Source organism: Cheilinus undulatus, linkage group 24 (genome assembly GCF_018320785.1).
Source record: "Cheilinus undulatus linkage group 24, ASM1832078v1, whole genome shotgun sequence".
Classification (NCBI taxonomy): domain Eukaryota; kingdom Metazoa; phylum Chordata; class Actinopteri; order Labriformes; family Labridae; genus Cheilinus; species Cheilinus undulatus.
Window position 1 is genome coordinate 2,616,026 of NC_054888.1, and position 70,944 is coordinate 2,686,969.

The 70,944-nt window shown below is 40.5% G+C and overlaps 4 protein-coding genes across 4 annotated transcripts; 2 read left to right on the forward strand and 2 right to left on the reverse strand.

Moving 5' to 3' along the window:
- Window positions 1-1,027: 1,027 nt before the first annotated feature.
- On the forward strand, window positions 1,028-11,753 carry f2 (coagulation factor II (thrombin); the record flags this gene model as incomplete). The annotated part of the gene is made up of 9 exons (XM_041782360.1): window positions 1,028-1,187; window positions 1,289-1,582; window positions 2,539-2,652; window positions 3,448-3,574; window positions 3,739-3,906; window positions 4,391-4,564; window positions 4,640-4,818; window positions 6,867-6,937; window positions 11,551-11,753. Coding segments are annotated over 9 exons (1,443 nt in total), but the record flags the coding sequence as incomplete, so codon positions are not given.
- Window positions 11,754-13,103: 1,350 nt separating this feature from the next.
- LOC121505998 (zinc finger protein ZFMSA12A-like) lies at window positions 13,104-25,073 on the reverse strand. The gene is made up of 11 exons (XM_041781461.1): window positions 24,961-25,073; window positions 22,106-22,308; window positions 21,946-22,014; window positions 21,402-21,497; window positions 21,015-21,113; window positions 20,617-20,740; window positions 17,643-17,955; window positions 17,428-17,566; window positions 16,808-17,336; window positions 15,040-15,495; window positions 13,104-13,552 (listed from the first exon to the last, which is right to left on the reverse strand). The coding sequence occupies exons 1-11, from the start codon at window positions 24,962-24,964 to the stop codon at window positions 13,341-13,343; spliced, it is 2,244 nt and encodes a 747-aa protein (XP_041637395.1). The 5' UTR covers window positions 24,965-25,073; the 3' UTR covers window positions 13,104-13,340.
- Window positions 25,074-26,196: 1,123 nt separating this feature from the next.
- Window positions 26,197-29,101, reverse strand: LOC121506519 (transcriptional repressor CTCF-like). Its single transcript, XM_041782362.1, has 2 exons — window positions 28,537-29,101; window positions 26,197-26,729 (listed from the first exon to the last, which is right to left on the reverse strand). The coding sequence occupies exons 1-2, from the start codon at window positions 29,099-29,101 to the stop codon at window positions 26,365-26,367; spliced, it is 930 nt and encodes a 309-aa protein (XP_041638296.1). The 3' UTR covers window positions 26,197-26,364.
- A 10,752-nt stretch (window positions 29,102-39,853) lies between these two features.
- Window positions 39,854-70,484, forward strand: nhsl1a (NHS-like 1a). The gene is made up of 11 exons (XM_041782363.1): window positions 39,854-40,529; window positions 54,858-54,968; window positions 56,249-56,382; window positions 57,050-57,284; window positions 57,446-57,577; window positions 58,898-59,289; window positions 59,610-60,543; window positions 60,598-61,496; window positions 61,578-63,918; window positions 65,154-65,241; window positions 68,829-70,484. Exons 1-11 carry the CDS (start codon window positions 39,854-39,856, stop codon window positions 69,466-69,468), a joined length of 6,582 nt encoding a protein of 2,193 aa, XP_041638297.1. The 3' UTR covers window positions 69,469-70,484.
- The last annotated feature ends 460 nt before the right edge of the window (window positions 70,485-70,944 follow it).

Here is a 70,944-nt window from a genome sequence, read left to right on the forward strand (position 1 = left end):
CCACCTGATCACATAACCTCCTTGGCGGAGGTAACAAAAAACAAAAGAGGAAAACCAACAAACAACAAAAAAAAAAAAAACTGCCCCAATGGCTGACAACTAACTAATTTGTAAAATCATAATAAACAGCCCCTTTAACTGCTCTTTAAAAGAGAGGATTTGGCAACATTTTTCATGGGCACAACCCACATACTCAGCTCTGCTGCTCATCCCACAAATGCATGTTCCTTACAAATGTGGCTCCATCTAAAAGGGAAATAAACAGGCTTTCCAACGGTATAAGATTTGTTGCCAAGAAACCTTGTTACAACAAAGACATAATCTACCAAACACAAATTTCCTTACTTTTTGTGCTAAGTTTACATAACTACTGAACTAAATTATTTGCTTAAAACCCTGCTAACCAACTAACGTACTCATTTCCCAAATAGTAGTAACTACCTTACTAAGGAATTAACTTACCAATTTCCTCACTAACTGCACAACTACTGAACTCACTCATTTTCTAAGTAACGACATAACTGAACTAGTTTAGTGACTTACCTACTAACTAAATAACTAGCTGCTAAACTAACTAAATTGTTGACTAAATATCTAACTTACTTACAACGTTGCTCACTAACTGACGAATATAAACAATTAAGAATCCCTAACAGTAACAGTAAGAAGCTAGCTCTCTGTGTGATCAACTAACTAGTTCAACTAACTAGAGTTCCTTTCCTTTCAATTTTTGTGCTTTTCTCTCTATTTTTGGACCATTTCTCTCCATTTGGTGCCTTTTCCCTTATTTTTGTGCTCTTCCCTCCATTTTTGTGCCATTTCCCTTCATTTCTGGCCTTTTTCTTCCTTTTATGCCCCTTGTCTTTTTATTTTTGGTACTTTTTCCCTCCATTTGTTGGCCCTTTCCCTCCATTTTTGCCAAATAGTGTCCCACTCGCTCCTCGCTGCTTCTGCCAACTTTTCCAAAAATAGCGGACAGTTGACACAAGGGAAAGATTGCTGGTCTGTTTGTGTCATGGAGACTTAAATTTCCTCCTGTCTCTCTGTCCGTAGGGAGTTTAATGCCTCAGAGATCCCTGAACTGGAGGAGAACTACTGCAGGAACCCGGACAAACGTGCTGAGGGCCCCTGGTGTTACACTACGGACCCTAGCGTCCAGAAAGAGACCTGCAGAGTCCCCGTATGTGGTAAGTTCCTGCTGGTTTACATTGACTCAGGACTTGTACTATACCTGAGGTCACATGATTAAAGAAGACGGCTCTGATTGATCCCTCCATGTCCTTCTCAGGTGAGGCCTTTGACCCGCCCACTTTAGCCCCTGCACCAGTCAACACTGGAGAATGTTTGCCTAACCATGGTGTTGACTACGCTGGCGATCTATCTGTCACCTTGGGGGGCCACACCTGTCTGCCGTGGTCCTCAACAGTGGTGGTGGCCCTCAGTCGAAACAAAGAGTTCATCCCCGAGATCACGCTGACGGCCAACAAGTGCCGTAACCCCGACAGTGACCCCGAGGGGCCCTGGTGCTACGTGGAGGTGGCGGGAAACGTGACGATAGACTACTGTGACTTGGACGTGTGTGGTAAATATTAGACTTACAATTATGCTACAAGTAGCAGTGCTATGCAGATAAGTTAAAGTATTTAATAAATCTTTAAAACTATTTATCAAAGAGCATGGTCAGAATTTTAATGTCTGCAATATATTTTTTACAGTAAAAAAATTCATTAAGATCTGTGAAAAACTGAAGTGTTTCACAGTTTGTAAAAATAATTATCATTATATTATTATATAACAAGAAAAAAGTAATCAAACATCTTCAACGCCCCCCCCAACCCAAGAAAAAAAAAAAAATAATAATAATGGTCTAGATATAATTTACCTTTAGCAAAAAGCAAAAATGTATATATTTTAAATGGATTTGGATTTAAAAAAAGGTCCTCTAAAAACCAAAAACAATTTTAAAAAATTAAATAAATAAATAAACAAATAAATAATTCACACATTCTGAATAGCGACAAAAGAAGATAATTGATGGTTAGTAAAAAAAAAATAAATAAAAAAGTAAACAAATAAATTATGATCTCCAAAAGAAGGAAAAGATAATTTAACAGTCTACAAAAAAGCAAATAAATGTAAAAATCGTAAAAAAAAAAAAAAAATTAAAAAAGTAATGATTTTTAATCAGCAAGAAAGCAAAAAATTACCTTCCACAGAATATTTATATGGATGGAAAAAAAGATCAAATGAAAAAAAGGAACGATTAAGAAATAATGAAAACTTACAGATTCTGATTTACAAAAAATAACATATGTAAAAGTCTGCAAAAAGCAATAAATAAATGAAAAAATGATAATGATTTTCATTCAGCTAAATAGCAAAAAAGTATTACCTTTTGATACAAAGCAAAACATTCTTGTTCTAAATGGATGAAATAAATGCTGTAAAGGGAAAAAACATAAAAGAAAATTCAGACCTGTAAAATTATTTAAAAAAATAAAAAACGTCCCTCCAATATCTTTAATTTCTTGTTCTCAGATGACTCCTTGATGGAGGATGAGTTCAGCGAGACTGGAGGCCAGGAACGCTCCGTCCTCAAACCGACCAAGAAACTTTTCTTCGACCCTCGAACCTTTGGACAAGGAGAGAGCGGTGAGTCCATGCCACCGACCAATCAGGGGCCAAACACTGAGCATGTGTGTTAGCAAGATGTTAACTGAAAACCAACACCCTACAGATCTTTCTCTGGAGAGGAGATGAGAAATTAATTAAGTTAATGAACTGGTTATAAACTGGTTAGTAAACTGGTTATAAACTGGTTATAAACTGATTATAAACTGGTTATTTAACTGGTAAATAAACTGGTTAGTAAACTGGTAAATAAACTGGTTATTTAACTGGTAAATAAACTGGTTATTTAACTGGTAAATAAACTGGTTATTTAACTGGTAAATAAACTGGTTATTTAACTGGTAAATAAACTGGTTAGTAAACTGGTAAATAAACTGGTTATTTAACTGGTAAATAAACTGGTTAGTAAACTGGTAAATAAACTGGTTATTTAACTGGTAAATAAACTGGTTAGTAAACTGGTAAATAAACTGGTTAGTAAACTGGTAAATAAACTGGTTATTTAACTGGTAAATAAACTGGTTAGTAAACTGGTAAATAAACTGGTTATTTAACTGGTAAATAAACTGGTTAGTAAACTGGTAAATAAACTGGTTAGTAAACTGGTAAATAAACTGGTTATTTAACTGGTAAATAAACTGGTTATTTAACAGGTAAATAAACTGGTTATTTAACTGGTAAATAAACTGGTTAGTAAACTGGTAAATAAACTGGTTAGTAAACTGGTTAATAAACTGGTTATTTAACAGGTAAATAAACTGGTTATTTAACAGGTAAATAAACTGGTTATTTAACTGGTTAAAAACTGTGTTGCAGTGTGCGGAGAGCGCCCTCTGTTTGAAAGAATTAATAAAAAGGACGGCAAAGAGAATGAGCTGCTGGAGTCGTACAGAGGTCAACGGATTGTGGGAGGAAATGACGCCGAGCCTGCCTCATCACCATGGTAACTGCAATCGAGACAGTGAGATGTATCCATGGTAACAAAAGAGCTTCTTTTGATTGGTTCTGAAGTTGCCTTTAGGTTTTGAAGCAGTCAGACTCTGCCTGTAGCTCTGAGCTGGTTCAGATTAACTACTCTGGTCTGTGCTGACTGCTGTTTACCTGCAGGCAGGTGATGCTGTACAAGCGTCGTCCTCAGGAGCTGCTGTGTGGAGCCAGTCTCATCAGCAACCAATGGGTCCTCACCGCCGCTCACTGCGTCCTCTACCCACCCTGGGGCAAGAACTTCACCGTCAACGACATCCTGGTCCGCCTGGGGAAACACAACAGAGGAAAGTAAGACGTCTGGAAAAGAGAAACAAAAATAGAAGTCCTAAATCCATAAAGTGGCAAATTTTTGGTTCCAATTACCAAAACCTGGAGGCAGACTCAGGCATATTGTCCAAATTTGCCCAAACATGTTAGCAACATTTGGAAAAGTGGGTGGAACTGGCAAGGAGCAATGGCTCCTTTCACCCACATTTCAAAGTGTTGCCCGTGTATTTGTGTGATTTTAAAGTTAAAGATGAACATTTTGGTTGTCTATGACTTCTGTCTTTGCTGCTGTTGTAATAAATGTGGTTCAGTAAGATTGGATTGTTGCTGTAATCATATCAGAGTTTATATTTCTATTACAGTGGAAAGCATTTTCTTTACAGATAAAGCAACCAGATAAATATCACTATTAATGAAATATGGAGGTGTTTTATTGGTCCGTGTTGCCCAGCTCTAGCTGAACCCCATCATAGACGAGAACCCGACTGATCAGGATGCTTTTCAGGTATGAGAAAGAAACCGAAAGGATCGTGGCGCTCAGTGAAATCATCGTCCACCCGAGGTACAACTGGAAGACGAATCTGAACCGGGACATCGCTCTGCTGCAGCTCAGACAGCCAATCACATTCAGTGATGAGATCCACCCCATCTGCCTGCCCACCAAGGCGGTGGCAAAGGCGTAAGGCTGCCTCACCAAAATCCAGAGCCCTGAATGACCTTTATAATCAGTCTGATGGTACAATTTCCTCCACAGGTTGATGACGTTGGGATATAAAGGTCGAGTGACGGGCTGGGGAAACCTTCAGGAGACATGGAACCCCTCCAACCGGAGGTTACCTGATGTCCTGCAGCAGATCCATCTACCAATCCAGGACCAAAGGACCTGTAGACAGTCAACGTCAGTCAAGATCACCAGCAACATGTTCTGTGCTGGTAATGTCTCTGTTATCACCCAGTCAGCTTTAGTGCTGGTTCTGTGGTTCAACATGACCTTCTTTACAATGAAAACACAACAGTCAGATCGATTAGACTTTGTTTACGTCACATTCTCAATGGATTCAATAACTCAATGATTAGACTTTAGTTTGGCAGATCTTTACCCACGGCGATGAAATCGGCAGGAGGTTATGTAAAGGGTTCTGCATCTTTGTTCGTTTGTTTGTTTGTATGTGTACAAGATAACTCGAGAACGGAAAGTCGGATCTTCACCAAACTTTCAGGGAATATTGGGATGGTGACAGGGAAGAATCGATTAGATTTTGGTGATGATCCGCACACCGCGCGGTTTTTCTCGGACTTCGAAATTTTGAACACCATAGTAATCAATGGGAGCGTAAGTTCCTCGGTGGCGCTGCTCAGGCATGGGTCTGCTGCCTCAGATGGCCATTCTAGTTCCAGATATTATTGATGTCTATCAGACTTAATTCATTCCCTGATTATGCTACTGAAATCATCTGTTTCACTCATTAAGTTTCAGAGTTGCACTGAGAGGAGTTTTTTTTAAGTAAAATTTTCAAATTCAAACACAAACTTAGCACAAAAAGTAAGGAAATTTGTGTTTGGTAAATTAGTTCTTTGTTGGAACAATGCTTTTGGCAACAAATCTTAAACTGTTGGGGAGCAGGTGGCCTAGTGGTTGGAGGCACTCCCCGTGTATGCGGGCGGCCTGGGTTCGAGTCCGGCCTGGGGCCCTTTACTGCATGTCTCTCCCTTACTCTTGACCCTGTTTCTGACTCTGTCCACTGTCCTCCTCTATCTAATAAAGGCAACAAAATGCCCAAAAATAAATCTTAAAAAAAAAACAAAAAAATCTTAAACTGTTGAAATCCCGTTTATTTCCTTTTAAATGATGCCACATCCGCAAGGATCATGCATTTGTGGGATGAGCAGCAGAGCTGAGAGTGTGGGTTGCGCCCATGAAAAATGTTACCAAATCTTCTCTGGCAATGCCAAACAGCTTATTTTGCTGTTGCTACTGACCTTTGTTTTGAACTTCTGGTACCCCTAGGTGAGCATGGGCCCTGCTACAGTGGTCAGTAGATGTCTGCTTCAAGAATCGGCATGCCACGTTTGACTGATCTGGATAGGGCCTGCTGGTTGGGCAACTTCAAGCTGGTGTTCCACAAAACCAAGTTGTGGTATTGTTTGGAGTGAACCCTAGTACCAACTCCAAACTGAAGGCCAAGTTCCATATAACAGGGAACGTCAGAGACAGGCCGCGAAGTGGGCATCCCAAGAAGACAACACCCCAAAAATACTGTTTTCTCACCCTGTCAGCAAGAATTCTATCCTCCAAGATGACAACACTCGTCCCCACAGAGCGGGGTTTATCAGAGACTAGCTCCAGAATCTGGGAGTGGTGAGGATGGGATGTCCTGCCAGCAGTCCTGACCTTAACCCCATTGAACACTTGCGGGATCAGCTTGGGCGTGCTGTTGGTGCCAGAGTGACCAACACAACCACGTTGGCTGACCTGCGACAAATGCTGGTTGAAGAATGGGATGCCATCCCACAGCAGTGTGTGACCAGGCTGGTTACCAGCATGAGGAGGAGGAGCCAGGCTGTTGTGGCTGTGTATGGTTCTTCCACACACTACTGAGGCTCCTGTTTGATAAATGAATAAACTGTTAAATTGTCAGTATGTCTTGTTTCTTCGAACCTCAATCATCCAATCCACCAAACATCAAACATGAGTCAATGGCAGAATCAGCTGTTTAGCATTGGCAGAGAAGACTTGGCACATTTTTCATGGGTGCAACCCACATACTCAGCTCTGCTGCTCATCCCACAAATGCATGTTCCTTACAAATTTGGCCCCATTTTAAGGGGTAATAAACAGGCTTTCCAATGGTTTAAGATTTAATGCCAAGAAGCATTGTTACAACAAAGAAATAATCTATCAAACACAAATTTCCTTACTCTCTGTGCGAATCTGTTCTAGTTGTTTTTTTCTCTATAACAACATCTGTTTTGGTTTCTAGGATTTAGCCCAGAGGACAACAAACGTGGAGACGCCTGTGAGGGAGACAGCGGTGGACCGTTTGTGATGAAGGTGAGACAAGAAAAAAAAAAAAAAAGATAAAGTGCCTAAAAGGTACCTTAAAGTTGGACAGTTATTGGACTGTCCTTTGTTCACAACTTTTGGAATAGTGGTGTAAGTGGTGAGGAGTGAGAGTTCCTAACTATGGCCTTCCATTTGGCAAGAATTTAGAGAAAAAGCACCCAACATCCCCAGTTCACCAACATTCCATATCCAATCGGCAGCCTGGAATTTTTGACTTACGATAGTAACTGGAATGCACCAAAAGCTCTGAATATCCTCAGCTTCACCACCATTCTGAATTCTGCCTTCAGTTATGAAATCCTTTATAGTTTTTAATGGTCTTCTTTGAAGCCTATAAAACATTCCATACTTGCCTTTGATGTCAACCTTTATAGTTTTGAACTGTCTTAAGAAAGATGATGTCATTCTTTGAAGCCTATAAAACATTCCATACCGTGCCTCTGATGCCAACCTTTATAATTTTTAATGGTCTTCTTTAAAGCCTATAAAACATTCCATACTTGCCTTTGATGTCAACCTTTATAGTTTTTAATGGTCTTCTTTAAAGCCTATAAAACATTCCATACTTGCCTTTGATGCCAACCTTTACAGATTTTAACGGTCTTTAATAAGATGACATTCTTTGAAGCATATAAAACATTCTATACTTGGCTTTGATGCCAACCTTTATAGTTTTTAATGGTCTTCTTTGAAGCCTATAAAACATCCCATACTTGCCTTTGATGTCAACCTTTATAGTTTTTAATAGTCTTCTTTGAAGCCTATAAAAAATCCCAAACTTGCCTTTGATGTCGACCTTTATAGTTTTTAATGGTCTTTAAAAAGATGATGTCATTCTTTGAAGCATTTAAAACATTCCATACTTGCCTTTGATGCCAACCTTTATAGTTTTTAACGGTCTTTAGAAAGATGATGTCATTCTTTGAAGCCTATAAAACATTCCATACTTGCCTTTGATGCCAACCTTTATAGTTTTTAATGGTCTTCTTTGAAGCCTATAAAACATCCCATACTTGCCTTTGATGTCAACCTTTATAGTTTTTAACGGTCTTTAGAAAGATGATGTCATTCTTTGAAGCCTATAAAACATTCCGTACTTGCCTTTGATGCCAACCTATATAGTTTTTAACGGTCTTTAAAAAGATGATGTCATTCTTTGAAGCCTATAAAACATTCCATACTTGACTTTGATGCCAACCTTTATAGTTTTTAATGGTCTTTAGAAAGATGATGTCATTCTTTGAAGCCTATAAAACATCCCATACTTGCCTTTGATGCCAACCTTTACAGATTTTAACGGTCTTTAATAAGATGACATTCTTTGAAGCCTATAAAACATTCCATACTTGCCTTTGATGTCAACCTTTATAGTTTTGAACTGTCTTAAGAAAGATGATGTCATTCTTTGAAGCCTATAAAACATTCCATACTTGCCTTTGATGCCAACCTTTATAGTTTTTAATGGTCTTCTTTGAAGCCTATAAAACATCCCATACTTGCCTTTGATGTCAACCTTTATAGTTTTTAACGGTCTTTAGAAAGATGATGTCATTCTTTGAAGCCTATAAAACATTCCGTACTTGCCTTTGATGCCAACCTTTATAGTTTTTAATGGTCTTTAGAAAGATGATGTCATTCTTTGAAGCCAATAAAACATCCCATACTTGCCTTTGATGCCAACCTTTACAGATTTTAACAGTCTTTAATAAGATGACATTCTTTGAAGCATTTAAAACATTCCATACTTGCCTTTGATGTCAACCTTTATAGTTTTGAACTGTCTTAAGAAAGATGATGTCATTCTTTGAAGCCTATAAAACATTCCATACTTGCCTTTGATGCCAACCTTTATAGTTTTTAACGGTCTTTAGAAAGATGATGTCATTCTTTGAAGCCTATAAAACATTCCGTACTTGCCTTTGATGCCAACCTTTATAGTTTTTAACGGTCTTTAAAAAGATGATGTCATTCTTTGAAGCATTTAAAACATTCCATACTTGCCTTTGATGCCAACCTTTATAGTTTTTAAAGGTCTTTAGAAAGATGATGTCATTCTTTGAAGCCTATAAAACATTCCATACTTGACTTTGATGCCAACCTTTATAGTTTTTAACGGTCTTTAATAAGATGACATTCTTTGAAGCATTTAAAACATTCCATACTTGCCTTTGATGTCAACCTTTATAGTTTTGAACTGTCTTAAGAAAGATGATGTCATTCTTTGAAGCCTATAAAACATTCCATACTTGCCTTTGATGCCAACCTTTATAGTTTTTAACGGTCTTTAGAAAGATGATGTCATTCTTTGAAGCCTATAAAACATTCCGTACTTGCCTTTGATGCCAACCTTTATAGTTTTTAACGGTCTTTAAAAAGATGATGTCATTCTTTGAAGCATTTAAAACATTCCATACTTGCCTTTGATGCCAACCTTTATAGTTTTTAAAGGTCTTTAGAAAGATGATGTCATTCTTTGAAGCCTATAAAACATTCCATACTTGACTTTGATGCCAACCTTTATAGTTTTTAACGGTCTTAAGAAAGATGATGTCATTCTTTGAAGCCTATAAAACATTCCATACTTGACTTTGATGCCAACCTTTATAGTTTTTAATGGTCTTTAGAAAGATGATGTGATTCTTTGAAGCCTATAAAACATTCCATACTTGCCTTTGATGCCAACCTTTACAGATTTTATCGGTCTTTAATAAGATGACATTCTTTGAAGCCTATAAAACATTCCATACTTGCCTTTGATGTCAACCTTTATAGTTTTGAACTGTCTTAAGAAAGATGATGTCATTCTTTGAAGCCTATAAAACATTCCATACTTGCCTTTGATGCCAACCTTTATAGTTTTTAATGGTCTTCTTTGAAGCCTATAAAACATCCCATACTTGCCTTTGATGTCAACCTTTATAGTTTTTAACGGTCTTTAGAAAGATGATGTCATTCTTTGAAGCCTATAAAACATTCCGTACTTGCCTTTGATGCCAACCTTTATAGTTTTTAATGGTCTTTAGAAAGATGATGTCATTCTTTGAAGCCTATAAAACATCCCATACTTGCCTTTGATGCCAACCTTTACAGATTTTAACAGTCTTTAATAAGATGACATTCTTTGAAGCATTTAAAACATTCCATACTTGCCTTTGATGTCAACCTTTATAGTTTTGAACTGTCTTAAGAAAGATGATGTCATTCTTTGAAGCCTATAAAACATTCCATACTTGCCTTTGATGCCAACCTTTATAGTTTTTAACGGTCTTTAGAAAGATGATGTCATTCTTTGAAGCCTATAAAACATTCCGTACTTGCCTTTGATGCCAACCTTTATAGTTTTTAACGGTCTTTAAAAAGATGATGTCATTCTTTGAAGCATTTAAAACATTCCATACTTGCCTTTGATGCCAACCTTTATAGTTTTTAAAGGTCTTTAGAAAGATGATGTCATTCTTTGAAGCCTATAAAACATTCCATACTTGACTTTGATGCCAACCTTTATAGTTTTTAACGGTCTTTAGAAAGATGATGTCATTCTTTGAAGCCTATAAAACATTCCATACTTGACTTTGATGCCAACCTTTATAGTTTTTAATGGTCTTTAGAAAGATGATGTGATTCTTTGAAGCCTATAAAACATTCCATACTTGCCTTTGATGCCAACCTTTACAGATTTTATCGGTCTTTAAAAAGATGACATTCTTTGAAGCCTATAAAACATTCCATACTTGCCTTTGATGTCAACCTTTATAGTTTTGAACTGTCTTAAGAAAGATAATGTCATTCTTTGAAGCCTATAACACATTCCATACCGTGCCTTTGATGTCAACCTTTATAGTTTTTAATGGTCTTCTTTGAAGCCTATAAAACATTCCATACTTGCCTTTGATGTCAACCTTTATAGTTTTTAACGGTCTTTAAAAAGATGATGTCATTCTTTGAAGCATTTAAAACATTCCATACTTGACTTTGATGCCAACCTTTATAGTTTTTAACGATCTTTAGAAAGATGATGTCTTTCTTTGAAGCCTATAAAACATTCCGCACTTGCCTTTGATGCCAACCTTTATAGTTTTTAATGGTCTTTAAAAAGATGATGTCATTCTTTGAAGCATTTAAAACATTCCATTCTTGCCTTTGATGCCAACCTATATAGTTTTTAATGGTCTTTAGAAAGATGATGTGATTCTTTGAAGTCTATAAAACATTCCATACTTGCCTTTAAAGTCATCCTTTCAAATTTTTTACCATCTTTAGAAAGATGCTTGGTGAGACTTGCCTTTTGTATGCAGTCCAGTTTAGGCCCTGCCCTCTTTTACTGTTACTTGTAGCTACATTTTGCTATTTTTAGAGCCATTCAGAATATTTCTATTAATCTTTTCCGATTTTTTCCATCAGTTACTTACTGCTTAACAAAACATCAGAGGAAATGTTTATGTTAGTCTATCTCCTGGTTAGTCTTTGAATCTGAAGATAATTTGTGAAAAAAATTATTATTTTAATGTAGAACTTCGCACACACCTGCCTAGAATATAAGCCAATGAACATGTCTTTTTTGTCATAAATAACATCGTGTTTTTTGTTTTTAACCCTTGCAGTACCCAGAGGAGAACCGCTGGTATCAGATAGGCATTGTGTCCTGGGGTGAGGGCTGCGACCGCGATGGGAAGTACGGCTTCTACACTCACCTGTTCAGGATGGGCAGGTGGATCCGGAAAACAATTGACAGGGAGGGAGGAGATGATGATGAATAGACACACTTTCTGTGTCATGATGCCAATAAAGTTTGACCACATCCTAATGTGAATGCGTCTGTTGCTTGTGAGAAATCAAATATTCAGAGGATAACACTGACATTTTATAGAAGGAAACATGCATACAATATCTCAGAGGCAACAGGAAGGCTCAGTACGTTTACATGCAGTCAGAAAAGTCAACTTACTTCATAAAATACTATCTGCGGATACCGATATCAGGCCAAATAAATACTGTGCATTCTGATTTGCTTCTCAGTCTTTCATTGACAAAAAACCCAAAGAAAACAGGTCTATGTCAGTGGTTCTAGGCTTTACTGATGAGTGCTGTGCAACCCTGGATGGTCCAGATGGAGGAGCAGTGGATGGTTGGTGGATGGACACCATGTCCCAACAAGGCTGCGACATCAGCAAAGAGGGGGTGGAGTCATGTTTTGGGCTGGAATCATGGGGAGAGAGCTGGTAGACCCCTTTAGGGTCCCTGAAGGGTCAAAAACTACCTCATCAAAGTATCTAGAGTTTCTGACTGACCACTTTCTTCCATGGTACAAAAAGAAGAACCATGCCTTCTGTAGCAAAATTATCTTCATGCATGACAATGCTCCATGCTGCAAAGAATCCCTCTGTGTCATTGGCTGCTATGGGCATAAAAGGAGAGAAACTCATGGTGTGGCCCCCATCCTCCCCTGACCTTTAACCCTAGAGAACCTTTGGAGCATCCTCAAGCTAAAGATCTATGAGGGTGGGAGGCAGTTCACATCAAAACAGCAGCTCTGGGAGGATATTCTGACATCCTGCAAAGAAATTCAAGAGAAACTCTCCAAAAACTCACAAGTTCAATGGATGCAAGAATAGTGAAGGTGATATCAAAGAAGGGCTCCTATGTTAACATGGAACTTGGCCTGTTAAGATATTTTTGATTGAAATAGCTTTGATTTCAGTAAATATGACCTCCTAATACTGCAGATTCAACAAACGACCATTTTCAGTTCTTTGTAACCTATAAAATGTTTTGAAACTCTGTTGTGCAGAATAATGTGGAGCAGTGCATTTTTTAGTTTTTATTTTTTAATAAAAATAGTTATCATTGGGAGCTTTGTTCAATAAAATTAGAATTATGCTCTGTTATTTGCAGCGACTATTTAGGAAAATCCAAGAAAAATGTCACTTGCATAATAATTTGGAATGTAGTGTATGTACTTCTAGTTTTGAGTGGATACCATAAATCCCGGGACACAGACAGCAGACCAGTTAAATGAGTTCAAACGTAACTGTGCATGTAAACGTACTGAGTCTCACTGGTCTCAGCTGACAGGAAGTGCTCATCTTCTTTGACAAAGCATATAAAATAACATTTTTAACATGATTGTGTTTCTGAACAGGCAACAGAGCTCATCTTCACGTCAGAATCAAACATTTTAATAAAGATCAGACTCAGCAGCAGGAAATGAGTATAAACATGAAACTGTAGACGTCATATTCTACACAGGTACATCTACAGGTAGTGTGTTAATGCTGTAGTTAAAGGTGGTGTATCTGTCTGAGAGGTCTTTAATGTGCCGTGTGAAACAGCAGTGGTGTGAAACAGAAATCAGCTGTTCTGTGTTCAGAGCTCATCAAAACATGCAAAGCTCTCAGGCCTCATCCTTGGTCTCTGGCTCCGCCTCCCCGTCACCTGTGCGGTGTGTCAGCAGGTGTCTGTTCAGGTGAGTTTTGCGTGTGTAGCTCTTGGAGCAGTAGACACAGCCGTATGGACGGACACTGCTGTGAGCCAACATGTGCTTCTTCAGGTCAAACTTCCTCCTCAGACATTTCCCACATTCAGGACACGAGAACGGCTTCTCTCCTGGAGACGGGCGAGATTTAGGGTTATTACCATGTTTTTACACAATTATTTACATTCAAAAAGCCCAGTAGATTACAAACTACATTAGAATCTAATCATGAATAAAGATCTAAGTCCTTAGACTGCTGTGGTGATAAAATACCAGTACGATGATTTCATAAAGGCTGAGAGGGAGGGGAACAAGACACGCCCACTCCCTGCTTCCTACTGTCCCTCATCAGCCACAACATCATCCAGTCTATCCTGCTACTTAGATCTGATTATTAGCCATAAAGTCAGAACTACTCAAGGTAGACTTACCACTAGGTTCCTCGTCATGTGCTACAGAAACAGGGCAGAAAAGTTGTTTTTCAAAGAACTGTTTTTGAATTTTGACATTTTAATCTAAAAATTTTGACATTTATCTAATAAATTTTTAGATTTTAATCTAAAAATTTTGACATTTATCTAATAAATTTTTAGATTTTAATCTAAAAATTTTGACATTTATCTTAAAATTTACAGATTTTTATCTCAAAATTTTGACATTTATCTTAAAATTTTTACAGTTTAGTCTAAAAATTTTGACATTTTGACATTTATCTGTTAACCCTGAGTCTGATCACCCTGAGTCTGTTAACCCTGACTCTGTTAACTCTGAGTCTGTTGACCCTGAGTCTATTTCCCCTGAGTTTGTTAACTCAGAGTCTGTTGACTCTGAGTTTGGTATTTCTGAGTCTATTTTCACTGAGTCTGTTAACTCAGAGTTTGTTGACCCTGAGTTTGTTTTACCTGACTTTGTTAATTCTTAGTCTGTTAACCCTTAGTCTGCTGAGTTTTTTAACCCTGAGTCTGTTAACCCTGACTTTGTTAAACCTGACTCTGTTAATTCTGAGTGTGTTAACTCTGAGTCTGTTGACCCTGAGTCTGTTAACTCAGAGTCTGTTAACCCTGTGTTTGTTTAACCTGACTCTGTTAATTCTGAGGTCTGTTAACCTTGACTCTCTTAATGACCATGTTTTAAGAAAAACATAATTTATTATCAATCTTGGCCAACAGTACTACATTACCCACAATCCCTGAGCTGTGGGCTGCTATCAGTGAACCTTCGTCACTCATTATAAGCAACCTTTGCTGAAGACCAACCGTTAAATTCACTTCTAGCAGCAGTACTGGATTGAAACATGCTTAATGGCGTGTTAAGCCAATCAAGGGGGTTGCGATTACACTTCAGGATTATGGGTAATGTATTGCTGTTGGCTGAGATGGTGAATAAACCAGGTTGAGTTCATAAAAGAAGAATGAGGAATGATGTTGTGGCTGATTAGGGACAGTAGGACCTGACCTCTTTCAAATGTAGTCAAAGTGTTTAGTAGAATCACTTTAATATTGGCAATGCTATTGCCAACTGAGACAGTGCTGTGTCCCTCTACTGGTTAAAAATGTTGGCAATATTTTTGTGCAACTTAGACAGTACCTGTCTTTGTGTGAGACCCCCCTGGTCATACCTGTGTGAATCCTGCGGTGCTCAGTCAGGTGACAGGAAATAGAAAAGGCTTTCCCACAGTCCTGGCAGACGTACGGTCTCTCCCCCGTGTGCGTCCTCATGTGTTTCTGCAGGTCTCCTCCTGACGGCCAGCCCTTCCCACACACCGTGCACACGTACGGGCGCTCCCCGGTGTGCCGCCGTACGTGGACGTTGAGCCCGGCGAGCGCGGTGAAGTCTTTGGGGCAGTAGGGGCAGCGGTAGGGCCGCTCGCCAGTGTGCGTCCTCAGGTGACCCTCCAGCCCATCGCGGGTTTTGAAGCGTTTGCCGCACTGTGAGCACAGGAAGCGGCTCTCGGCGCTGTGGCTGGCCCGGTGGGAGTGCAGGCCGGTGAGGGAGCCGTACGCCTTACTGCAGATATCGCACTGATACGAACGGGACGTGTGCAGACGCTGGTGGATCCGCAGCTGGGTCACACCTACGGAGAAACAGGACGGTTGCTATGGTGACTGGTGTTAAAACAGAGATGCACTTTATACATTTATGGAAGCCCATTAGTGACAAATAAAAAAGTCAGTAACCATAACGAAATCTTCAACCAAGATTACGAGATAGAAAAATCCAATTATGATAGAAAGTTAAAATTATAAAAGTCATAATAAATTTGATTTATCTCCTATTTAATAACTCGTGTTAGCACTTTTTTATCATTTCAACTTTTTATCTCTTAAATTTGTTTGACATTTATATCTCATAATTTTGACTTTTTAATCTTAAAATGTTGACATTCATCTTAAAAATTTACATTTTAGACTCAATATTTTGAAATTTATCTCAAGATTTTTACTTTTATCTGAAAATTTTTACATTCATCTCAACATGTTGACATTTTAATCTCAAAATTTTGACATTTATATTAACATCTTACATTTTAATCTCAAATTTTTTTATATTTTTATCTTAATATTTGTACATTTTAATCTCAAAATCTTGACGTTAAAGACCTATGAAGTCATCACAGGCATTCTTATTATTTTAAAATTCAGACATTTATCCCAAAATTTTGACATTAATCTTAAAATTTTGATTTTAGTCTCAAAATTTTGACGTTTATCTTAAAATTTGTACATTTTAACCTTAAAATTTTGACATTTATTTTAATATTCTGACATTCATCCCAAAATTTTGACATTAATCTTAAAATTTTGACATTTTAGTCTCAAAATTTTGACGTTTATCTTTATATTTTAAAGGTTTTTATCTTAAAATTTTAACATTTAGCTGAAACTTACAAACTCACATAACTGTGACTTTTTTATTCTAGTGCATAAATCACAGATGTTTGACTTATATATGGACCATGGGCATCCTCAGTTTACCCTGCTGATCAGTGATTTGAAGCGTTCTGTTTTCAGGAACTTAAATTGTCATTCTCATGTAAATAAACAGTCAATGTTGAACAAAGGCTACTTCTGCATGTTTCAGCGATGTCCGGCTCTTCTCTTACATGCACTGTCACAGCTTTTATACCAGTCTCCTGTGCTGTGTTGGTTGTGTCTTTCTTCCTAGCTTTACCTGAATAAATCTGTCTAAAAATGAGTACAGTTGCTGTATAATCAAACTGTTTAACCAGAAGGGAGAAAGGACGACACCTTAACTGCACTAAAACATGAGGAACATTTGCAGAAGTGGGTACAAATGTTGACAATGTTTCAGTGCATTTTAAACAGTTCTCTCTCTTCAGGTCAAACTTGTCGTGCAGTGGGATTGGTAATCCCTTTCAGACTCACCCATGAATGTCTGGTCACAATAACGGCAGTCGTAGCGTGGCTCCGCCCCCTCCACTGAGTGCGTCTGCAGGTGTCGCAGCAGCTGCATCTGCGAGCTGAACGTCTGCTCACACACCGTACAGGTGAGGTCAGGGAGGCGGTGCTGCAGCCGGTGAGCGTCCCTCTCTTTGGCAGACTCAAACACTTTGTCACACTTGCTGCAGGTGAACCCTCCCTTACTCACCTTCTCCAGGTGAGTCTGCTTGTGATTGGTCAGACTGGACAGATGGTGGAACGACTTCTCACACTGGTCGCACTGGTAGACGGGCCGGGTCCGATGGCTGCGCTGGTGAGACAGCAGCTCCGCGTTGGTTTTAAAGATGGCGTTACACTGGAAGCACGAGTGAGACCTAGGGGGGTGGGGATCTGGGGAGCAGGGCTCCAGGGGAGGATCTGGATCCTGACCACCGGCTACAGTCTGCAGGTTCACTGATCTGGTCCTGGTTAAGGCTGAGCCACAGGACTTGTTGGCACGCAGGTGACGGATCACCTGTAGGGGGCAGCAGAGTAAACATGTGGAGGTAAGACATTAGAGGATGGATGATGATGATGATGATGATGATGATCGATGAATGACTCACCTGAGAGCGGTAGATGAAACATTTCCCACACTGTGGACACCTGTGAGCCACCCGCTGAGAATTATGGGAAATGCTGTACAGAGCGTTGGCTGGGACCTCAGAGCAGGACTGATCTGATTGGTCGGCTGACTCCTTTGACCTGACAGGAAACAACATATTGATCAATCTCCAGATGGAACAGATGAAATCTGATCAATCATCTCTCCAAGTCTCACCTGTTCTCCTCATCAATCACAGGTGTGATGATACAATCGTCCCCGCCCACTGCTGAGCTCTGATTGGACGCTTCCTGTTCCCCTGGCAACACGGTGTTACTGATCACCATCTCCTCCACCTCCTCCTGCTCGTCCTCTGTCATCACCACCACCTCCACCTTCACTAGCTCCACGTCCAGCTGCAGAGGGCTCAGCTCGGCAGGGAGAGCGTCTGATTGGACCTCTGCTTCAGCAGGAGGGTCAGGATTGGTCAGCTTGGTGAGGAGGGGGTGGGACCAGGCCAAGAAGAGGATTTTCTCTGAGTCAGGACTCACTGAGGGGGAAATACAGGCCAACAACTACTAAATAAATATAAACAGTTTGAGTTGAACAAAGCAGACATTAAATCAGAGGGGGGTTTATGAGGAGTCGACTAATTCTGAGTCTGTTTACCCTGAGTCTGTTAACCCTGAGGCTGTTATCTCTGAGTCTGTTAACCCTGAGGCTGTTATCTCTGAGTCTGTTAACCCTGAGTCTGCTATCTCTGAGTCTGTTAACCCTGAGTTTGTTACCTCTGAGTCTGTTAACCCTGAGTCTGTTATCTCTGAGTTTGTTACCCTGAGTCTGTTTCTTCTGAGTCTGTAACCTCTGAGTCTGTTAACCCTGTGTCTATTAACTCTGAGTCTGTTGACCCTGAGTCTCTTGACTCTAAAGCCCTACCCCTTCATCTACCCCTTCCCCCTGGCCCTTGAAACAGAGTGGTAAGGGGTAGGGGTGATTCCCCTAAGAAACGAGACGCCACTTGATTGCAGTGTAGCCACTAGGCGGCGCCAAGGTAATGTTTAGACCCGTGAGCTTCATATATTGTCAATACTAGATAAACTGGCTGTATGTGTTTACTTTCCTGCTATATGGAGTCATTAAAAAGTAAAGTTCAAAAGACCCACGTATCTTTTATGTTTTAAAGAAAAACATAACATGCTGTTCATCATCACACATTGCCGATAAACAGCTGCGTCATCGGAGGTGACTATATAGCTTCGACCGTCTCGTTCATACTGCGTTGATCTTATCCACTTATTAATACAATTAACAGCCCTGGTTACATGTGTGGACACCAAAAATACGATAAACCTCAATCCTCTGTGGCTAAAGATTGAATATATGAGAACATAAAATTGTTGTCTTTTCTATAATCATTTTGCCGAAATTTTTTTTCATTTATGCGCCTCGTAGTCTGTTGTGCCATTTCGCAATTGAACGCAGTGCATAGAGGGGAAATTCATCGTAACTCTTGGTTTCAAGTGTGGTCCTGAAAAATCTTCGTTTCAAGGACTATATAGCCCTTGGCCCTTGGCCCTACCCCTCGATTCAAAAGAGAACTGGGACACCACTTCACCTGACGTGAACGTGCAAAACCAAGGAATAGGGCTAAGATAAGGGCTAAGGGGTAGAAATGGGATTCACCCTAAGTTTGTAAGGTTGAGTTTGATATTTCTGAGTCTGTTAACTCTTGAGTTAGTTACCCTTGAGTCTGTTAACCCTTAGTCTGTTAACCCTGACTCTGATGAATCTGTGTCTGTTGAATCTGAGTCTGTTAATTCTGAGTCTGTTAACTCTGAGTCTGTTAACTCTTGAGTTAGTTACCCTTGAGTCTGTTAACCCTTAGTCTGTTAACCTTGACTCTGGTGAATCTGAGTCTGTTGAATCTGAGTCTGTTAATTCTGAGTCTGTTAACTCTGAGTCTGTTAACTCTTGAGTTAGTTACCCTTGAGTCTGTTAACCCTTAGTCTGTTAACCTTGACTCTGGTGAATCTGAGTCTGTTGAATCTGAGTCTGTTAATTCTGAGTCTGTTAACTCTGAGTCTGTTAACTCTTGAGTTAGTTACCCTTGAGTCTGTTAACCCTTAGTCTGTTAACCTTGACTCTGGTGAATCTGAGTCTGTTGAATCTGAGTCTGTTAATTCTGAGTCTGTTAACTCTGAGTCTGTTAACTCTTGAGTTAGTTACCCTTGAGTCTGTTAACCCTTAGTCTGTTAACCTTGACTCTGGTGAATCTGAGTCTGTTGAATCTGAGTCTGTTAATTCTGAGTCTGTTAACTCTGAGTCTGTTAACTCTTGAGTTAGTTACCCTTGAGTCTGTTAACCCTTAGTCTGTTAACCCTGACTCTGATGAATCTGTGTCTGTTGAATCTGAGTCTGTTAATTCTGAGTCTGTTAACTCTGAGTCTCTTAACTCTTGAGTTAGTTACCCTTGAGTCTGTTAACCCTTAGTCTGTTAACCTTGACTCTGGTGAATCTGAGTCTGTTGAATCTGAGTCTGTTAATTCTGAGTCTGTTAACTCTGAGTCTGTTAACTCTTGAGTTAGTTACCCTTGAGTCTGTTAACCCTTAGTCTGTTAACCCTGACTCTGATGAATCTGTGTCTGTTGAATCTGAGTCTGTTAATTCTGAGCCTGTTAACTCTGAGTCTCTTAACTCTTGAGTTAGTTACCCTTGAGTCTGTTAACCCTTACTCTGTTAACCCTGACTCTGGTGAATCTGTGTCTGTTGAATCTGAGTCTGTTAATTCTGAGTCTGTTAACTCTGAGTCTCTTAACTCTTGAGTTAGTTACCCTTGAGTCTGTTAACCCTTACTCTGTTAACCCTGACTCTGGTGAATCTGAGTCTGTTAACTCTGAGTCTGTTAATTCGGAGTCTGTTAACTCTGAGTCTGTTTACTTTACCACATTATCTATGAGCTTTCTCTAAACTGTGACACCAGGAGTTTCCATGAACACATTCCTCTACTTCAGATCTGTTAATCCTGCTTTAAACCTTCTAGGGTAGTAAGATAAAAAAATGACGACACCTTTCAGCCAATTTAAAGCTGTGACTCTGAACAAATCCTGGTCCGGACCAGGTAATGAGTTTAGGCTCAACAGACTAAGATTATGGTCTAAATCCCTACACAGTCCAGCCCTTAGTAATGTTTTCAGTGTCTGTGGTTTGATACCTGTGGTTGTTGCCTGTTCCATTTGACAGCTCTGATTGGTCAGGAGCTCCCTAAAGTCCACCTTATTGGCCTCCTGTAAACACTCCTCAACACCACCGGGGGCAGCATCGAGCCAAGAAGCAGCCTTAGAGAAAAACATCTAAATGTTACCCAAATGATCACCTGAGAGGATTTCAGTGACTGAGTAGTAACATTAGCAGAAGAGAATGAGGCAAACATGGCGCCCTCTAAAGGTCAAACTCAGTTCGTTTACATGCAGTCACATTATTATGTCAGTGCGACTCAAACTGGACTCTATAAATACATGAAAACAGGTTAATGTGCATGAAATCCTACTGAATGGAATTTCCCAGAGTCCTGCAATATTTTAAATAGTTCATGTCTGGTTTTCTGAGGACCTGTTTGAAGTCAGGCACTGGGAACAGCTGCTCGATCCTGGACAGGAAGTCAGATATGAAAGACTGGAGGGCGGAGTCAAAGCTATGGCTGAAAACCTCCTAAAACAAAGAAGAGTGTTATAGACATGGGACCCGTTTCAAGAAGGAAGTTCAACAAACTCAGAAACTAACCCTGAGAAACTCTGAGTTAATCTACCCACAGGTGAGAAACTCTGAGTTAATCTACCCACAGGGGGAGAAACTCTGAGTTAATCTACCCACAGGGAAGAAACTCAGAGCTTCTCAGTTGTAGAGCAGTAACTCTGAGTTGTTAAATCAACTCTGAGTGGGCTGATATCTGTGGATGTTGTGTGACCTTGTTGTTGTTGTTGTAGTTGTAGCACTGACCTGCTGGAGGCGCTGTCTGTCTGCTGGACTGTGGACCAGTTTATCTGCGAGTGTCGACAGAGCTGAACACCATCCGGTCACCTCTTCATCCCCACTCTGATGGGACAAAAGAGGCGCATGAAAAAGAAGATGTCGAGGCAGTAGAAAGAGGAGAACAAGACAAAGAAGACAAGGGAGGCGAAGAAGAAAAAAAAGATGAAGAAAACAAAAAGAGGACAAAGAAGAAGAAGTAGACAAGGAAGGAGAGGGCCTGGGATTATCTGAAATATTGATTATTGATTTATTTCCAGGTTATTTCACCCCAGTCAAGTTTCTTATTTAATAAAGGTATCTAAATGGTAAAGGACGAGGTGACGCCTCCATAGACCATGTTTTATGAAACTGATCCAAAAAAAGACAATACTTTAATCCTTTAGATTACAAACTGAAAACAGATCAAAATACCAGCATGCTTATATCTCCTGCTATTAAAGCTAAAATAGAAACATTTGTTCCAGAAACAACAGAGGAGGGATGTATTAAAGACATCTGCTCTCACTGTTACCTCACAGACTGAGAGGACTTTGTCCACGTGGACTTGGACAGACTGAGGGTCGGGGTCACTGAGAGCCGCCTAAACCAAGAAGAGAGGAGAGATGTTGTTCTCTGTTCTGGTCTCACCTGATCAAACATACCTGGATGTGTAAATGAGTGTCTCTCCTCACCTTGGCCCTCAGAGCGAGCAGAAGCAGACTCCTCTGTCTGTCCGTCAGCAGTTGAGGGATGGCCTCAGTAACCAAGGCAACAAAGTCCTCGAGCATCCCATAATGCCTCGCACTTTGCTGCTGGGCGACCTGCCACATCACCGCCGTCAGCAGGCGGAGGGGAGGGACAAGGAGGCGAAGGGAGGAGAGGGGGAGGGAAGAAACTGGGAGGGAGAAAAATACAGGAATTATTAAGATTTATGCATTTATGTATATTATAATACAATTTATCACAACATGGTTGAAGTTCAAAATGAACCTCATGGCTGGATTGGATTAAAATCACACGCAGTCGTCCAGGACACACAATGATGGGCAATTTGGGAGTTTAAATAACTAATAAATACAGGGGAAAAAAATTATTTCTGAAATCAGAGACAGAATTCTGAGATCAAAGTCCGAATTCTGAGGTTAAAATTAGATTGATTTAGATCAAAGTCAGAATTCTGAGATCAAATGTAGAATTCTGAGATCAAAGTAAGAATTCTGAGATCAGAGTCAGAACTTTGAGATCAGAGTCAGAACTCTGAGATCAAAGGTAGAATTCTGAGATCAAAGGTAGAATTCTGAGATCAGAGTCAGAACTCTGAGATCAGAGTCAGAACTCTGAGATCAAAGGTAGAATTCTGAGATCAGAGTCAGAACTCTGAGATCAGAGTCAGAACTCTGAGATCAAAGTCAGAATTCTGAGATCAGAGTCAGAACTTTGAGATCAGAGTCAGAACTCTGAGATCAAAGGTAGAATTCTGAGATCAAAGGTAGAATTCTGAGATCAGAGTCAGAACTCTGAGATCAGAGTCAGAACTCTGAGATCAAATGTAGAATTCTGAGATCAAAGTCAGAATTCTGAGATCAGAGTCAGAACTTTGAGATCAGAGTCAGAACTCTGAGATCAAATGTAGAATTCTGAGATCAAAGTCAGAATTCTGAGATCAGAGTCAGAACTTTGAGATCAGAGTCAGAACTCTGAGATCAAAGGTAGAATTCTGAGATCAAAGGTAGAATTCTGAGATCAGAGTCAGAACTCTGAGATCAGAGTCAGAACTCTGAGATCAAATGTAGAATTCTGAGATCAAAGTCAGAATTCTGAGATCAGAGTCAGAACTTTGAGATCAGAGTCAGAACTCTGAGATCAAAGGTAGAATTCTGAGATCAAAGGTAGAATTCTGAGATCAGAGTCAGAACTCTGAGATCAAAGTCAGAATTCTGAGATCAAAGGTAGAATTCTGAGATCAAAGTCAGAATTCTGAGATCAGAGTCAGAATTCTGAGATCAGAGTCAGAATTCTGAGATCAAAGTCAGTAAATGAGATCAGAGTCAGAATTCTGAGATCAGAGTCAGAATTCTGAGATCAGAGTCAGAATTCTGAGATCAGAGTCAGAATTCTGAGATCAAAGTCAGAATTCTGAGATCAAAGTCAGAATTCTGAGATCAGAGTCAGAATTCTGAGATCAAAGTCAGAATTCTGAGATCAGAGTCAGAACTCTGAGATCAAAGGTAGAATTCTGAGATCAAAGTAAGAATTCTGAGATCAGAGTCAGAACTCTGAGATCAAAGTGAGAACTCTGAGATCAGAGTCAGAACTCTGAGATCAAAGGTAGAATTCTGAAATCAAAGGTAGAATTCTGAGATCAGAGTCAGAACTCTGAGATCAAAGTAAGAATTCTGAGATCGGAGTCAGAACTCTGAGATCAAAGGTAGAATTCTGAGATCAGAGTCAGAACTCTGAGATCAGAGTCAGAATTCTGAGATCAGAGTCAGAATTCTGAGATCAAAGTCAGAATTCTGAGATCAGAGTCAGAACTCTGAGATCAGAGTCAGAACTCTGAGATCAAAGGTAGAATTCTGAGATCAAAGTCAGAATTCTGAGATCAAAGTCAGAATTCTGAGATCAGAGTCAGAACTCTGAGATCAGAGTCAGAACTCTGAGATCAGAGTCAGAATTCTGAGATCAAATGTAGAATTCTGAGATCAAAGTCAGAATTCTGAGATCAGAGTCAGAACTCTGAGATCAGAGTCAGAATTCTGAGATCAAATGTAGAATTCTGAGATCAAAGTCAGAATTCTGAGATCAGAGTCAGAATTCTGAGATCAAATGTAGAATTCTGAGATCAGAGTCAGAACTCTGAGATCAAAGTCAGAATTCTGAGATCAGAGTCAGAACTCTGAGATCAGAGTCAGAATTCTGAGATCAAATGTAGAATTCTGAGATCAAAGTCAGAATTCTGAGATCAAATGTAGAATTCTGAGATCAGAGTCAGAACTCTGAGATCAAAGGTGGAATTCTGAGATCAAAGCCTGAATATTGAGATTAAAGTCAGAATTCATAGATTAAAGCCTGAATTTTGATATCCAAGCCTTAATTCTGAGATTAATGCCAGATTTACTTCAAACCGGTTGTCCATTCAGTATCTTAACACTGGGTACATAGGGCCGTGGATGAAGCCAGGTGTTGTGATATTTGGCTTAAACGACCACAGGTTACACATCAAATATTGACCCATATAATTCACAAATAATCACTGTTGTGTTTTTCTTGTAAATGCGTCTCTACTTTTTATTTACACTTCGGTAGAATATTGTCATATACATATATAAATTAGATCACATTTAGTTTCCAGTTTTTGTTTTATATTTCTCTTCTCCATGACTTTTGAAATAACAGATTTCTAAACGTAGTTTAGTTCATTAAACTCCACAGACCGAGCACACACGTCGGGCTAGCTTTGTGACTGAAGTAGAAAAACTGAAATAATTATAAAATAATAACAATTAATGAGTGATGACTTAAGTCAGTTATAATGAAGAGCACATACCCATTCTGGGTTAAAGTCACAAACGTCTTCGTTTGTTTTTAAAGCTGCATTAAAGTCCGTTAGCTTCTAGAGCTAACCGCTGTACAACTGTTTACAGTCCGCTTTCACACCGGAAGTTGATCACTTCAGACCAAACACTTCCGGTTCCACGTGTACATTGTGGAAAACAGTTAAAAAAGCAAACAATTACTTAATATAATTACTCATTAAAAAAAGCTGCGAGCTATTCAACAGAAAGGCTTACATTTTGAAGTTTTAATTAATAATAATTTGTTCTGCAAAATAAGTAGATCCTTGTTTTTATAAGAAATTAATTCTATCTAGGAGCGGATCTTTTTATTATTATCTAGGAGCAGGATGTGAGACATTTCTAACTTCACTGGACCTGAATATCCAGCTGAGGGCAAAGGTATGGTGGCCCTGAAGGTCAACTGCAAATAACCTTTCCTTTATCAATTTATTCTCTCTTTTTAAAAATACAGTTGCAAACATCTTTTCAATATATTCAGATGGGACTCATCTCTCTTTAGTGAAAAAATGTCCAAATGTTGCCTTTTTTTTTTTTTTTTTTTTTTTTTTAAGTTTTGCCATTTTACGTCTAAATTTTGGTTTAAAATGTCCAGATGTTGCCAGAATTTTCGTGCAAATTTGACTGTACTCTTTCCCTCTCTTTAGTTTAAATTTACCAGATGTTGTCAGTATTTTTGTGCAGTTTAGATAGTACTCCTTCCCTCTCTTTTGTTTGAAAACAACAAAAATGTTGCCAATATTTTTGTCCAATTTAGACAGTACGCTTTCTGCGTTTAAAAATACCCACATTGCAAACATTTTTGTTACATTCAGACGATATTTGTCCATTTTTTTCAGATGCCTGAATGTTAGCAACATTTTTAGGCCACTGAGACAGCACTCTTCTTCTCTTTTGTTTAAAAATACCCAGATGTTGTAAATCTTTGCAATCATTTTTGAGCAATTAAGACAAAACTCCCACTGTCTTTTTAGTTCAATAAAAGTCAAAGTTGCCTGTGTATGTGAAATTAAACACTTTTATCTTTTAATGATTTGTTTAAACCATAATTGCTGTCATATCCCTCTCTACAGACATATGACACATTGATAAAACAGCTTTTCTATCTTCGCAAATCAACCTTAAATTTCCAGATACTGTGGTTTAATGTGTGCATGGCACTTGCAAGATAAAAAACAACTTCCTGAATAAGAACCAGGCCAAGATAATTAAGAAAGGATGTTTTTATTGATGATTTGGTTGGACAGAACAGTCACGCATGAGTTTGAAATTCTAAACTTTAACACTGATTTACCACAGAAACCGTTGCAGTGTCTAACAGTCAAACTATTTTTTTAAATAAAAAACCGACCCAGTACAAACAGAACCACACTTCTTCAGTCGTCCTCCTCATCCTCGTCCTCAGTGTCCTCCTCCTTCATCACCTTTACCACTCTCCTCCTCTTCCTCCTCGTCTCCTTCACCTCCTCCACCTCATCCTCCTCGTTCCCCTCCTCCCCTTCCTCCCCTCCTCCGTCCTCCTCTCCCTCCTCCCGAGCGTTACAGCGGCTGCAGTGCCTCCTGAAGCCTCCCAGGTACTCGGACCTGAAGCAGCAGAAGGGGCAGGCGTAGCGTCCGGGCCGGTGGGCGGTGCTGACGTGCTGCTGCATCCGGCTGGGCAGGAAAAACGCGAGTTTACAGATCTTACAGCTGTACGGACGCTCCACGTCGTGGCTGCGCTCAACATGACTGATGGCAAAACCTGCAGGGAAGGAGACACAGATTCCCCCTAAGCATCATGGGAGTTGAGAATGAGGGGGATAGGTCCCCATAAACAGAGACGACAGTCCTGGACACATATTTAATCCTGTTCGTGGTGCTGTTAGCTGCATGTCTTCACCCTCTGGCTCTCCCCATATTTCCTGTCTGGCTTCAGCAGTCCAATCAAATGAATGGTCCAAAAACAATCTTTTAAAAAAACATAAATAAACCATTTTAGCAGTTTAAAGTGTTTTTATGTTAGAATACATCATAGTTTCAACTTTTAAAAGGCCAAATTTGTTGTGTGATGCTTGATTCTTACACTGAGCTAGGAAGAAGACTTGCATCATGGGTAATGTAGTCTCCAGGCTTTGAGGATGGAGACTGTGTGGAAAAGATGATACATGATATGTTTTATTTTATGGATGAATGAAAGTCCAAATGAGTGAAGACATGATTTTTAAAATGGTAATTTGAGGTCTTCAGGGGGTTAGTGAGATTTTTTTTGGTGTTGAAGAGAAAAATCTCCAGAAAAGGATTAAGGCTACTAAAAAAACCTTAAGAATCCACCCTCTGAATTCTGACTTTGATCTCATTATTGTTGTTTTTTCATGGACTTCTCTGTCTGCTAATGAAGATGATAATGATGATGATGATGATGATGATGATGACAATGACGATTCTGACTTTGATCTCGGTATGCTTACTCTGATCTCAGAACTCTGACTTTGATCTCATTATTGTGTTTTTTTTATGGACTTCTATGTCTGCTAATAAAGATGATGATGATGTTGATGACTTTGATCTCGGAATTGATACTTTAATCTCAGAATTCTGACTTTGATCTTGGAATTCTTGCTCTGATCTCAGAACTCTGACTTTGATGTTGGAATTCTTACTCTGATCTCAGAACTCTGACTTTGATCTCGGAATTCTTACTCTGATCTCAGAACTCTGACTTTGATCTCGGAATTCTTACTCTGATCTCAGAACTCTGACTTTGATGTTGGAATTCTTACTCTGATCTCAGAACTCTGACTTTGATCTCGGAATTCTTACTCTGATCTCAGAACTCTGACTTTGATGTTGGAATTCTGACTTTGATCTTAGAATTCTTACTTTGATCTCATTATTCTGACTTTGATCTCAGAATTCTGACTTTGATCTCAGAATTCTTACTTTGATCTCAGAATTCTTACTTTGATCTCAGAATTCTGACTTTGATCTCAGAATTCTTACTTTGATCTCAGAATTCTTACTTTGATCTCATTATTCTGACTTTGATCTCAGAATTCTTACTTTGATCTCAGAATTCTGACTTTGATCTCAGAATTCTTACTTTGATCTCATTATTCTGACTTTGATCTCAGAATTCTTACTTTGATCTTAGAATTCTTACTTTGATCTCCTTATTCTGACTTTGATCTCAGAATTCTGACTTTGATCTCAGAATTCTTACTTTGATCCATTATTCTGACTTTGATCTTAGAATTCTTACTTTGATCTCATTATTCTGACTTTGATCTCAGAATTCTTACTTTGATCTTAGAATTCTGACTTTGATCTCATTATTCTGACTTTGATCTTAGAATGCTTACTTTGATCTCATTATTCTGACTTTGATCTTAGAATTCTTACTTTGCTCTCATTATTCTGACTTTGATCTTAGAATTCTTACTTTGATCTCGGAATTCTGACATTGAGTAGTTTATAGTGGCCCTTATCTTCTTCTGTAGACATCACCAGTAAGTACAGAAGAAGATAATTCCTAAGATAATGAAATACTAGAGGGAATCCTGAGTTTGTACCTTTTAGTTTGGTCTTCCAGCCACAGATCAAACACACGAAGCGGCTTGCGATGAAGCGAACCACTTTGGAGACCACCTCCATCTCCTCTTTCAGCATCTCTCCAGTCAGCCCGGCCGCCCCCTCCTCCTCCTCAGCGCCGCCGCTGCCCTGCGACTGTTTCAGGGTGGAGTCTAGGTGCTGGCGGAGGGACTGGTGGGCGTAGGCTCTGGGGATGTCATGCTTGCGGACCACATGGTTGATGCCCGGTCCCTTCTTGCTGCTCCTCCAGTTACAGATCAGACAGCGATAACCGGCGCCGTCAAACACCAGCACGCTCTCGTCTCCTTCAGCCTCTGTTTTCACTGTCACAGGCTTCTGGAGGGTTGGGCCTTCATCATGGCACTCCACATCATCCTCAGCTTCACTACTTCTCTTTCGTTTGAGAGTTTCTTTTTCTCCCTCCCCCATTTCTCCATCCTTTTCTTCCTTGTCTACCTCCTTTCCTGCCTCCTTTTCTTCTTGTGTGCTTTCCTCCCTCTCTACCACCTTCTCTTCTTCTGTCCTTCCCTCCTTCTCTTCTTCCATCTTTGCCTCCTTCTCTATTTTCATTCCTTCCTCCTTCACTTCTTTCTCTCCCTCCTTCTCATCTTTTCCTCCCTCCACCTCTTCTTTCTCTCTGTCCTTCTTCTTTTTGCCTCCCTCCATCTCTGCTTTCCCTCCCTCCTTCTTGTCCTTCTCCTCCTCTGCCTCCTCCTCCGTCTTCTCCCCCGCTGTCTCGTCCATGCAGTGTCTGGAGATGATGTGTTTGTAAAGTTTGGTGAAGTCACGGCTGGTGAAGAAACACTCAGAGCAGTGGAACAGCCTCGCCGTGCTCTGGTACATCACAATGTTGCCAAGGCGACCCACGGACATGCTGTCAAGAGAGGTGGGGTGAGACGTGGCCACGTGGGTCAGCTGGTGGGCGTGGCTTTTAGAGAAATGACCACAGAGGGAGCACTGCAGGTGAGCTGCCACGCCTCCACCCACCTCGCCACGAGGCTGTATAATGACGGACATGTCTGTTACCATGGAAACAGAAACAGACAAATAACATTAGATTAAAAAACAGACATTCGAAGAGACTTTAAAAAGGTTTAGAGTGGGCTGTTATTAATTTATGGTAGACATTTTGCTTTTTTTTTTTTTACATGTAACTAACTAGTCAATGATTTTACAGAAGACCAGAAGAGCCACTGAAACCAAAATAAAAATATGGGGACCCCTTTTTTTCCTCAAAATTCAGAGAAAAGTCTGAAATCAGATCGTAATTCTGACTTTGACCTCATCATTCTTTTATCTCAGAAGTCTTTTATCTTGGATCACTTTGCTTTTAGATTTTGTTTTTTAATCGTAGCTTGGCATGAAAAGGAAGGCAATAGAATTAAAAGGAAACTAATTATAACTCTTAAAATGATGTCTGGTATAACAGCTCAGGAAAAACTAAACCTTTTTCACCAATTTCACCTTTTTAAGATGCTTAGCTGTCACACTTGTCTCAGCACAAAGACTATCGTTATGACAGCGTCGTCTGCATTTCCTTAAGATTATTTCCGTTAAGTGTTTTCTCATTAATGAGACCTTAAGAGCTGTAAAGAGGCCCCAGTCCTGCTGCTGCTTTGCCTCCATTGAATAACGGACCCTCGGTTAGCTCCCATGCTAACTGCGTTAGCTCACGAGCTTCAAATCACCTTCAAATTCAAGTTTCTCGATCATTCCCCCACATGTTATTACTCAGTGGTTATAACTGCTATCATTACTTTCAGATGCATCATGAAGCAGTATAATTCAAATTCAATTTGATCTAATAATTTAACCGAAACCCACCGATGAGCTCCAGCCCGCAGAGCTGCTAACGCACACTTCCCTGTTTATCTCCAGCACAGCCAATCAGCTCACATCAGCGTGTGTTCGTTGACCAATCAAAGCGCTCCCCTGGCTCAGGATTGTCGCGAGAACTTGCAGCTGCTTTGATTTTAAAGGGAACTCTGATGTAGTTTTGATGCAAAACGACTTAAAAGAAGGTATTTTCTATGGAAACAAACGATAACAAACATTTATATTTCTTCAAAAATTCAATGTACAAAATTTAATACAGTTAGGAAGAAGATTCAGACAACTGAAAACATTTTTGAGACTTTTCTAGGGGGAAAAAGACAGAATTCTCAGATGACAGAAAATTCTAAGAATCTATCTGAGATCAAATTCAGAATTAGGGATCAAAGTCAGAATTCTTGGATCAGACTCAGAGTTCTAAGGTTAAAGTCAGAATTAGGGATCAAAGTTCAAAGTCAGAATTTTAAGATTAAAGTCAGAATTCTAAGATCAAAGATCAAAGTCAGAATTCTAAGATTAAAGTCAGTATTAGGGATCAAATTCAGAATTAGGGATCAAAGTCAGAATTCTTGGATTAAAGTCAGAATTCTAAGATTAAAGTCAGTATTAGGGATCAAATTCAGAATTAGGGATCAAAGTCAGAATTCTTGGATCAGAGTCAGAGTTCTAAGATTAAAGTCAGAATTAGGGATCAAAGTTCAAAGTCAGAATTTTAAGATTAAAGTCAGAATTCTAAGATCAAAGATCAAAGTCAGAATTCTAAGATTAAAGTCAGAGTTCTAAGATTAAAGTCAGAATTCTAACATCAATGTCAGAATTCTGAGATCAAAGTCAGAATTAGAGATCAAAGTCAGAATTCTTGGATCAGAGTCAGAGTTCTAAGATTAAAGTCAGAATTAGGGATCAAAGTTCAAAGTCAGAATTTTAAGATTAAAGTCAGAATTCTAAGATCAAAGATCAAAGTCAGAATTCTAAGAGTAAAGTCAGAATTCTAAGATCAAAGTCAGAATTCTAACATCAAAGTCAGAATTCTGAGATCAAAGTCAGAATTCTAAGATCAAAGTCAGAATTCTGAGATCACAACCAGAACTGGAAGATTACAGCTAAGTCAGTTTTATAAATTCATTCTTATAGGATGACTTATATTATTTGGTTGCAGATGAAGTCTATGCTCATGAGTATTTTGGGAACGTGTGTCTGTGAGTGTGTCAGCGATGCCATCCTAAGATGATTAATGAGCCTATTTTAGTCTGCAGAGGTAAACACCGTGAAGCGCGGGCCCAGTCTACCATCCTCCTCCTGCTGGTACACCGTCAGCTCCCAGTCACTGTTTTCGTGATGAGTGGGTCTGATAGACGTCTCATCCGTCACACTTTCATCTCATTGACTGCTGTGGGAGGTGTTTACTTGGATGGTTGCCTAGTCACAGCTCTCTGAGTTGCAGGAGAATAAAACAGCTTTGATGCAAAACATTAAAATGCATCTATTAGTCAGCAAATTACAAACATTCAGGAACATTTTTATTTTACCTTTATTTAACCACAAGAACTCCATCAAGATGCAAAAATCTCCGTTATAAGGGGGTCCTGACAAGAACAGCAGCAGAAGAGGTTCAGTCCATGCAATAAACAATAGACCATCAAGATTAAACCAGTTAACCTGTCAGCAGAGTTCAGCCGCAAAACGTGTGCTTACACCGGTCAGAGGATCCTTAATCCTGGTGTTAAAATCCCCTAATCTACAACACTAGACATTAAGGTGACCAAGTAGATCAGACCAAACTGAATATAACAAGCTCTTTCACTAAAGATGGAACTAGTTTGAGGAATTTGATGTAAAATGAATCAAACAAGAATGAAAGTTAAATCTACTTACATTTCACAGAGAAATGAACACAAACGAGACAGTAGAACATGTAGAAAGAAAGATATAAACATATTTCATCCTCCTGTTGTGAAAGAAAGGCCTTGGACAACATTTAAGTATGTGGAGGTCCCAGCAAATACACAAAAGAGGCCCTCCCCATTAAGCTAAAGGCCCTCACAGTGAGTTAACAATATATTCAGAAACACAAAATGGTAAAAGTCCTTCAACAAAAGCTGCCAGCTACTGCATGGCCTGATAATTGGCAGAAGTTCACCGAAAAGCAATAACCACGAGAAAGCAAAATGTTCAAAGTCACCATACAGCAAACAATACTTCATCTTAAGTTGCCAACAATGGTCTACTTTTCAGTAGAAAATGGAGGGCACCCAACACCCCAGCTTCACTCCTCCATCTCCTGACTTTGAAGATGATGTCATCAAAGCTAAGAAAACATTCTATCCTCTGCCTTAAGGATAATGTCTTCATAGCAAATAACATATTCCGTTCTTTACCTCTAAAGATGATGACATCAAAGCTGAAAAAACATTCTGTCCTTGGCTTTGAAGTCATTAAAAGATTCTATCCTCTGAGCTTAAAGTCATCAAAGCCTGTAAAACATTCCATCCTCTGCCTTTGAAGTCATCAAAAGTAATACAACATTCAATCTCTGCCTTTGAAGTCATCAAAGCCTTTTTAACATTCCAACCTTGTCTTTGAAATCATCCAAATTTATTAAACATTCCATTCCCTGCCTTTGAAGTCATTCAAGCCTTTAAAACATTCCAAACTCTGCCTTTGAAGTCATTGTAGCTTATAAAACATTGCAACATCTGCCTTTGAAGTTATCAAAAGTAATAAAACATTCAATCTCCGCCTTTGAAGTCATCAAAGTAATAAAACATTTCATTCTTTGCCTTTTAAGTAATCAAAACTTTTAAAACATTCCAACCTCTGCCTTTGAAATCATCAAAACTTACAAAACATTCAATTCTCTGCCTTTGAAGTCCTAAAAGCTAATGAGACATCCTATAATTGCTTTTTAAAAGTATCTTAACTTAGAAAACATTGCATTCTTTGTCTTTGAAGTCATCAAAGCTTTTAAACATTCCAACCTTGCCTTTGCAGTCAGCAAGGCTTTTAAAACATTCCATCCTTGCCTTTTGAATGTAGGCCTGTCTAGCTATGACTCTAATCAGACTTTTGGACTTAGTGATGTCTTTTTACCTCACCGGTTCGGCCCCTGAAGCTCAGGGCTCCAGTTTGAACACGTCTGCTGTATTTCAGTCTAGTGCTTGTTTGTATCATTCTACATTAATCCTTCCACACTTAACTGCAATAAAAGTACTGCAGTTTTTCTTCATAACCAGCACTTATGCTTCAATGTCCTCACCACTAGTGCTAAACTAGTGTTTTTATTTGTTCATCACCATAAGGAATGTCAAAGTTTCCTCCAACACTGCCTGAGATGATGGGAGAGAAGTTAGGGTCGAGCAAGGAGAGAGAGAGAGAGAGAGAGAGAGAGAGAGAGAAGGAGGGAGGGGGCTTTTATTGTGGTAGAACGGGGGAGACAGAAAAAGAGAGAGAGAGAGAGAGGAGTCTGTGTTTGAACTTGTGTTTCCAGTCTTTGTCAGCTGAGATTCACTTTCTCACTCACACTCTGAGGGACGCCGAGTGAGCGAGGACAACATGCTCAGCTTAAAAGGTGAGAGAGAGAAAGAGAGAGAAAGAGAGAGGGAGAGAGAGAGACAGAGAGAGAGAGAGAGAGAGAGAGAGGATGAATGGAGGACTGTCTGATGCAGATAAGAGAGAGCGTTGGTGTGGATGTAGGTCATTTTGTCCGCTGGCTGTCCAGACTTTGTGAACAGGCTGTTATCAGTGGAACCCCTCTGTGTGATGGGAAACTCAGGAGGGTCCAGGCAGCTTTGTTTTCTGCAGAGAGAGACGGAGAAATGGAGGAAAGTGTTGCAGTATTTCCAGATTTACAGCTGCTGCAGTGTTTCTGTGCTTCATTCCATTTACAGCTGCAATCAGAACCGTTAACTAATAACCCTTTAGGTTCTCATTAGAGCGGGGCAGTGCATGGAGGTTTAAGGTATAGAGATAGTCTTTTAGAATAAAATAATGTTGGTTATGGATATAAGAATACAACATGCTTTTACACAATCTGATCCAGGAGGTGGTGAAAAAGATGGAATGATTTTTTAGCATTGATGACATCATCTTTTTTACAGTCAATTAAAGACTTCAGAGGATCATTAGAGGCAGAGGACGGAATGTTGATGAAGCTGGGGATGTTGGGTACTTTCTCCTTCCTTTTTTTTTTTTTTTTTTGCAAATAGTAACCATAGTTGGCAACTTTTGGAAAAGTGGGTGGAACTGGTTAGATATCTTTCACCCACTTTACCAAAAGATGCCAACTTCAGCCTATAAAAAAATGGAGGGGAAGACCTCCAACATTCTCAGATTCACCAACATTCCATCCTTGCCTTAAAAAGGATGTCAGCCTTTCAAGCCCATAAAGCATTCCATCCTCTCCATTTTATGATATTGTCATTTCAAGCCTCCAAACATTCCTTTTTTAAAAATTTATAAAACATCCCATCCTTGCCTTTCATTATGTCATCCTTTCAAGTTCTAAAACATTCCATGCTGTTTTTGATGATTCCATCATTTAAAGCCCATAAAACATTTCATCCTCTGCTTTGGATGATTCAATCCTTAAAACCCAAAAACATTCCATCCTCTGTCTTTGAAGATTCCATCCTTGAAAGCCCATAAAACATTCCATCTTTTCCTACAAGAAGACAAAACCCTATTACCACAAATTCTATTCTCTGCCTTTAAGATAATTTTACCCTTCGAAACCAAAAAACATTCCATTCTTACCTCTTAACAATGTCATCCTTTTAAGCCCCATAACATTCCATACTTTGTCTTTGAGTATATCAGCTTTTAGAATTTATAAAAAAATCCCATCCTTGCCTACGGGATGATTTCACCCTTGAAAGCCTAGAAAACATTCAATCCTCTGTCTTTGATGATTCCATCCTTTAAAGCCTAAAAAACATTCCATCCTTTGCCTTTAACATGATGTCACCCTATAGAGCCCATAAAACATTCCATCATTGCCTTTCGATGATATCCTTTAAAGCCTAGAAAGCATTCCAATCTTTTTCTTCAATGATTCAATTCTTTAAATCCCATAAAACATTCCATCTTTACCTTCGATGATTCCATCCTTTAAAGACCTTTCCTTAGAATGATAATGTCATCCAAGCTTATAAAACATTTCTTCCTTACCCTTGATGATTCCATTCTTTAAGGTCCATAAAACATTCCTTCCTTACCTTTGATGGTTCCATCCTTTAAAGCCCATAAAATATTTCATCCTTGACTTTGATGATTCCATCCTTTAAAGCCCATAAAACATTTCATCCTTGCCTTTGGTGATTCCATCCTTTAAAGCCCATAAAACATTCCATCATTGCCTTTGATGATTCCATCCTTTAAAGCCCATAAAACATTCCGTCATTGCCTTTGATGATTCCATCCTTTAAAGCCCATCAAACATTCCATCATTGCCTTTGATGATTCCATCCTTTAAGGTCCATAAAACATTCCGTCCTTGCCTTTGATGATTTCATCCTTTATAGCCCATCAAACATTCCATCATTGCCTTTGATGATTTCATCCTTTAAAGCCCATAAAACAGTCCATCATTGCTTTTGGTGATTTCATCCTTTAAAGCCCATCAAACATTCCATCATTGCCTTTGATGATTCCATCCTTTAAGGTCCATAAAACATTCCGTCCTTGCCTTTGATGATTTCATCCTTTAAAGCCCATCAAACATTCCATCATTGCCTTTGATTATTCCATCCTCTAAAGCCCATAAAACTTTACGTCCTTGCCTTTGATAATTTCATCCTTTAAAGCCCATAAAACAATCCGTCCTTGCCTTTGATGATTCCATCCTTTAAAGCCCTTTCCTTGGAAAAATGATGTCATCCAAGCTTATAAAACATTTCATCCTTTGATTGAAATTTTTCCAACCTTGACATATTTGTGCAAGCTTGAAAATCTGAGAAAAGATCAGAACGTTTCTGTCCTTAGAACATTCTGACAACCTCAATATTCAGAAATGTTGGCAAAGTTTTGGAACATTTCAGACAACATGCAGGAATGTTGGACATTAAAGTATTGAATGTCTGGGACTTTCAGATTCATCAAGATTGATTTTTACTGGAATCATTTAAAGTTTATATTTCTGGTTTTGTGACAACCTTCTTTAGAAATACTGGGATAAATTTCATCCATTCAGCTGGAAAACATGGAGCTATGATTTTCTTTCCTGCTCGGCCCTACCTCTGCTGGTGTTTTGTTTTGAAAGAGTGTGTGTGGTAAAGGGGAAGTTTGGGGTCAGAGGCATGAAGCATTCTTGTGTGAGAGACAGTAATCTCAGCGCTGACCTGTCGAGGCAGGTTGAAACATCCTCCTCTGCTCCTAAACACAGCTGTTTGTGGGTTTACAGCCTCCAGAGTCACAGCCAGGAGCTCTAGAGACAGGAATCTATTCTACAGGACAATCTATAACTTTGACATCAGCCGTTAGAGGAGTCAAAGGGCTTTAAATAAGGAGGAGGATGCTCCTGTGTTTGATAAAACAGCTTAGAGGTCCTTATAATTCTTAGTCTTAGGTACTTTTTTAGATTATGTGCTTTAAATGTTATAACCTCTGTCAGAGCAATGATGAAAAGCATTAAATAGTAACATCTTAAAAACAGACGGCAATTCTTCTGTCATGCTATCAAAGAAAAAGCTGCAGCGAGAGAAAGAGAAGAATGTCGTCAACATATCTGTGCAGTTTAAACAGTGTTCAGGAGTTTTTATGGAGATGTGTGGTCATGTTTACTGGTTGTCAGGGGAAGATAGAGGCAAAAATGCTTGATTTGTCTGTCCCGTTCCAGCCCTGAGAACATAACAGTAGCAGTTTTATCAAAAAAGCTGGGACACCATGTAAGATGTAAACAAAAACAATGATAGTCAAATCTCATGAACCAGTATTTTATTCATAATAGATCAGAAACAACATATCAGACATATTTGACCAATGCAGGAAAAATATTAGCTTATTCTGAATTTGATGGCAGAAACACATCTCAAAAAAGTCGGGACAGGGCCATGTGTGACCATTGTGTTGCATCCTCTCTTCTATCAAGATAGATGCTGGATTTTCCCGTTTCTGATGCCTATTGGTGAAAGGTTTAGACTGCAGGCAGACCAGTTCAGGATCCGGACTTTTCTCCTGTGAAGCCATGCTGTTGTGATGGATGTGGTATGTGGTTTAGCATCATCTTGCTGACAGAGACGTTGTCTGGATAGGAGCATATGTTGCTCTAAAAGCTCTCTCTACTTTCCAGCATTAATAGTTCCTTTCCAGATGTTAGAGCTGCCCATGCCATAAGCACTAATGCAACCCCATACCATCAGAGATGCAGGCTTTAGACCTGAGCCAGGAGAACAAGCTGGATGCTCCCTCTCCTCTTTAGTCCACAGGACACAGCGTCTGTGGTTTCCTTTGACCACAGAACAGTTTTCCATGTGTCCTAAGTCTATTTTAAATAAGCTTTGATTATTCTGACCACAGTGATGTCCAGTACAGAATCATGCCTGTTTTTAATGCTGACAGTGTTGGCAGCATGAAATAAATAAATGTGAGACTTTTATTTATTGATTGATATTTCATTCTATTTATATATATGTATAGTATTTATTTCAACTTTTATTTATTTATATTTAATTTCAGTCTTATTTTTTATTTTTTTATTTGTTTTTACTTTTATTTATGTATATATTTTTATTTATTTCCATTTATATAATTTTTTGTATTTAATTTTTGAATTTTATTTTTATTTTTTATTTTCGTTTTTAGTTTCACTTTTATTTATTTATTTACATTTAATTTTTGTCTTATTTTTTATTTTTGTATTTATGTTTTCTTTTATTTATTTTTGTATATATTTTTTATTTTGTATTTATTTCCATTTAATTTTTTTTTGTATTTAATTTTTGAATTTTTTGAATTTATTTATTTATTTATTTTTTACTTTATTTATTTATTTATTTTTTATTTTGGCAGGTTTGGTCCTCCATAGTCCCTTTCTCACAGAGAGTTCTCCAGATTCTCTGAATCTTTCGATAATATGGACTTTAGATGGTGAGATGTTCAAAGTCTTCACTATTTTACATTGAGGAACATTTTTCTGAGTTTGTTCCACAATTTCTCGACTCTGTTTATCACAGACTGATCTGCTCAGACTCTGCCTCTCTAAAAGGAGCATTTTAGAGAGGCAGAGTCTGATCTGCTCAGACTCTGCCTCTCTAAAATGCTCCTTTTATACCCAGTCATGTTACTGACCTGTTGATAATTAACCTATTTATGGTCGAATTGCTCCTCCAGCTGTTTTTCTTTAGTATCTCTTACTTTTTCAGCCTTCTGTTGTCCTGTCCCAACTTTTTGAGACATGTTGCTGCCATTTTTCATGACATAGTAAAATGTCTCAGTTTCCACATCTGATATGTTGTTTATGTTCTACTGTGAATCAAACATGGGTTTATGAGATTTGGCTATCATTGTTTTTGTTTACAGCTTACACAGCGTCCCAACTTTTTTGTAATTTTGGTTTTAAATAAACATGACAGGACACTTTAGAGGACTGGGCTCTAGAGGGCTACCTCCCTTTTTCCTCCTTTTCTCCTGGATGACTGAGGCGTCTTATCCTGATAAAAACAATCTTAAAAACCTGCTTTAAAACTTTATTAGCAGCTTATTTTGACACGGTCTGACAGGAGCAGATCTAGGTTTAATCGTGCTCACTGTTGACCTTGTGTTGTCTGATTCTGTGATCTAAATCTAGAATTAACCCGTTTGACACAGCGATACAGAATCAAGCAACATGTGGTGCGTTGAGGTAAATACCAGTCTCTCACGGGCCATCTGCAGGAAGGATAATCCTCGTTAGGAGATTAGAGACGGAGAGAGACGCTGGGAGAGAGGAGTGTTTTTACTGTGGACGGAGCCGTGGCGTCTCTGGATTCTTCAAAGTTTGTTTAGATCTAGTCGACACATCTCTGGGGGCTTTATTTTGAAGGACGTGGAGCTGAGAAAACTTCAGTGATGAGGAAGACTACAAGCTGAACATGAAGAGCCCATGAGGGAGTATGTGGAGTTTTTCTTCAGGAGGATGTTTGTGAAGGAGAAGTGGTTGTGAGTTTGACGACGATGTGACGCTCTCTGTGGACAACAGTGAGAAAGGGTCGAGTGATTTTTATTTTGTGTAGAGAGAGAGAGAGGTTTGGTGGAGCTACTTTAAAACTTGAACCCAGATGACTTTCAATGTTTATCCTTTTAAATTAAGCAAAAAGAATCATTAAAAGGCTGAAAACTCGACATTACTGTTTGAGAGGACTTTTATTTTGAAGGGCTTTCTGGAACTAAAGGATGCTGTTTGGACTTTTATTGTAAAAAGGAGCTTTTATTATGAAGGGTTTCATATTCCCTTCGACTTTTCCTCTGAAAGGCATCTTTTTGTCCTGAGCCATGATTTCCTACGTGGATTGTTTGGGTGGCGAGGGGGCGGGGCCTGGTGTGGCGTCCCGCTGCTGGAACAAAGACCACGAAGAAGACCTAGATGAGCTAATTCCACGAAAGATGGCTGCCCTGCAGCCAAAGACAGAGGGAAGCCTACGCCGCCGCCTCCTCAGCGCCAAAATCTACCAACAGCACAGTGCCATTCTGAACGCCAGCGGCGCCGGACGACCGGGGACGCCTACAGGTGAACTAAAGCTCCACCCACCTCACCTGCAGTATCCGGGAAACAGTCCGTGGTCACTCCGCCAGCAGCTGCCGCCACACCCCCACGTCCACCCCTCTCTGACCCCAGAGGCTCATGGGAAACTCTTTTTCACTCCAGAGGTTTATGGGAAAGCCAGCGCCCAGGCTCCACCCCCTCAGCTGCAGCGCCCCACCTGCCCAGTCCTCTCACCAAGATACCGGACCGGCTCAGTCCCGCCCACTCCAGAGCCCCGGCCCGGCTACACGCTGCCCATCCCCTCCCCCCTCAGCGCCTCACCCCCCTTCAAAGAGCCAGAGGTGCCCCCGCAGTACCGTTACAAGCCCAGCAGGAGGCGCAAGACAGCATTCCTACGCTTCAGACTACGCAGGGGGAGGAGCTCTGGGCGGGAGGCCACACAGACCACGCCCCTCCTGTGTAAAGGTATGATGACTTGTTACACAGGCCACGCCCCTCCCTTATATTTCCTCCATAAATAAAATCCTTTGTATTTTCGCATGTATAGCAAAGTTTTTAGTAGTTAAAGTCTAAGGTAGAGGGTACATACTTACATAAAGCACTTACTAGGATTATTAGGGTACTTCATCTCCACAGGAGTGGTCTTCTAATTTAGTCCTAAATGGTCCCGTTTTACATGGATTTGGCCTTTAATGGTCCGTTCTCTAACCACTGTAGATCAGCTCGGTCCTGTATGCGGCCTCAGCTCGTTCACTTCAGCTCTGCTAGGCCTTGGACGTTTAAAGCTCCCTGATTGGCTCTTCCTTTGCCCTGATGATCCCTCATTGGCTTCCTGTGCTCTCAGACGGCTTCTGTTGAAACTCATTGGTCTTACATGAATCTGGTTTGTTTGCCTGGTTTTGGTTCTGAATGATCCGGGGTTACTTTCTTTGGCTCTGCGAGGCCGTCAGTGGTTCCTGCTCTTATTGGTCTTATTGATGTTACCTTCTCACCAGACAAGACTTTAGCGCAAACAAGCTATATGTGGCTAGCTGCTAGTTAGCTTCTACATCCATGGGTAACTCAGCTAAATATGGCTACCTCTTAGCCACCTGCTACATCCACGATAACCAAAATTAATGTAGCTATCTGTTAGCCACCTGCTACATCCACGATAACCAAAATTAATGTAGCTATCTGTTAGCCACCTGCTACATTCATGAGTAACCAAACTAAATGTGGCTACCTGTTAGCCACCTGCTACATCCACAAGTAACCTAAACTAAATATGGTTACCTGTTAGCCACCTGCTACATTCATGAGTTTCTCAGCTAAATGTGGCTGGTTGTTAGCATCCTGCTACATCTATGAGTAACCAAACTAAATGTGGATAGCTGTTAGCCACCTGCTTCATTCAGGAGTAACCAAGCAAAATGTGGCTACCCATTAGCCACCTGATACATCCATGAGTAACCAAGCTAAATGTTGCTAGCTGTTAGCATCCTGCTACATTCATGGGGAAGTCAGCTAAATGTGGCTAGCTGTTAGCATCCTGCTACATCCATGGGGAAGTCAGCTAAATGTGGCTAGCTGTTAGCCACATACTACATCCATAAGTTACCAAGCTAAATGTTGCTAGCTGTCAGCATCCTGCTACATTCATGGGGAAGTCAGCTAAATGTGGCTAGCTGTTAGCATCCTGCTACATCCATGGGGAAGTCAGCTAAATGTGGCTAGCTGTTAGCATCCTGCTCCATCTATTGTAGCAGTCAGCTCCTCTTTCAGTCAGTGTGATTGTAGTTTGTTTTACAGGACAAGTCATACAGAGATTTGTGTTGTTGCCAAAAATCAGGAAGTTGCTCCTCCATTTCTGACATCTAACTTCATGCTACACTGTCACCACCATGGAGGAGTCTGTTTTGCTTCCTCCTTCCGCTAGCTTGCTTTCTGATTGGCTGTTGGTCTATTCCATGTGACAATATAGACTTGTGTGCTGTAAAAACAGGATACCTAGTAATACGCCAAGTAGTGTCGATACTAAAATACAAGAAGAAGAAGAAGAAGAAGAGTACACCTGACAGTAAAGACTGAACATGATTAATCTTTCAAATTGCAGAGGATGGTCCTCTCCAAAGTTGAGGCAATAATGGAACACAGCGGTCCATGATTCAGACCAGATTAACCAGACTCGAGGTGTGAAGAAGTCCTACAAATCTGGGACTGAGACTACTCTGATCCCTGAATTAACACGGTTTCTGTGATCCTTTTCCTCAGTATTACCTCATAGATATCTGACTCTTTCTAGCTGCTGCTGTCTGGCTTTTAAACAGCTCCTCTGGCTCACTGATAAATGTAATGGTCATATTTTCCCTGTCTTAGATGGTTCTGCTGACTGCTTTAGTCCATCATATCAGGACAGTATTGACGCTAGCTTTCACCTGTGCTTTACCTTCCTGTGTTAGACGGTGAAAGCCCTTCTTTAGCTGCTTCATGGCTGTCTCTCCACATGTAAATGAGAGCAGTGAGACGGCTTGTTTCTGCCTGCAGATCTGTAAAACTCTGCCTCAGTCTCATCAATAATGTATACCAGCTCCAGTTAGACATAACTGATAAAAACACTGACGGGTCCTCGTCTCCTGGTTCGGCCCTAATGATCTCCCCTGTGTGGTAATCTCCTGTGTGTGGGTGTGAGCGGGGATTAGCTGCAGCCATACGCTACGCTAATGGCTTATTCCTCTAATAACAGATGTACTGGCTTTACCAAGCAACAGCTGCTACCTGTTAGCTGCTACCTGTTAGCATGGTCTGCTAGCTTCGCCCACACGTCTGTGATTGGTTGACCTGAGGGTTTGTTTTGTTTAGTCACTGTTGTGTTACGGAGATGCTGCAGCCAGATGCTGATTCTCCTGTTAGACATCAGAGTAACAGCCTCTTCTGTCGCTCAGATCTCTGTTGAACATCTCTTTATAAAAACAGTGTCTCTATGATAGCGTGGCCTACTTACTGTCCCATTAATGAAATTAATTAAAACAGTGGGGAAGTGACGACAGACAGACGGATGGACGGACAGGCCGTCAGGAATGAAGACAGAAGTAATTAGCTGCTCCACTGGCCCAGATCGCTGGCACACTTACAAACTGGAACTGTCCCAGTTTATCCTCAAACTACATCAACGTCCAATAATGTGGAAGTAAAAGGAAAGTTAGGAAACCTTTGCCACGACTTTGGGCCTTTTTGACCGAAGAATCAACTTCAGCTGGACTTGGAGTACATAATTCTGATTTAATCTAAAGTTACCATTAATATGACCAAAAATAATCTCAAATTCATCCTGACATGTGGCAGGCTCCTGGCAGACAATGCATCAAACATCAGAGAATGTTTGTTAGAAGGATGGAAAGCATGGCGCCGTCCACACTTTTTTGACATCAAATTCAAAAAGAGCTGACGTTTGTCATCCTTCAGATGTTTCAGTGTCAACATCTGATGTGATTTTTATGTTCTGTTGTGAAACAAATATGGATTTATGAGATTTGACAATCATTGTTTTTATTTACATCTTTGAAACTGAGAAGTTTCAGAAATGTTTACAGAGTAACTAAAGCCAGAGTTTGATGTAGAGAGTAACTAAAGCCAGAGTTTGATTTAGAGAGTAACTAAAGCCAGAGTTTGATTTAGAGAGTAACTAAAGCCAGAGTTTAATGTAGAGAGTAACTAGGCCAGAGTTTGACGTAGAGAATAAGTAAAGCCAGAGTTTGATGTAGAGAGTAAGTAAAGCCAGAGTTTAATGTAGAGAGTAACTAAAGCCAGAGTTTGACGTAGAGAATAAGTAAAGCCAGAGTTTAATGTAGAGAGTAACTAAAGCCAGAGTTTGATTTAGAGAGTAACTAAAGCCAGAGTTTGATTTAGAGAGTAACTAAAGCCAGAGTTTGATGTGGAGAGTAACTAAAGCCAGAGTTTGATTTAAAGAGTAACTAAAGCCAGAGTTTGATTTAGAGAGTAACTAAAGCCAGAGTTTGATGTGGAGAGTAACTAAAGCCAGAGTTTGATTTAAAGAGTAACTAAAGCCAGAGTTTGATTTAGAGAGTAACTAAAGTCAGAGTTTGATTTAGAGAGTAAGTAAAGCCAGAGTTTGATTTAGAGAGTAAGTAAAGCCAGAGTTTGATTTAGAGAGTAACTAAAGCCAGAGTTTGATTTAAAGAGTAACTAAAGCCAGAGTTTGATTTAGAGAGTAACTAAAGCCAGAGTTTGATTTAGAGAGTAAGAAAAGCCAGAGTTTGATTTAGAGAGTAAGTAAAGCCAGAGTTTGATTTAGAGAGTAACTAAAACCAGAGTTTGATTTAGAGAGTAACTAAAGCCAGAGTTTGATTTAGAGAGTAAGTAAAGCCAGAGTTTGATTTAGAGAGTAAGTAAAGCCAGAGTTTGATTTAGAGAGTAACTAAAGCCAGAGTTTGATTTAAAGAGTAACTAAAGCCAGAGTTTGATTTAGAGAGTAACTAAAGCCAGAGTTTGATTTAGAGAGTAAGTAAAGCCAGAGTTTGATTTAGAGAGTAAGTAAAGCCAGAGTTTGATTTAGAGAGTAACTAAAGCCAGAGTTTGATTTAAAGAGTAACTAAAGCCAGAGTTTGATTTAGAGAGTAACTAAAGCCAGAGTTTGATTTAGAGAGTAAGTAAAGCCAGAGTTTGATTTAGAGAGTAACTAAAGCCAGAGTTTGATTTAGAGAGTAAGTAAAGCCAGAGTTTGATTTAGAGAGTAACTAAAGCCAGAGTTTAATGTAGAGAGTAACTAGGCCAGAGTTTGACGTAGAGAATAAGTAAAGCCAGAGTTTGATGTAGAGAGTAAGTAAAGCCAGAGTTTAATGTAGAGAGTAACTAAAGCCAGAGTTTGACGTAGAGAATAAGTAAAGCCAGAGTTTAATGTAGAGAGTAACTAAAGCCAGAGTTTGATTTAGAGAGTAACTAAAGCCAGAGTTTGATTTAGAGAGTAACTAAAGCCAGAGTTTGATGTGGAGAGTAACTAAAGCCAGAGTTTGATTTAAAGAGTAACTAAAGCCAGAGTTTGATTTAGAGGGTAACTAAAGCCAGAGTTTGATGTGGAGAGTAACTAAAGCCAGAGTTTGATTTAAAGAGTAACTAAAGCCAGAGTTTGATTTAGAGAGTAACTAAAGCCAGAGTTTGATTTAGAGAGTAAGTAAAGCCAGAGTTTGATTTAGAGAGTAACTAAAGCCAGAGTTTGATTTAGAGAGTAACTAAAGCCAGAGTTTGATTTAGAGAGTAACTAAAGCCAGAGTTTGATTTAGAGAGTAACTAAAGCCAGAGTTTGATTTAGAGAGTAAGAAAAGCCAGAGTTTGATTTAGAGAGTAAGTAAAGCCAGAGTTTGATTTAGAGAGTAACTAAAACCAGAGTTTGATTTAGAGAGTAACTAAAGCCAGAGTTTGATTTAGAGAGTAAGTAAAGCCAGAGTTTGATGTAGAGAGTAAGTAAAGCCAGAGTTTGATTTAGAGAGTAACTAAAGCCAGAGTTTGAGTTAAAGAGTAACTAAAGCCAGAGTTTGATTTAGAGAGTAACTAAAGCCAGAGTTTGATTTAGAGAGTAAGTAAAGCCAGAGTTTGATTTAGAGAGTAAGTAAAGCCAGAGTTTGATTTAGAGAGTAACTAAAGCCAGAGTTTGATTTAAAGAGTAACTAAAGCCAGAGTTTGATTTAGAGAGTAACTAAAGCCAGAGTTTGATTTAGAGAGTAAAGCCAGAGTTTGATTTAGAGAGTAACTAAAGCCAGAGTTTGATTTTAAAGAGTAACTAAAGCCAGAGTTTGATTTATAGAGTAACTAAAGCCAGAGTTTGATTTAGAGAGTAAAGCCAGAGTTTGATTTAGAGAGTAACTAAAGCCAGAGTTTGATTTAAAGAGTAACTAAAGCCAGAGTTTGATTTAGAGAGTAACTAAAGCCAGAGTTTGATTTAGAGAGTAAGAAAAGCCAGAGTTTGATTTAGAGAGTAAGTAAAGCCAGAGTTTGATTTAGAGAGTAACTAAAACCAGAGTTTGATTTAGAGAGTAACTAAAGCCAGAGTACGGTTAAAGAGTAGCTAAAGCCGGAGTTTGATTTAGAGAGTAACTAAAACCAGAGTTTGATTTAGAGAGTAACTAAAGCCAGAGTTTGATTTAGAGAGTAAGTAAAGCCAGAGTTTGATTTAGAGAGTAACTAAAGCCAGAGTTCGGTTAAAGAGTAGCTAAAGCCGGAGTTTGATTTAAAGAGTAACTAAAGCCAGAGTTTGACGGAGAGAGTAAGAAAAGCCAGAGTTTGATGTAGAGAGTAACTAAAGCCAGAGTTTGATTTACAGAGTAACTAAAGCCAGAGTTTGACGTAGAGAGTAAGAAAAGCCAGAGTTTGATGTAGAGAGTAACTAAAGCCAGAGTTTGATTTAGAGAGTAACTAAAGCCAGAGTTTGATGTAGAGAGTAATTAAAGCCAGAGTTTGATGTAGAGAGTAACTTAAGCCAGAGTTTGATGTAGAGAGTAACTTAAGCCAGAGTTTGATGTAGAGAGTAACTAAAGCCAGAGTTTGATTTAGAGAGTAAGTAAAGCCAGAGTTTGATTTAGAGAGTAACTAAAGCCAGAGTTTGATTTAGAGAGTAACTAAAGCCAGAGTTTGATTTAAAGAGTAACTAAAGCCAGAGTTTGATTTACAGAGTAACTAAAGCCAGAGTTTGACGTAGAGAGTAAGAAAAGCCAGAGTTTGATGTAGAGAGTAACTAAAGCCAGAGTTTGATTTAGAGAGTAACTAAAGCCAGAGTTTGATGTAGAGAGTAACTAAAGCCAGAGTTTGATTTAGAGAGTAACTAAAGCCAGAGTTTGATTTAGAGAGTAACTAAAGCCAGAGTTCGGTTAAAGAGTAGCTAAAGCCGGAGTTTGATTTAGAGAGTAACTAAAGCCAGAGTTCGGTTAAAGAGTAGCTTAAGCCGGAGTTTGATTTAGAGAGTAACTAAAACCAGAGTTTGATTTAGAGAGTAACTAAAGCCAGAGTTTGATTTAGAGAGTAACTAAAGTCAGAGTTTGATTTAGAGAGTAACTAAAGCCAGAGTTTGATTTAGAGAGTAACTAAAGCCAGAGTTTGATTTAGAGAGTAACTAAAGCCAGAGTTTGATTTAGAGAGTAACTAAAGTCAGAGTTTGATTTAGAGAGTAACTAAAGCCAGAGTTTGATTTAGAGAGTAACTAAAGCCAGAGTTTGATTTAGAGAGTAACTAAAGCCAGAGTTTGATTTAGAGAGTAACTAAAGCCAGAGATTGATTTAAAGAGTAACTAAAGTCAGAGTTTGATTTAGAGAGTAACTAAAGCCAGAGTTTGATTTAGAGAGTAACTAAAGCCAGAGTTTGATTTAGAGAGTAACTAAAGCCAGAGTTTGATTTAGAGAGTAACTAAAGCCAGAGTTTGATTTAGAGAGTAACTAAAGTCAGAGTTTGATTTAGAGAGTAACTAAAGCCAGAGTTTGATTTAGAGAGTAACTAAAGCCAGAGTTTGATTTAGAGAGTAACTAAAGCCAGAGTTTGATGTAGAGAGTAACTAAAGCCAGAGTTCGGTTAAAGAGTAGCTTAAGCCGGAGTTAGATTTAAAGAGTAACTAAAGCCAGAGTTCGATGTTGAGAGTAACTAAAGCCAGAGTTTGATTTACAGAGTAACTAAAGCCAGAGTTTGACGTAGAGAGTAAGAAAAGCCAGAGTTTGACGTAGAGAGTAACTAAAGCCAGAGTTTGATTTAGAGAGTAACTAAAGCCAGAGTTTGATGTAGAGAGTAATTAAAGCCAGAGTTTGATGTAGAGAGTAACTTAAGCCAGAGTTTGATGTAGAGAGTAACTTAAGCCAGAGTTTGATGTAGAGAGTAACTTAAGCCAGAGTTTGATGTAGAGAGTAAGTAAAGCCAGAGTTTGATTTAGAGAGTAACTAAAGCCAGAGTTTGATTTAGAGAGTAAGTAAAGCCAGAGTTTGATTTAGAGAGTAACTAAAGCCAGAGTTTGATTTAGAGAGTAACTAAAGCCAGAGTTTGATGTAGAGAGTAACTAAAGCCAGAGTTCGGTTAAAGAGTAGCTAAAGCCGGAGTTTGATTTAGAGAGTAACTAAAACCAGAGTTTGATTTAGAGAGTAAGTAAAGCCAGAGTTTGATTTAGAGAGTAACTAAAGCCAGAGTTCGGTTAAAGAGTAGCTAAAGCCGGAGTTTGATTTAAAGAGTAACTAAAGCCAGAGTTTGACGTAGAGAGTAAGAAAAGCCAGAGTTTGATGTAGAGAGTAACTAAAGCCAGAGTTTGATTTACAGAGTAACTAAAGCCAGAGTTTGACGTAGAGAGTAAGAAAAGCCAGAGTTTGATGTAGAGAGTAACTAAAGCCAGAGTTTGATTTAGAGAGTAACTAAAGCCAGAGTTTGATGTAGAGAGTAATTAAAGCCAGAGTTTGATGTAGAGAGTAACTTAAGCCAGAGTTTGATGTAGAGAGTAACTTAAGCCAGAGTTTGATGTAGAGAGTAACTTAAGCCAGAGTTTGATGTAGAGAGTAACTAAAGTCAGAGTTTGATTTAGAGAGTAACTAAAGCCAGAGTTTGATTTAAGGAGTAACTAAAGCCAGAGTTTGATGTAGAGAGTAACTAAAGCCAGAGTTCGGTTAAAGAGTAGCTTAAGCCGGAGTTTGATTTAGAGAGTAACTAAAACCAGAGTTTGATTTAGAGAGTAACTAAAGCCAGAGTTTGATTTAGAGAGTAACTAAAGCCAGAGTTTGATTTAGAGAGTAACTAAAGCCAGAGTTTGATTTAGAGAGTAACTAAAGTCAGAGTTTGATTTAGAGAGTAACTAAAGCCAGAGTTTGATTTAGAGAGTAACTAAAGCCAGAGTTTGATTTAGAGAGTAACTAAAGCCAGAGTTTGATTTAGAGAGTAACTAAAGCCAGAGTTTGATTTAGAGAGTAACTAAAGTCAGAGTTTGATTTAGAGAGTAACTAAAGCCAGAGTTTGATTTAGAGAGTAACTAAAGCCAGAGTTTGATTTAGAGAGTAACTAAAGCCAGAGATTGATTTAAAGAGTAACTAAAGTCAGAGTTTGATTTAGAGAGTAACTAAAGCCAGAGTTTGATTTAGAGAGTAACTAAAGCCAGAGTTTGATTTAGAGAGTAACTAAAGCCAGAGTTCGGTTAAAGAGTAGCTTAAGCCGGAGTTAGATTTAAAGAGTAACTAAAGCCAGAGTTTGATTTAGAGAGTAACTAAAGCCAGAGTTTGATTTAGAGAGTAACTAAAGCCAGAGTTTGATGTAGAGAGTAACTAAAGCCAGAGTTCGGTTAAAGAGTAGCTTAAGCCGGAGTTAGATTTAAAGAGTAACTAAAGCCAGAGTTTGATGTTGAGAGTAACTAAAGCCAGAGTTTGATTTTATCCACTGTAGAATTCCAAAGACTGCCTTAGATGATGTCATTTCCTCTATGGACTCTTGGCCAACGATACTTCATTACCCACAATCTCTGTTGCCACAGCCTTGTCTCTGATTGGTTGGTCATAAATTTTGGTGTTATTATTGAAGTTAATGACTCCTACTGATCAAAAGGACTAAATACACAGAAACAGAAGTATAAAGGACTCTGAGGGGTCAGCGTTTCTTCTACGACTACTGCACCAGACTAGACCCTCCAAGGGAACAGTCTCCCTTCCAGGACCTTAGGGACCTTCTCACGTTGTTTCTATTCTTCTTAAAGATCTATGGAAGGACCGCAATGACTCCAGGACCTTTCCTGTATTAAACCAGGCGAGTGGCTGCTATGGCGAGGGTCTGGAATGTCCTCGCCGTGGTTAGGCGTCCTCTCTGATAGAAAGTGGAGAACAAAGAGACTGGAGGATGAGCGCGCTCAGTCTCAGTTATTATTCTCTTTCTTCATCCCTTCATCCTCTGGTCTCTGTGGTGCTGCAGTGTTTGGGGGTAACCTTCATCACCTGGTGACACACATGAAGGACGACCACGTGGGCTGGCTTCCTGCCAGCGTGGCGTGTGTCTCAAAGAAAGAGAGAGGGAGAGAGGGGCGAGCAAGATAAAGAGAGGGAGGTGGGAGGAGAGAGAGAGAGAGAGAGAGGAAGAGGAGTGGGAGGAGAGCGGCGTTGCAGCGAGAGGAGCTGCATTAGTGCTGCTGCTCCATCTGCTGCAGCCTCGCCGCCGCCGTCTCTCTCTGTGTCAGTGTGACTGTGGCGTCGTCATGGTGCTGATCGGAGCGGCCATCAAATCAGTCCTCAAATACCTGAACAGGAGCAGAGGTGAGTCTGTGATTATGTTTCTGATGATTTACATCTGAGCAGCTGGGCGAGCGACCATCACTCACTACAGAGAGAGAGAGAGAGAGCGAGAGAGAGGGAGAGAGAAGTTGACCTCATTAAATGATGCGCTCTGATTGGCTGGCACAGCTGCAGCACCTGTCTACATCAGAGCTCCAGGTGTGTGTAAAGGCAGGTAACCATAGCAACAATACAAACAGCTTTTTCAAGAAGTCCTGGAATTTTTCTAAGGCTCATTTCCACTGGTGCAGAGGTCACTGATTCTGTCCAGGCTTCACTGACCCCAAGGACTTCCTTCAAGGCTTACGTTGTATTTCCAGGACCTCATAAAGGATCCTGGAACTTTGTCAAGGAGCATTCAAGGATCAGTGTACATGTTTCAGGGAATGTTTCAGACCCCTGGAGGATCCTGGAGCCTTACTGAAGACAAGTTGAACTGTTGGTCCATTTTCAAGGACCATTTCAGCTTCTGCAAAAACTGCTCATTCTTCTCAAGGATCCTTAAATGACGCCGAAAGGACTTCCTTTACGGCTTTCTTAGCATTCCCAGTACCTGACATGGGACCCTTGAGCTTCCTCAGGGAACATTCAAGGCTTCCTAGATATGCCTGGTTTCTTTCCAAGGTCCCACAGAATTCTTTGGGCCCCTAGAGGACCCTGGGGCCTCTTTAGGATGGACCAAAAGTTCAAGTTATCTTCAAAGACTTCTGGAATGTTTCCAAGAACCATTTGGGGCTTCTGTAGGACCAAGCTTGACCTTCTGGTCTCAAAGACTCCTGGAAACTTTTCATAGAGCTTGAGTGCCACCCTTGAATATCATGTGACCCCCAGAGACCTCTGGAGAACCCTTCCAGAACCATTTCTAAAGAAAACCAAAGAAGACAGCTTATCTAAGGAGTCCTGGGATCATTCAAGGACCATTTCAGCTTCTGCAAAGGTTGCTTATTCTTCTTCTCAAGGCTAATTGAACGACCCCAAGGACTTCCTCCAAGGCTTGCTTAAATTCCCCATTCCTCATACTTTCTCAAGGAGCATTCAAGGCTTCTTGAATATGTCTACCCTTTTCAAGGAATACCCTATTTTAACTTCTGCAAAGGCTGTTAATTCTTCTCAAGGCCCCTTCAGTGACCCCAAGTACTTCCTTTAAAGCTTCTTTAGCCTCATGAATGACCCTGGAAATTTCTCAAGGAGAATTCAAGGCTTCTTAAAAGTAGTCTGGTGTCTTTTCAAGGTGCATTTTGAGCTCCTGGAGGACCCCGCTTGAGCTTCTGGTCTCAAAGACACCTGGAAACTTTCCATAGAGCTTGAGGGCCACCCCTGAACTCTTCCAGGACCATACAGGCCTCTTGGTAGGTCGCTGTTGCCTCTCAAGCACCCTTGGCACCAATTCAAGGACACAGGTGGACTCACTATGCGTGGTTTGATTCTTCATCACCAAGGTATCTCCTTGAGGGTCATGGAAACCTCACATAAGACCTTGATTACTTCTTATGGACACTTAAAAACACTTCCAGGACTCCAGGACTATCCTCCAAGGCAACATGCTTGCAAAAAGTACCAGAAGATTTGCCAAGATGTGCTTTCACGTTCGTTACTGTTTAACCATCATCGATCATAAAATTGCTCAAAAACCTGCAATAAAAACAGGGCGTTGCTGCAAATATTGCACCAATAATCAATGAGCTTCTGCTGCTTTCACACCTGGATCGAACCTGTAAGACAAAGAGAAAACATGAGTCATTAAAGTGGTTTTATATTCTCTCTGTGCAGTGATATCAATGATTAATGTGATTGTTCATGGATGCTGATTGGCTGATTTATTGATCACTCATCATTGCTTATTGATGAGCTTCTCTTTCACAGCTCAGAGCTCTGTGCATGCCTGATGTGTTTTTGTCTGACGCTTTCACTCAAATTTAGACGTTAAGGGATTAATGAAGTGAATTAAATTGATTAAACTGACTGAATTAGTTCAGGATTAAATCTGACGACAACAGGACCAAAGAGTTTAAATGAATTACTCCTATCTGATTGGCTGCTGTCTCCTCTGGCCACTTTCATACCAGCACTTTCAAACAGTCAAACATCATTGCTGTTTCAACTCAAACAGGAGTCCTAGACTCCAAATAATCATTCTCCAGCTCTTCGTTAAAAATATTCTCCAAATGTTGACTGTTTTCATGTGCAGTTTTTCAGTGCTTCTTCTTCTGTTTTTTTTTTTTTTTTTGGTCAATATTTTATTATCGTTTTCTTGCAGTGTAAACACCTTCTGGCAGTTTTGGTTAAAATTGCCTCTGCAACTTTTTCACTTCCTAGACACTGAATATTTTGTAATTTGTTGATTTGAATAATCAAAGATTTCAGGCAAACTCTTGTTCATTAACTAAATTATGCAAATTTGTTGGAAACATTTGGGCAAGTGGATAGAACATACTCCCTTGTCTAAATGTTGCCAATGTTTTTCTGCAGTATTAAAAATGACTTTCTCACTGTTGTGTTCAAAACTGTTTTTTTTAGTATCTAACGATCAAAGTCAGAATTCTGAGATCAAAGTCAGAATTCAGAGATTAAAGTCAGAATTTTGAGATTAAAGTCAAAATTGTGAGATCAAAGTCAGAATTTTGAGATCAAAGCCAGAACTCTGAGATCAAAGTCAGAATTCTGAGATCAAAGCCAGAATTCTGAGATGGAAGTCAGGATTCTGAGATGGAAGTCAGGATTCTGAGATTAAAGTCTGAATTCTGAGATCAAAGCCAGAATTCTGAGATGGAAGTCAGGATTCTGTGATTAAAGTCTGAATTTTGAGATCAAAGCCAGAATTTAGTGGCCCTTATCCTCATCTGTTGAAATGAGACTGAACTCTTGTGTATGTTGTGCCAGTTTTGACAGAATTCCTCCGTGCAGCTGTGTAATAATGTGCCAACAAGGTCTGACATCTCGATGACATTGACCCCTAAAGTCTTATCATTTCATCCTTGAATCATTGTGAACATTAGGCACAAAGACTCCAGAAAATCACAGGTGTGTCATATATAATCATAAAATAAATATTTTTTAATTCAGACAGTTTGTTGTCTCACGTTAATGTTGGTGAGAAGTTATCAAAGATATTGGGCAGTTTAGTCCGTTCAGTCTCGCTCCTTTGGCTGTTATATTTTTGTATACAATTTCAACAGCGCCTTCTCTCTCTTTTGGGCAAAAATGTGGGGAAATTAAATTCAATTTATTTATTTATTTATTTTTTTACAATTCAGAGAGTAAATTGTTTTATTGCTTTCAGTTGAAATGTTGTCAGTTATGTTGTGCAATTTATATGGTTCCTGCTCTTTCTGTTGGTTGAAAATTCAGTCAAAATGTTGCCAATATTTTTGCTCATTTAAGACAGTTCATTCTTCAGCTTTGGCTGGAAATGCAACTCAAATGGCTCCACATTTTCTTTACAATTTTACCAGAATGTTGCCCAAATGTTGCCAACGTTTTTTGCAATTTAAATAGTGCCTTGTTTATGTTAATCAGCCAAACTTTTCCAAGGTTGTACTGCAATTTCGACAGACTTATTGGCCACCTTGGTAACAACATTGTCACAATGTTGCCAACATTTTTGGTATAGTTTGTTCTCTCTATTTAGGCTGAAATGTTGTCATAGTAATTGTACAGTGTCAAAATATTGTCTCAATGTCGCCAGTGTTGTTGTTTAATTTCAGCAGTGCCTTCTCTATCTTCCAGGTAGAAATATTGCGAGTTTTTCTTGTAATTTAGACAGAACCTTTGCTCTTTTTTTGGTTGAAAATGTTATCCAAATGTTTTCAGTGTTTTAATCTTGTCCAAACGTTGCAAACATAATTGCACATTTTAGACACTGCTCTCTCCTTTGGTTGATTATGACTGCAGATGTGTTTTTATTGTCACCATGGCATCAGAAATAAAAAGCTTGGGGGAACAAATGTTGGATATTTCTTAATTTTGACTGCTAAAATTAATGGGCAAACTTGCACATTTTAATTGTACAAAAACATTGGCAGTGTTTGGAACCAAACTGCTAAAGATGTATTTTTGTAGTTTAGACGTTGTGAAAGACATTAACCTGTCTTCTTCTGTGCTCTTATTCTAGAAAACAGAGGTTATTTTCTTAATGCCTTAATACTTTTAATATCATTGATCGTAGGAATAACAGAGGTGACATCTAACAAACGTGGCATTAAAAAGGATCCCAGTATTAAACGATTGCTTGTTTAACGTATTCTTTAACCTGAATGTCTCCTGGTGTCTGTGGGTGATAAATGGACTAAAGCATCCTCTATAAGAGTCTAAATCTTCCTAACAATTACAGCATTTTTGTGAAATGAGGAAAATTTGGCCATCTCTCCATCTGTCCGTTAAATACGGCGCTCTGCTCTGAGTCTGAGGTGACCTTGAGGAGTGCTGAGAGCTGCAACACTCATCATCACCCATTCTCTCTCTTTGTGAGTCTGAATGAATCTGCTGAAACAAGATTAAACCCTTTCTCTCTCCCCCTCTCTCTCTGCAGCAGGGGACGGGGACAGGAAGTGGTCGGTTCACTACACTACCCACAATCCCCAGCAGGGCCTGGTCTTCATCCCCGGGAAAAGACGATCGGGCAGCGCTGACAATCTGCAAGGTCAGAGGTCAACAAATAAATGTAAACATACCTCAAAGAGAGCTGATCTAGATTAATCTGCTGATTTAAATCCATCAATACTGCCCCCATGGTAACCAGCGGTATAGCAATCAAACGTATAGAGAAGAATCAGCGCCACCAAACATGTTTGTGATAGAACATCTTTTCCATTTCAAAGATTAAATTCAGAGAATTCTGAGATCAAAGCCAGGATTCTGAGATCAAGTCAGAATTCTGAGATCGAAGCCAGGATTCTGTGATCAAAGCCAGAACTCTGAGATCAAAGTCAGAATTCTGATATCAAGTCAAAATTCTTAGAACAAAGAATTCTGAGATCAAAGAATTCTGAGATCAAAGTCAGAATTCTGAGATCAAAGAATTCTGAGATCAAAGTCAGAATTCTGAGATTAAAGGTATTCCTCTGTGCATCCATGTTATAATGTGCCAACAAGGTCTGACATATCAGTGATGTTGGACCCAAATTATAATTATTTCATTCTTGAATTATTGTGAACATTCACACAAAGACTTGAAAGGTTTGTCTTATTGTTCATAAAAACGGTCCAGACTGAAGATTGGCCAAACCATGCTACAGAATATAAAAAAACATTAATCAAGAAAAATGACACATGAAAATACATCTATATATATATATATATATATAACCCTTTATGTCCTTAAATGCAAACATTTCTCCTAAGCATCAGCTCAGCCAGCATTGACTTTGTTCACTATAATCTAATATTATTCATGTCTCTATGTTTATAATTCTGCATAAGGAGTATCTCTAGTCTATCAGGAAGCTCTCCTTTAATTAATCCTCTTTGGGTGTGCTTCCCCTGCAGCCTCTGCTGCTGCTTAAATCAGCCTTTCATTGATCAGTGCTGTGACTTTTCAGGCTTTTATTTTGGTGATTTTAGCTCTCATTGAGCGCTAAGAGGGCAGACTGCTGCAGCACACAGACACTGCAGACTGCATCAGAGCAGCTGCAGTGCCATGGCGCCCCCCGCCTCATTTCACAGACAAAGACCCTCCTGTCATCTCTGATCTATCGATCAGGCTCTATTAATCCTCGATTAACTGATCCATTAGAGGGTCAGCATCATAAAATCACACCTTTATGGCTGATTGGATGATTCCCTGCAGTGAAACTCCAACACCAGAATCAGGACTTTAATCCAGCTCTCATAGTCTAAGATACTGAAGTCACTGATTGGTTATTGGATCATTTATCGGTTATTTATCAGCTCTGTAATCATCATTACCGTCTCATTGTGCAGCATGTAACGGGCTGAGTCAGCATGTTGGACCCGGCAGCTGCCAGCCCCGACCACAGAGCCCATCCTCCTCAGGGCTCGACCAATCAGAGGGCAGCACGAGCCGCAGACGGTGGAGGGACAAAAGCAGGAAGCTGGTGGGTGACTGATGAATATTCATGAAGCTGCAGCAGAGCGCCGACTCTGCTTTAATGATCTGTCACGGTGTTAACCCCCTCAGACGTTTGTCAGCTCATGTTTCTGGTTCTTTCTCTTCCTTCATCTCCTCTCAGAAGTCCACCTTTGTGGACTTGTTCTCTCAGTCTTGCTTTGCAGATTGTCTCAAGTGTTCTGATTGGAGGAGAAAGGTAAACACAGGTAGATTTAGACCAAAGTAGACTAGGAAGAAGTTGACTAACAATCCCCATCACCTTTCATTAACCTAGAAACGATAATAAAATAAGGTACAATAAGATCGGACATGATCCAATAAAACCGGGCGCAACATGAGACCAAATGATCTGATCAAATACAAAACAAAAATATCCTAAAATGTCATGATGGGCTTTAATTTGACTCTGCAGGCTAAGTTAATTTAGCAGCTGTCAGAATCCACCTAGCATGATTTGTTCAGTTAAACTGTGTTTAGCTGGGTAAAACTCGACCCCTAAAGGTAGAGCAGTTTCCCCTCTCTTAGGATGAACCTGGAGATTACCAGTAGTTGTTTTTTATTGTGGCTATTGTGGTTAAATCTGACTACAGCTTTAAATTCAGTTCCGTCAGACTCTGGAGCAGACAACACTAACTTTCTCTGCATGTTTTCAGTCCTCGGTTTTCTCAGATGAAGACGAGAGGTTCATCTTGAACAACACGAGGCCCATGACTCCACTGGTCCTAAACCCCGTCCACGGCACCTCCTCTTGGGACGTCTTTGCCCCGGCCTACGAGCCGACGGTGGACATGGAGATTGAGCTGACGTCTCGGCTCCCGACCCCGGAGGAGAAGATGAGACAGCAGGCAGAGGCTATCAGAGCGGATATTGTCCCTATAAACATAACAGGTCAGTCACTCAAATTAGGACCTGGCTTTGGAGTCTGAAATGGGATTTTACTTCAACTTTCTGTGTTAGAGGTAAATTTGAGGTTTAGCTTCAGCCAAAGGCTGTACATCACTCAAACATTCCCTTTTGTTTCTGTGTTTTTATCCATGTTCTCACTTCAGGGGAGAGTTTTGATCGCCAGGCAAGTTTTCGAAGAACCGCTGGCAACACTGACTCGGTACCTCGACGACCTCGTAACCTGGGGCGGCGAAAGACAGTTACTGGAATACCTGAAGGTGCCAGCCTAAGAAAGGGTAAAATTTCCCTCCAATCAAATCACTTCATCCTCCTCTCATCCCGTTTTTTTAAAGCTATTTTAGACTGGGTGCGTGGTGCCTGTAACGGCTGTGTTTTTGGATCCGAAGTCTGAAAAAACATCATGGACTTGGACCGTGCACACTGGATCTGATGCGTTTTTATTTTTCTTCACTGTGAAAATTTGTAGAATGTGCCAAATAGTTTCGTACTGCAAGTCTGTATCTTCGTCACTCCTTTAAAATCCTGTCGGATCCATCCTGACAGAAAGCTTCATTCAGCATCCATTCGTGCCTCATAGCGCTGATCCACATTGGAGAGATGGAGAGCAACTTTTTAATTCTATCTCTAGCTGGGTTTCCATTACAGTTTTTCGTAAAATAAAAGCAATATTTCTTAAATTTTGATTAAGTACAATTGCGCTTTGAATGCGTTTCCATGGAAGGGATTGGTAAAATCTCATCTCGCGTGAATCTGCTGCAGGGAAGCTTGACGCCCAAAACCTGTTGCGTGTTGGTACGGTTTTGGTTACATCCACAGCGGTTGCCTTGATAATTTTGAAAAAAAGACGAAGGCAACGAATGATAGTTCAGAGGTAAAGTCCGTATGTATAGCAAAAGCCACGTATAAGGGTAGAAGTATGATGTCAAAGTCTCGCCTCTTCTTCTTCTGTCCATCTTGTCTCAGAGAGACTGGTCATGTGACACTGTACGTCACGTCCCGTGACTTGTAAATGTGGAAAAAGTGTTTCCATTACACTTTTGCAATATGTTTCTATAATGAAACGTCTGAAAAACTCCTCATGAAAGCGTAAAAACTTTTTAACGATATTTCAGGATTTTTTCGAAATTCAAGTGTTTCCATTACCAGTTTTTTATTGCACTATTTTGATTTTGCGCGTTTCCAAGTGTAATGGAAACCCAGCTTCTGTTATGAGCTGTGAGTAGCTTACAAACGTACGTCGTTATCTGTTGTATTTCCATAGCTGATATCCACATTACTCCTGCAAACTACGGTGTTTGAAGTGAGGTTTCGGGAGTGGGAGAGAAAAAAAAAAAAGGATGAAAATTTCGGCTTCGGAGTGCAATCTTGATTAGGGCAACATGAGCATGATTTTCCTTTTTAACGTACAAAAAATTCCGATGGAATTATTAGACCCAGTGTGCAAAGGCCTTTACTCTGCACATGAAAGCTCGGATTGCACAAACTGGAGTGTCACCACACCACCAACATGTACCCAGTCTTGAACAGCCATGACAGGACTCCCTTCTGTCCTGTCTCATATATTCTGCCTCTGCTTCCGTCTTCAGCATCCCCAGACTCTTCAATTTCAGCGGGTCTTCCTGGCCAGTTCTCCACCGTGGGTCGACCTGCCTCCTCCTGCTCCTCTGCACACTGGGAGAAGAAAAGAAAGGAAGAGGTGGAGGAGGTGGAGGAGGCGGAGGAGAGGGAGAGGCAAGAGGCCAAGGAGAGGGGGTACTCATTGGGGAGAAGGATCCGAGCCCCTAAAGGAGAGGGGATGTCGAGCCTCATGGCCGCCCTGACCTCCTCACCTCGCTCTAGTTCACTGCAAGACCACAGCTCCTCCTGTGGCTCCTCTTCAGAGTTTCACAGCCTCCCACGTCTGTCCACCAACTCCTCTCTGAACTCCCAGATCAGCTGTAACAGCGTCCCCTACAGGACACTCAGTGCTTCTTCATCCTGCAGCCAGGTCAGTTTAAAAAGAACTGTCACAAATCTACAAGCAGTAAAATCCAGATGTACACACTTAAAGATTCAGCTAGACCACACCCTAATCAAAAAAATATATTTTGAATATATTTTCCCTCTTGACAACCCTGGCGAAGTGTTCTTCTTGCAGCTCATTGGGTGGCACAGTTGACTTGCGAAGGCAAGGATTTATCTGGGTCTAGGGTCATCGCTGAGCACTTATCTTTTCCGCAGAACACAAGTATCTTTGCTTAAAATAAGCTGGCCCAAAACAAAGATAGAAAACCTCACTCTCTCCTTTCTGTTTGTCTTCAGTCACAGGAGTTCCAGGGTTTCCCCAGTGACCTCCAGCCTCTGCTGCCATACGATCCAGCTGCCAGAGTCATCCCCCAGTCTCCTTCTTCCTCCTCTTCCTCTTCGTTTCCCTCTTCACCCCTTTCCTCCTCCCTCCCAGGAACCCCAAAACGCATCCTGAAATCTGAGTGGTCCTACCCGAGTGAGACCCCGCTGAATGAGGCTGCTCATCTCAGTTCTTCCTCTCAGTATCTGTCCTCCTCGCCCTCAATCACAAACTCGGAGTCTCAGTTTAGTTACCAGACTCTGGATGACGTGTCAGCCCAGCTCGACTCTGAATGCTCCTACAATGAAGGCACGTGGAACTATCAGGCCCTCTCCCCAAGCTCCAGCATCCAAAGTGGGCAGAGCAGGGTTGACTGGAACAGCCTCACCCATGAAATGAGGTGTGTTTCGGGGGAAGGTTGGAGCTGTGATCCTCTGCTCTCCTCTGGTCGCTCTACTCCCTCTCAAGTTGACAGCAACTCAGTGTGTTCTGAGAAAATACCCTCCTCTCCCTCTCTGAATCGGGACAAAAGGAAGTCTAGCACCTCCTCCTCATGCTCACGCACCTCCACCCGTAGCATCTCCCTTCGTAAAACCAAGCGTCCACCTGCTCCTCCTCTGCGCTCAGACTCTCTAAGGCGGCGCCCTGTTCGTATGAAACCTCCTCGGTCCCACTGCAGTCCCCGCCTTGAGAGGAGCCCCAAGCCAACACCACCTTCATCTCCTCAGACCTTCCATGATCCGTGGGTGCCTCGGAGCAACACCAAAAGACGCCAGAGTGGACTCAACTGTGGGACCGTCACTACTTTTGAACCTTTAATCCCACATCTGCAGACTGCACCCTCCACTGAGTATGCTCCCTGTGAGCAGGTGCTGCCAAGTTCCAGCCAGTCCAGTGCTCATGATTTTACTGGTGGCTCAGAGGAGGAGGTGCAGACCCTTAACTCCCAGCCTGCTGCTCCTTCAGTAGCCGGGCTGCATCGTCTGGCTTCTCCCTCCAGTGGATACTCCAGTCAGTCCAACACCCCTACTCCTGGAACTCCTGTGTCCTCTCCACTTTCTCCATCCTCGCCTCTTGCAGCTGGCTCCGGGGCTTTCTTCCACTCCCCGACTTCCCCGCTCTCTGCTACACGTCCCTTGCCTTCCCCTCTGCCCTCCTCCCTGCCCAGGACAAGATCTCAAGGAGAAGGGCGACCAAAACCACCAATCCCAGAGCGCAAATCATCCCTCATCTCCTCCCTGTCCTCTTCATTCTCCTCCACTTCTTCTCTGTCTTCTTACACATCCTCAGAACACCCGATCCTCCCTGCTCCACCTGCTCCTCCTCCTCTTCCTTCTCAGTCAGTCTTCTACTCCCCCAATCATGAGTCTCCTCCTCCAGCTCCTCCGTCTTTCACCAAACTCTCCGCTGCTCCTTCCCCTCCACCTTCATCTCTACCTCCTCCGCCTCCCCCGCCTCCTCCTCCACCTCCTCTTCCCCATCTATTCTCTCGTCCACCTCCTCCTCCGTACTCCTACGCAGTCAGGCAGAGCTCCCATCATGTTGTGCGAGCATCCATGGCATCATGCAACAATTCCCCCACAACCTCAACCCCCCAACCTCCCCGTCCGTGTACTCCACCTCCTGATAGGTCAGAAACCCCAATGTTGCCAAATGCTGATGCTCCCCATCCCCAACCACCACCTCCTCCTCCTCTGCCTCCTCCACCAACGTCCCCTTCATGTCCTCTCTTCCTGCGGGACGTCAGTAAGTCTCCAAGTCGGTTTGCCAGGGTGTCCACACCTCCCTGTCCCCTTGTCACGACCCAAGCCTTGCAGGGCATCAAGCTTCGTTCAGTCAAGAGCCAGGAGGGCCCACTTACTGAGGCCATGATAGCCAATGCTGTTTCTGATGATGCAAGACTCCAAAGTCAGACTGAAATAGTGTCAGCGGATGCTAACAATGCTAACAGCAGCAGCATTCTTCAACAAAGTCAAGAAGCTCAACCAGATAGTGCAGTGCAGGCTCATGCTGATCTTAACCCCAACCCTAAACCTGACCCCAAACCTAACTTTTTCCCTGATACTAATCTTATCCCTGACTCTAAACTTAACCTTTCCCCTATTCCTAAACCTAGCCTTATTTCTAAGCCTAATCCTAATCTTCTCCCTGACCCTAAACATAACCATATCCCTGAACCTAAACCTAACATTTCACCTGAACAAAACCCTAATCCTATCCTTTATCCCAAACTTAACCTTTTCCCTGAACCTAAATCTAACATTTCCCCTAATCCTAAACCTAACCTGATCTCTGACCCCGGCCGTGCAGTCTCTGAAGGAACAGGACCTAGAGCACAAAAAGGTATCTGTTATCAAGGCAGCAATGAAGCCGAGATCACAGGTCCTCTTAAGGATGACGCCAGCCTTGAGAATTCAGCAAACCTTGATGCAAAGAGACCAGGACACAAACCAGACCAGGATTACTACAATCTAACACACACCAAGGCAAAGACACCAAAGTCATCTCATACTAATCCTCAGAGAAGCTCTGGAATGGAGCTGTCCAATGGTGGAATTCCTCAAGAAATATTTTTTCAAGAACAAAAGAAGGGAGATGCAGAGATGTATGTTTTACCATCGAACAATCATGTCTCCAGTCCTGATGGTCCCTGGGTCAAAATGCCAAACGGCGCTGATGAAAACTTCCATGACCTAAAAATCAAGCACAAAGCTTTGCAGCAAGAGGTACCAGGAAGAATTTTACAAGATGCTGAGAAGCCTGAACCTGCAAAAAGACAAGGGCACACTGAAGAAGCCTGGAAAACAGAGTCATCATACTGGACTCTCTCTGGAACAAGACCTAGAGGAAGCCAAACACGACTGTCTGAGACCAGAAATGATGAAATGATAAACAACAAGAAGAATCCAGATATGCAGAATCACACTGTACCTGATGGAGACTCCAGTGATTTAAAACAGAACCACAGGATTCACAGCCCAAAGAAGCTCCGATCCCCCGAGAAGCCAATCCTGCCGAAGAAGCCCGATCTCTGCATTCTGAGTCTGATGGCGTCCCCTGAGGCCAGGAAAGGACTGGGTGATAGAGCACTCAACTCTGGACTCAACAACCAATCACAGCCTCCCACTGATTCCACCAACACAACTTCAAACTCATACAAAACCACCTGTAGTGTGAACAAGACCTCATCACCGGAGAAGTCAGTGGCACAGACTTCTTCACCTCAATGCGCAGTCTCTGATTGGCCTTTGGACTCAACGCCGTCTCACTCACCAGTCAGCTCCCCTCAGAGACAGAAACCTTTGATTTTACCCAAGAAGCCTGATCTGACAATGACTTCACCCAAAACAACCAAACCCATACGTTCATCTAAAAACAGACCCAGAAGCCCCTCAGGGACTCAAGGCTACTCCGAGATCTCTGCTCTGTCACAGACAGACAGACAGAAAACATCTGGCAATATGGAAACTGTGATGGCTGGAAAGATGTTAAATGGGCCCTCGGGAGGTTGGGGCACCATGCAGACCGGAAGCAGCTGTGGGACTATGGGGATCTATGGGAACTATGGTCCGTCAGGGGTCCCGGGTCCTGCTGTACCCTCGAGCAAGCTTTCTCCTAACACCATGAATAATGGGACAAGTCCTCTGGAGAATTGTAATTCCTTAGGAACACGAGGAACCTTGGACACTTGTAGCACCTCAGAGAATTCAACAGTACACGGACTGACTGACCCCCATGCTGCCCTTATCAGGACCAGACTCCATAATGAAAAATCCTGTCACCGGAGGATGATGAGGTCCTCGCTGGCTGAAGATGAAGATGAAAATGAGAGGGAGGAGGAGGGTGGGATGAAGATGATGCCATCAACTATGAGGAAAAAAGACAAAACAAGAAAGAGGAGGAAGAGAAGGACAGGCAGGCAGCTCCTGATCATGTCATCGGCAATGGAGCCTTCTCCCTCATCGTCATCATCATCATCTTCATCCTCATCGTCGACTTCATCATCCTCATCGTCCGGAGACGAGCGTGATGCGCCTAAAAACAGAATGATGCAAAAAAGACCGTCGACGAGAATGACAGAAGATTGTGATAGAGTCAACAGTGACTTTGAGGCCTCCTGTCCCCAGACTGGTCATAATAATTTCCCCCTCAGAGGTGCACTGTCCACTGACAGCCTGAAGGGGGAGCTCTCACTTCCAGAACTTTGCATAGAAGAATCAGTGGTGGACGTAAAGAAGGAGGCGTTCAGTGAGGGAGCTAAGGTGACTGAGGATGGACAACCCGCAGATGGTGAGTTGGCTGATTAAAACTGCTCTTTTCCATGTTCACACAACACTTTCAGCTGAAAAGGGTAAAATTCTGTTGCAGTTTGGCTATTTCTTTACATTATGGCATTTTGGGTGCCTGAAAATGGAATATTTAGATGTCCATGAATGTCCATAAGAGCCAGAAAGGGTTGTGTGCATGAGGTTTCCAAATGGGTCTGTTCATAGGTTCCATGGTGGCCCCAACTTCCATGCCCATGTGATTACAACCTATACAAAACCTATATGGGCCCCAGCTTGGATAAAGGTCCACATGGGCTGCACAGTTGGGGCCAGAAAGGAATGCATCTGGCGCCTCTGGTCATCAGTCAATGTCCAGGCCTCACAAGAGGTTAGTAAGACTAGGAGGAACAAGGACCAGAAGACTCAGACTTTAGTGCTCATGTTCAGATACTGGGAATGCCACTCTGTCCAAAAAGTACACTCTGAAACAAATCACTGCCTTGGCAAGTCAACACCAGAAAAGCTTGAACTCCTATGATCTTGAGTCTCCAGCTGGGCCGCTTCGGGAACACTTCCAGTGGGCAATGGCGCATGCTGTCGGCCCCTGTGCACCCAGAATTCAGCAGTGTATGTCTAACATGGGGATATAAACCCCAATTCAGGGTGTTGACAAGAGGTCGGAACTGGCTAAGAGCTCCTCGCCAGTTACAACCACTTGTCCCAATGTTGTCAACAATTATTCAGACAGTGAGCAGGAGTTTGCCAGCAATTTTTAGCAATTAAAATCAGCTCTCAATACTGGGAGTCTAGGACTTCTAATTTTGTTCTCACAGCATCAAAATCTACATTAGCATGGTTTGTTTTTCACTGCTATCACATCAAAATTTAAATTCCTTGGATCATGACAACTGTCATGCACCCATGATGAATTTCCTGATGTAGTGTTAGTCTCTTTTGGCCTAAACTGACAGATCTTACAGCTCCAACAAGCTTTGAGAGAAGGCAACACTTTCAGCTGTAATGCAAGCTGCAATATGTGACCCCATTCAGTCAGAGAGCTGCTGATTAAGAGCTTACAATTCTGTTTCTGCTTTTCTCTGTTTGTGTTGTAAAGACTGACTCCAATGCCCTGAGACTTAACCAGTTGCTCTACAAGCTTCTGGCTTCAGTGAGGATAGATCTCTTTATTTCACTGTTAATGTGACTTTGCGACAGTTAAGCAGAAAGAAACAGTAAACCTACTGTTTGTCGTTTCAGCTGACGTATTTGTGAGAGTTTCAGCAGATCAGATGTTCGCCTCCAGTCGACCACGAACCACGGACGATCTGTTCGCTGTCATCCACAGGTACAGACACAAAACACAAACTGTTCACACATTTACGTCTTACGCCACATCCTCATGTGTCTGTGATTCTTTCCTCTCTCTACGTGGAGCAGTGCAGTATGGGAAGGCACAGCGTGAATGCCGTGATAGGCAGGTTTAAGCTGCAGGTAAAAACTGTGGTATTGTAGTAGACAGAGGTTAGATGTTAACCCATGGTAGTCTGATCTTTGTAGACTAACCCAGTGATTCAGACATCTATTTCTTCATCTGTAGTAGATTTATCTTCCCTCTTACCTTAAAGCAGAATTTTTTTAATTCCCTTTCTTGTGCTGTCCTGACTTCCCTCTTTTCACACTTTGGTGGTTGGTAGTCCAGTGGTTTTGCTGAAAGTCTTCTAACCCAAGTTATAGCTGTGCTTCGCATACAATAAATAAATTAATAAATCCAGTCCAATTTTCTATATGTGGCTAACTGTTACCTTCCTGCTACGTCCACTGTGGTAGTGATTTAAGTCCAGCTGGAAAAGCACTTGTGTTGTCGCCAAAAATCAAGAAGTTGGTCCTCCATTTCTGACATCCACCTATCTTTATAGTTCATGATGGCCATCATTGCCATGGCTGTGTTTGTTGTGCTTCCTCCTTCCTCAGCTAGCTTCCTGATTTGCAATTGTTCCGTTCCACGTAGAAATCCACAGAGAACATGCTCAGCTGTCTTCAGTGTTAACGCCACCCAACAGGATTTTGATCATGAATATTGAAGGTTTAGTATTTCAAACCAGATTGAAAAAATCTAGGGATCGTACTCAATATATGTAGAGATTTTCTGATAATTGCAGCATACAGGTCAACTCAGACCTTTAATTTACAGACTTTGCTCTATTCCCATTTTTTCCAAATAGCTGGTTTTTACTTCCTGGTATTTGGGCATCACTGAGATCATATGAATACAATTAACTAATACCACCATTATTATATCTGTGAAAGTGTCTTGAATGTTAAGACAGAAGCAGATAAAACATCGTGTTATCAAGTAAAAACAACCACCGCTGAATTATGGAAAGAAGTTAGCAGCTGCGTTTCCATTACCCTAGAAATGCGCAAAATCTAAATAGCACAATAAAAAACTGGTAACAGAAACACCAGAATTTTGGAAAAACCTCGCAAATATTGCTAAAAAGTTTTTACGCTCTCATGAGGAAGTTTATCACACATTTCAATATAGAAATATATTGCAAAAGTGCCATGGAAACACTTTTTCCATAATTCCCAAGTCACGACGTAACGCACGGTGTCACATGACCGGTTCACTCCCAGACAACATTGGCGGTACGTGTGGACAGAAGAGGATACGGAGACTTTTCTTAACATCATACTCATACCCTTATACGTGGCTTTTGCCATACATACGGTTTTTGCCTCTGAACTATCACACATTGCCTTCGTCTTTTGTTCAAAATTATCAAAGCAGCTGCTTCTGTAATTATAACCATACCAACAAGTTTTACGCATCCAGCTTCACTACATCAAAGTCATTCGAGATGAGATTTTAAGAGAACTGCGAAACCCATTCAAAGCGCAATTGTACTTAGTCAAAATTTAAGAAATATCGCTTATAAAAAAACTGTAACGGAAACCCAGCTAGTGTCTAGTTAGAAGCCAAAAGGTCGAAACAATACTGCTGTAGAAGACTAAAGATCTTAAAATCAAATCACTTTTTAAAGAAAAACACATTTTATTCATGATCATAGCCAAAACTACTACATTACCCCCAATCTTCGAGTGTAACAGTGACGTCTGATTGGTGGGGTTTGCTGTAATCATGAAAATGTCTACTGAGGCCACAGCATGAAGCAAAATATATGCTAACTAGGATATTATAACATTATCCTTTAAAATATAAACACTACAATAAAGTGTAAGGTCCAGATCATTAACAATGAATTAAATGAATCCCAGTAGGTTGTTGGAGATGTAGTTCCTTCATGGTAAAAGAATAAATAAATAAATACCAGTAAGTCAGTTTGCGCAACCATAAAGGAAAGAATATTTACGAATATTAACATTCATACCAAAATGTTAAAAAGACTTAAGTTAAAGGTTCCAAACTCTGAAAACCTCCTCTGGCCAACTGTTTTTAGTTTAGTTAAGTTTTTTTTTTAATGTCACTGCCAAATAAAGGAAAATACATATCATAATGTTGTTAATGAGGAAAAAACTAAGCTAGAAAATCCACTTTTCATCCAGGACTGTGCAGTGTCAGATGTTTAGCCTTTACATGGTAGTTGGTTTAAATGATCTCAAACTAGTACGCAGTTATTTTAAAATGTGAGGTGTTTCCATCAGGTAAAATGTTCATTTATAAAGGAAACAAGTTTGCTAATTTTGACGGCAGTAGCTATAGAGTTCATGCATTTATTTATCAAATTATTTTTCTTTAAGTGAAAAATTTAACACTATGTACAATGCTTAACAAATTTATTAGACCACCACTCAAAGGTAAGGTTTATGCCACAGCTGCCCTAAATTAACAGCATTGGTAATTACCAAATTCATTTATGTTTCTGCAATGGTTAATACACCAATATGTAGAAGCTCTTTAACCCAAATGATATTTTTAATGCTAAAATAAAATAATTATTGTTATCCATGAATTTTCAAATTTACTAATTTAAAAAAAAAAAATGAAAAAATAGTAAAGCACATTAATATTTCTTGATTAATATGTCAAATTATAGTTATTTGCTTGCATTCCTGAAGAGAAAAATGAGTTTTAGTGGTTGAATGTTATGCTTGATTCATTTCTGACTTCTCAGAGAAGCCCAGTGAGCCGGCTCAGATTTGGGTATAAAAAGGTGAGGTCCGTATTAAAGCACTTCATGATGCTGGATGGTCTCTGAGACAAATATGACAGGTGGTCTGATAAATTTGTTAAGCATTGTACCTTAACACTCGATTCTAAATTGTTTATGAAATACGGAAGATGCCCACAAAAAAACAAAACAAAAAAAAAAAAAACTATGTGAGGTTTCATGGACAGTTTCAGGGAAAACTGCCAACGATTTTATTAAAAATCAATGAAACAGAAATATTTATTTTCACAAATTTACTGTTGTGACACCTGATAGTTTTAAAATGTTGAAGTCACAAAAACTTTCAAAACTCAATGTAAACATTTTAAAAAATTAATTTGAAAAAATTCTGTATGCAAGAACACGTAATACATCTATTTTTAAAAAGAAATTATCGCTGTCACTGACCTGCACATAGTCTTGTAGCTTTGCCTTTTTTTTCGTACGTGATTTTTACTTCCAGAAAGAAAGCAGAAAAAGTGGGCGGGCACTAATGAGCTCATAAAGCTTCAGAGGATGACATCATCAAAGGCAGAAGGATGAAGTCAGGGAGTTTTCCCTCCATTTTTGTCCAGTAGTAAAAGTGGGCGGGCTCTGTTAAAGGGGAGTGAAAAGCTCTGTGTTTTAAAGGAGCAGCTTCATTGAGATGGTTTTACCACATAGTTTAGCTTTAAATGGCCTCAGGTAAAATCCTGCACCTTTACAGGATGTTCTTGTACAATTACACGGTTTATATTTGTGCTGTTTTTCTCTTCTTCAGGTCTAAAAGAAAGATGCTGGGTAGAAAGGCTCCAGAAGACGACAGACATCGTATCTCCTCTTCTTCTTCCTCCTCTCCTCCTGTCTCCCCCACGGACCCCATCCCTCGTCCGGCTCGCCCTTCATCCCTCAGAGGTCAGAGGTCAGCGAGGAGTGAGAGCTTCAAGGCCCTCCTGCTGAGGAAGGGGAGCCGCTCTGAGCTGTCGTCTCGACTCTCAGCTGTCGAGCGTCTTCGCGTCGTCGCTGCGTCGCTGCCTCTGCCACCGCCGCCGCCTCCACCAGACGACCCAAACGCCAAGTCATGTGATATAAACACCCATCTGACCGTGGACGTCCCCGTGTTGCCAACGTCCTCAGTCAGTCTGTCTATGATGTTCACCTGGAGTCAGAATCACCTTCTTCTTAACCCCGCCTCCTCGCCTTTCTTCTTCCTGTCCTCCTCCTCCCTACGTCCTCGCTCCCGCACCCCTCCGTGCTCCTCCAGCCGACGCTTTTCTGCTCGCAGTCGTCTCTATGCCGCCCCCATGACGGCCATCTATGAAGAAGAGAGTGAGGAGGAGGAGGAGGAGGATGATGAGGTTTTTATGGAGTCCCCCAGGAATGAAGGAGAACCTCGTCAGCAGCTGGTGGAGACTTCCTGATGGACTGAAACACTCTAAAGATCATCCTGCTGTTTGGATCCAGCCGTGTTCCAGCCTTGAATTCAGTAAATCTCTCCTGAGCGAGATCTTCATCAGAAACATGGCAAACACTGCCGCAGTGACCTGAACCTGATTGGACCGACTTGAAGCTGATGAATTGAATGTAAAGAAGCACACCACACTGTTGAATAAAGGGCGTGCCTCTAGTAGCAACACCCAACTACAGAAGCCTGGAAGGGACATGTAGAGTTATCCTCATGCTTTCTTGAGCCCCAAAAACCTCAACTTAACGTACCTAATGTCGAACTACGGTACTTTTCTACCATGTTTGTCTTTGCTTGATAAGATTGTCTTTTTATACTAATGCACGATACTGGAAATGCATTTATATTCTTTTTCTTACTTAAAGTACATGAGATTGTTTTAAATTCAGTAATATAATGTTTATTTGGCTATATTTTTGAACTCTCATGCAAAACTCAAGAGCACATTTTAGCATTTCTGACTTTCCATTTGACCTGCCCCTGTGCTTTGACTGCCTCCCAGTGCCTAGACTTTCCTCTAAAGGTCTGCTTGCTCTCAGATTTTTAGTTGCTAGCTCAAATTTCCTGCAGTCACGTTCAAATAGCTTCTCCCATTCAGGTCAATTCTGCTTGTTTGTGAACCTGACACTGATTTTCCCCTGTGTGTACCAAGCTTTCGATGTGGTGTACGAAACTTAACATGCGGCTTAGAAAACTGATCTTTATGTATGGCAAACGGACCTTTTTCCATGTCGAATGAAACTTTCTCTGCGGCATGTAAACGTTCCCTCTGGAATACAAAGCTTGAATTTCTCTCAAAACTTTTTCTGTGGTGTCTGAAGCTTTCCCTATGTCGTACAAATGCTCTGTGGCATTCAAAATTTTCCCTGTGGCATACGAAACTCTGGTTGCAAAACGTAACTTTCTCTGCGGCATACAAAACATTACCCCTATAGTGTATAACAATAAACTTTCTCTAAGTTTTTCATGGTGTACAAAACTTAACTTTCTTTGTGGCGTACAAAACTTTCTGTGTGGGATCCAAAACGTAACTTTCTTTATGGCAGACAAAACTGTCTTTGTGGTGTACGAAACTTAACTTTCTTTGTGGCGTACGAAACTTTCCCTGTGTGCTTAAATCATATTTCTGCCCCTGGCTACTTTATAAACCAACCAGTAAGAAACAGGTAGAGGATGGACCAATCACGTTAGCTCTGCCTGTTGTTGCTATGCTGTTCTCCAGGAGACATTTGCTTCGATCTCACTAAGAGAATCCCAACATTCTATCACACACACACACACACACACACAGCAAAAGCCTGAGAGCCTAAAATCATTATCAGATTTTACAGTTATATCTTCCTGAGCCCTCCTCCTTTGTTTTTACTGCATTTTTATTTTCCCACTCATTTAGGTTCAGGATTTGATAAGTATAACACCTAAGCTGTGTCCT

What these genes read in the sequence shown, in the direction of transcription:
- LOC121506519 (XM_041782362.1), bottom strand. Translation starts at nt 29,101, where the DNA reads ATGGAAGAAGAGAAGGAGGGAAGGACAGAAGAAGAGAAGGTGGTAGAG. An exon ending in CTGGAAGACCAAACTAAAAG is followed by an intron (nt 26,730 to 28,536) that starts GTACAAACTCAG and finishes CCTTCCCTGCAG; the next exon opens with GTTTTGCCATCAGTCATGTT.
- LOC121505998 (XM_041781461.1), bottom strand. An exon ending in TGCTCGCTCTGAGGGCCAAG is followed by an intron (nt 22,015 to 22,105) that starts GTGAGGAGAGAC and finishes TTCTTGGTTTAG; the next exon opens with GCGGCTCTCAGTGACCCCGA. An exon ending in GTTTCATCTACCGCTCTCAG is followed by an intron (nt 17,337 to 17,427) that starts GTGAGTCATTCA and finishes TGCCCCCTACAG; the next exon opens with GTGATCCGTCACCTGCGTGC.
- nhsl1a (XM_041782363.1), top strand. Translation starts at nt 39,854, where the DNA reads ATGATTTCCTACGTGGATTGTTTGGGTGGCGAGGGGGCGGGGCCTGGT. An exon ending in CAGCGCTGACAATCTGCAAG is followed by an intron (nt 54,969 to 56,248) that starts GTCAGAGGTCAA and finishes CTCATTGTGCAG; the next exon opens with CATGTAACGGGCTGAGTCAG. An exon ending in AGGGCCCACTTACTGAGGCC is followed by an intron (nt 61,497 to 61,577) that starts ATGATAGCCAAT and finishes AACAATGCTAAC; the next exon opens with AGCAGCAGCATTCTTCAACA.